Source organism: Zingiber officinale, chromosome 6B (genome assembly GCF_018446385.1).
Source record: "Zingiber officinale cultivar Zhangliang chromosome 6B, Zo_v1.1, whole genome shotgun sequence".
Taxonomy (NCBI): Eukaryota; Viridiplantae; Streptophyta; class Magnoliopsida; order Zingiberales; family Zingiberaceae; genus Zingiber; species Zingiber officinale.
This window is the reverse complement of record NC_055996.1, coordinates 1724712-1796800: the sequence shown is the minus strand read 5'-3', so window position 1 is coordinate 1796800 and position 72089 is coordinate 1724712. Positions and strand designations below refer to the sequence as shown.

The 72089-nt window shown below is 39.3% G+C and overlaps 3 protein-coding genes and 1 long non-coding RNA gene across 5 annotated transcripts; 2 read left to right on the top strand and 2 right to left on the bottom strand.

Annotated features, from left to right (window-relative positions):
- Positions 1-13503: 13503 nt before the first annotated feature.
- On the top strand, positions 13504-19893 carry LOC121991679 (pyruvate dehydrogenase (acetyl-transferring) kinase, mitochondrial-like). The gene is made up of 6 exons (XM_042545676.1): positions 13504-13896; positions 14803-15061; positions 15271-15451; positions 16450-16597; positions 17387-17597; positions 19526-19893. Exons 1-6 carry the CDS (start codon positions 13648-13650, stop codon positions 19582-19584), a joined length of 1107 nt encoding a protein of 368 aa, XP_042401610.1. The 5' UTR covers positions 13504-13647; the 3' UTR covers positions 19585-19893.
- Positions 19894-42212: 22319 nt separating this feature from the next.
- Positions 42213-51077, top strand: LOC121991677 (meiosis regulator and mRNA stability factor 1-like). Of its 2 annotated transcripts, XM_042545674.1 has the most exons (4): positions 42213-42607; positions 49282-49703; positions 49785-50611; positions 50692-51077. In XM_042545674.1, exons 1-4 carry the CDS (start codon positions 42334-42336, stop codon positions 50882-50884), a joined length of 1716 nt encoding a protein of 571 aa, XP_042401608.1. In that variant the 5' UTR covers positions 42213-42333; the 3' UTR covers positions 50885-51077. The 2 variants fall into 2 exon arrangements, with proteins under 2 accessions (XP_042401608.1, XP_042401607.1); XM_042545673.1 differs by having other exon boundaries at positions 49282-50611.
- Positions 51078-51107: 30 nt separating this feature from the next.
- LOC121991678 (CBL-interacting protein kinase 1-like) lies at positions 51108-54559 on the bottom strand. The gene is made up of 13 exons (XM_042545675.1): positions 54200-54559; positions 54034-54096; positions 53270-53341; positions 53062-53169; positions 52884-52964; positions 52729-52782; positions 52523-52648; positions 52232-52444; positions 52029-52133; positions 51815-51931; positions 51663-51731; positions 51507-51581; positions 51108-51420 (listed from the first exon to the last, which is right to left on the bottom strand). The coding sequence occupies exons 1-13, from the start codon at positions 54353-54355 to the stop codon at positions 51292-51294; spliced, it is 1368 nt and encodes a 455-aa protein (XP_042401609.1). The 5' UTR covers positions 54356-54559; the 3' UTR covers positions 51108-51291.
- Positions 54560-66973: 12414 nt separating this feature from the next.
- Positions 66974-67929, bottom strand: LOC121989864. The gene is made up of 3 exons (XR_006114346.1): positions 67495-67929; positions 67324-67423; positions 66974-67030 (listed from the first exon to the last, which is right to left on the bottom strand). It is a non-coding gene; the product is annotated as an uncharacterized LOC121989864 (long non-coding RNA).
- Positions 67930-72089: the final 4160 nt, after the last annotated feature.

Genomic DNA, 72089 nt, shown 5'->3' with positions numbered 1-72089 from the left:
TCTTTATCGTAGTCCAATAACCCTCTCTAGGATCTAATTGATATCTACTTGTCATGCTTAATGTATACGAGACATCTGGTCGTGTGCATATCATAGCATACATTATGGACCCTATAATCGAAGCATAATGTATCTTGTCTATTCTACTTCTTTCCTCTTATGTTCCTGGACATATATCCTTGGAAAGATGTATACCATATGACACTAGTAAATATTCTCTCTTGGAGTTCTGCATACTAAATCTATTTAGTATTTTATCAATGTATGTATCTTGACTTAACCCTAGTAACCTGTTTTGTCTATCTTGGTATATTATAATACCTAAAGCATATGTTGCATCCCCAAGATCTTTCATTGAGAAACACTTTCCTAACCAAGTCTTGCTAGATTCTAAGCTAGGGATGTTATTGTCTATAAGAAGTATATCATCAAATACAACACTAGGAACGTAATCTTTCTCCCACTAACCTTTTTGTAAATGCAAGGTTCTTTTGGATTCTTGACAAAAGAAAAATCATTAATGACTTCGTCAAATTGCAAATTCCAACTTCGAGATACTTGCTTTAGTCCATAAATGAACTTTTTGAGCTTACGTAATTTATTGGCATTTTCGAATTCTATAAAATTGAAAGGTTGTACCATATATGTTGGTGCAACATTCCTCAGGTCAAGGTTGACCTGGTTGACCAAGCTTGAGTCTTGGTTTGGATTTCGATGTTTGACAATGCAAGGTTGATTGAAGAAGAGTCAAGTAAGTCAAGGATGACCGAATACTTGACTGGGAAGTCCTAACTGGGATGTTAGGCAGAAGGAAAATCCTGGTGAGTGAAGTCAGGTGAAAGACCTAGTGAGTGAAGCTAGGCAATTGGGAAGTCCTAGTGAGTGAAGCTAGGCAGGAGAAAAATCCTGGTGAGTGAAGCCAGGTGAAAGACCTAGTGAGTGAAGCTAGGCAATTGGGAAAGTCCTGGTGAGTGAAGCCAGGCAAGAGAAATCCAGATGGGTCAAGGTTGACCAGACATCTGGTGAGAGTCCAAGTAGGTCAAAGGGATTGACCGGATACTTGGCACGAGGAAGAAAAGTCCAAGTAGGTCTTAGGGAGCGACCGGATACTTGGCAAGAAGAGAAAAGTCCAAGTGGGTCAAAGGGATTGACCAGACACTTGGTGAGAGAGTCCTAGCTGGTCAAGGGTGACCGGATGCTAGGTCTTATGTACCAACAAGTCATGGTTGACTAGATGTTGGTTTAGGGGGCTTTGGGCTTGGTTTTGGGCAAAAACCAAGATCTGGATTGATCAGCCGATTGATCCAGCAGGTTTGGATTGATCCGTGGATCGATCCAGCAGATCTGGATCGATCAGTGGATCGATCCAGAAGATCTGGATCGATCCACCGATCGATCCGGTGAGTCCCCGCGAACAGAACCCCTCTGGATCGATCGGTGGATCGATCCAGAGGTCCCAATCGATCAGTGGATCGATTGGGACGCTGCTGCTTCGCGCGATAAGCGCTGGATCGATCCGTGGATCGATCCAGAAGTTTTTCCAGAGCACAGAGGCGCTCTGGATCGATCCGTGGATCGATCCAAAGCCTCCCCGATCGATTGGGAGCATTCCAATCGATCGGGATTTGACCGTTAGCGTCGATTTAAGCCGCAGGCGTTCATTTCCTTCGGTAGAACTTCACCGATTCATTCCAGATTCATCACAGCTCCTCCCCAGCACTCTCTAAGCTCCTCACCGCCAGTTCTTGAAGGTTCTTGGAGGTTCATCCAAGTCAAGAGGCGAGTTGCAACGAGAAGAAGAAGAAGCTAGGGTTTTTACTGCATCTCTTGTAAGCTTTTGTTTATTCTTTACTACCTTTTCTTCTACTTGTATTGAGAGTCTTGTAGGGCTTCTCCGCCTTCGGTAGTTACCGAAAAGGAGTGTTTATTAGTGGAGGTGTGTGTGTGTGCGTGGATCCTTGGACTAGTCACCTCTTGTGAGGTGGATACCAAGTAAAATCCTATTGTTAGCATTGTTGTAGTTTGTTTCTTTGTATTCCGCTGCGCATCACTTTGAAGAAACAAGCAACGAAGCACGACGAGCACACGCGAGCTATTCACCCGCTACTTTTGGTCCTAACAAGTGGTATCAGAGCAAGGTTGCTCTTCACCGGAATCACCGCCGGAAGGGGCAAACATAACAAGCAAAGCTAGAGGGTGAAGAAGTTGGAGCAAATTCATCAAAGTCAAAGAATTCAAGAAGCTCAACTTCAAGATGCAATTCCAAGATGGACTTGGATTTGATACAAGGGTGGCTTCACCATACACATCCACAAGCTTCGATTCTTGGAGATCAAGAATTGAAAATTTCTTGATGATGGAGATAGAGCAATGGTTTGCTCTAATGGAAGGTTTTAAGGCTCCAAGGAATTCAAAGGGCAAAGTTCTCAAAAGGAGCAAATGGAGCCAAGAACAAATCCAAAGATGTAAGGCCAATGACAAAGTGACCAAGCTTTTGGTCAATCTATTGCCGAGCAACATCTTGGAGAAAATTGGAGAAGTTGAATATGCCAAAGAGCTATGGAACAAATTGGAAAAGGCTCATGAGATCCCCTCCACTGTACCTAACCAAGAAGAATCCAAAGAGGGTGACTCATTGGAGCAAGATCAAGAGGAGGACTCTGAAGTTGAGAGATGCTCAACTTCCGAAGAAGAGGAAATCCAAGAAGCTTCATTCTCAAGGGAGTGTAATCAAAAAAGAAAGGAAGGAGCATATTCCTTGTTTCATGTACAAGAGGATGAAGAAGAAGGTGAAGCCTCCACCTCTAGGATTGAGGGGGAGCAACTCTTGGTGACACCAGATCAAGAAGAAGGAGAATCCTCCACATCCGGGTCAAGAGAAGAAGAGGATGAAGAAGCTTCCACCTCCACAAGTCAAGATAAATCAATTGGAGGGAAATCGATTTCGGATCAAGAGGAAGCCTCTACATTCATATCAAATGGAGGAGCAAGTGCCACCCCTACATAAGAAGGTATAAACAGTTCAATTAATAATAAGAATCATATTATATGTTTTGAATGTAGGGAACATAGGCACTACAAAAGCAAGTGCCCTAAATTGGCCAAGAAGAAGGGCCAAGTGGCACCTAAGGGCAAGGAGAAGCCAAAGGAGACCATCCCTGGAACAAAGAAGAGCAATGAGCACATTGTATGCTTCTCTTGCAATCAAAAGGGGCATTACCGGAGTCAATGCCCTAAGGGGAAGAAGATGGTCAAGGCTCAAGGAGGAAGCTCAAGTCAAGGGGGAGCCTCTAAGGTAAAAAGGAATGTAACTTTTATTGAGTCTATCCCTTTTCATTATGGTAAAAAGCATGCTAGTTCTAACTTATATCATTTTAATGCTATTTACCATAAGAATAGAGAGCATGGTAAAATTAAGGAAAATAATGTAGCTTACCATGCTAAAACTACCACACCTAGGATTAGGAAGGTAAATAAAAATCTAGGCAATCACACTAAGGACCTTAGCTACAAGCCTAGAAATAAAAATGCTCATAAATTTAATGGAAAACCAAAAACTAAGGACTTAGTGATAGAAAATCAAGTCTTGAGGTCAAAGCTTGATAAAATGGAAAAGACCCTAAAAAGGATGGAAAATATCCTAAAAGGGCAAAATGAGCATAGCCTAGGTCTAGGAGCACAAAGGTCATCTAATGGCCATAGGGGTTTGGGATACAAACCAAAGGCTAAGAAGGATGTAATCTCTTACCATAGGGTTCCATATAGTTATGGAACCAACCCTAGGTCTAGTGGTCAAGCCAAAAATACAAGGGAAGTTATCCCTAAGAGTATTTTTACAACAAATGTGACTAAGACTTCTAAGAAGTCTAAGAAAGTCACAAAGAAGGTTACAAGGGAAGCAATTTCTAGAGTTGACCTAGAAAAAGTGACCAAGACTTCTAAGAAACCAAACAAGGTCACTAGGAAGGTATCTAGGGAAGTTATCCCTAGTGAATACCTAGAGCATCCAAGGAGCACCAATAGGTTTTGGGTTCCTAGGAGCATTTTCTCTATCCCATAGATGGGTTAGAGAGTGTCAACTGTGAGAAGAAGGGTAGTTAACCCAACTTTGAAGAAATTGACACTCAAGGAGCATTTTCAAGGTTTTTGTTAACCTTTGAAAATGAAATGGATTTATTGTTAATCTTGGAAAGAGTAAAATGTGCTATAAAGGAAGAAATTTGAGATGACTTTAAATGGCACAAGAAATCAAGTGTTAAGAAATACCAAATTGGGACTTTGGTATTGTCTTAGGAATTTAAGGCAAATCTAAGCCTTAATTTAAAGTGATTACTCTTATGGGAAAATGAAATATGCCAATATTTGAGGAATGTTTTAAATTTTTAATTGGCATAATTAATTCAAGAGATTAAAGAAATGTCAAGTTGGGTTTTGGCATTTTCTTAAGGAAATTGGGCAATCTAGGGTTTATGCTTTAGGATTAGCTAAGGGTTAAGGATACTTAGATAGATAATCTAGGTATATTTTAATTATGTAAAATCTTGCCATGTTTGGTTGCCCATTATATGCCATGACATCATGTTTTATTTGTGCATTCATGACTTATTATGAAAAACTCAAAAATACCATGTCATGACATACATACATCATGTAGTTATAGGAAATTTTCTTCTTTTTGATGTATGCCATAACATTATCATGCATTATGTTATTTCCTTAAAATTAAGGACAAATGGCAGTTATCATCAAGTGGCATACCAAATGACATCCTAGGTGGATGGTCAATATCCACAAGATGCCTAGATAAATATGCATGAACCCTAGGTTAGAGCAAAACCAAAATTAACATCTCACAAAGACCTATAAGATGACTTGTATGTGTTTTATGCACAATAGATACAAGTGAGATGTTAGGAAGACGAACAAAACTCAACATGCTGAGTTAGTGCATTTCCTTGAGTTTTAAGTTCATCAAAACACATAGTTATGTGTTTTCCCATCATTGGGAAAGCTAATGTACAAGTCATGTGCATTAAGCCCAAGGAACATGGTGGGATATTGGTTTTGAAAATGTTTGTAAAATGATTTTGGAAAACCTTGGTGAAGGCTATCTTTTGATAGTAATCACCATTGAATAGTTAGACACAAACTTGAAGAAAACACTAAAGTTTTTGCAAGTTCTCAAGTTTGTGTCAATCTTTGAAAATATGATGTATTTTCATAGAAAACTATTTTTCCATGATAAATTATACCCTAAATAATGTCTACACAAATTTTTACGATTTTTAGAATTTTGTAGAATTTTCTAGGGGTTTCTGAAATTGGCTGAAATTGAATTTCAGCAATTTCAGGCCTCCAATCGATCAGTGGATCGATTGGAGTGCCTCAATCGATCAGCCGATCGATTGAGAAGGCATTTCTCGCGAGCAGAAGCTCGCTGGATCGATCAGCCGATCGATCCAAGAAGATTGAATCGATCAGTGGATCGATTCAGCAGGGTTCAATCGATTGGAACCCAACTCCAATCAATTGAAGATGCTGATTTTGGCTGGAAAGCTTATTTTCAGCATTTTGAACCTATTTTAGTCTAGGTAATCATTCCAAACCCCTGAAAATATATTTGTATACATAAAAAAAGGGTGTTTTCGTGTGGAAAATAAGGATGGATTGGTTAAGGAAGGCTAAGTTGAAGTTTAGGCTGAGGTTTGTTTCAAATTTTGAATATTTGAACCTCAAAACTTCTAAAATTGGGTTTCCTAAAGTTTTGGGGATTCCAAGTCATTGTTGGTGCAATGACAGAAGTTACCACCATGTCTTTATGGGGAGGGACTCTTTAAAGACATAAAATTTATTTTTCATGAACCTTGGAAGGTGCTTAACCTTCCGTTAAGAACATGCTCAAGGTTGAGCGTTTGAACTTTAATGGGGAGTGGATATCCTCATTGTTCAAGTGGTTTCAAGTGGATAATGCTCAAGGATGGGCATTTGCCTACATTGGGGGAGAATGTAGGGTTAAGGTTAATGAAGGGTATGAGACCTTCATTATCGTGCTGATCACAACGAGTGAAGTTGTGAACGACGATGAGCAACTCTTCAGGGGGAGAGTTTTCAACAAGTGAATCTGTTGATGTGTGCCCAAAAATGGGGCATGGTTTGATGTGTGCCAATAGGGGGAAAATGAAAGGGAGTAAGTTAGGCTTTTATCACCTAGAGGGAGTTTGCCCTCTTAGGAGAAGAATGAAGGGCTTAACTTATGTATTCATTACCTAGTGGCATGAAGAAGGTTTAGGCTATGGGATTAGCCTAACTTACATGTGGTATTGTAAGTGATAGTGTTGGTATTGTCAAACATCAAAAAGGGGGAGATTGTTGGTGCAACATTCCTCAGGTCAAGGTTGACCTGGTTGACCAAGCTTGAGTCTTGGTTTGGATTTCGATGTTTGACAATGCAAGGTTGATTGAAGAAGAGTCAAGTAGGTCAAGGATGACCGGATACTTGACTGGGAAGTCCTAGTGAGTGAAGCTAGGCAGGAGAAAAATCCTGGTGAGTGAAGCCAGGTGAAAGACCTAGTGAGTGAAGCTAGGCAATTGGGAAGTCCTAGTGAGTGAAGCTAGGCAGGAGAAAAATCCTGGTGAGTGAAGCCAGGTGAAAGACCTAGTGAGTGAAGCTAGGCAATTGGGAAAGTCCTGGTGAGTGAAGCCAGGCAAGAGAAATCCAGATGGGTCAAGGTTGACCAGACATCTGGTGAGAGTCCAAGTAGGTCAAAGGGATTGACCGGATACTTGGCACGAGGAAGAAAAGTCCAAGTAGGTCTTAGGGAGTGACCGGATACTTGGCAAGAAGAGAAAAGTCCAAGTGGGTCAAAGGGATTGACCAGACACTTGGTGAGAGAGTCCTAGCTAGTCAAGGGTGACCGGATGCTAGGTCTTATGTACCAACAAGTCATGGTTGACTAGATGTTGGTTTAGGGGGCTTTGGGCTTGGTTTTGGGCAAAAACCAAGATCTGGATTGATCAGCCGATTGATCCAGCATGTTTGGATTGATCCGTGGATTGATCCAGCAGGTTTGGATTGATCCGTGGATCGATCCAGCAGATCTGGATCGATCAGTGGATCGATCCAGAAGATCTGGATCGATCCACCGATCGATCCGGTGAGTCCCCGCGAACAGAACCCCTCTAGATCGATCGGTGGATCGATCCAGAGGTCCCAATCGATCAGTGGATCGATTGGGACGCTGCTGCTTCGCGCGATAAGCGCTGGATCGATCCAGAAGTTTTTCCAGAGCACAGAGGCCCTCTGGATCGATCCGTGGATCGATCCAAAGCCTCCCCGATCGATTGGGAGCATTCCAATCGATCGGGATTTGACCGTTAGCGTCGATTTAAGCCGCAGGCGTTCATTTCCTTCGGTAGAACTTCACCGATTCATTCCAGATTCATCACAGCTCCTCCCCAGCACTCTCTAAGCTCCTCACCGCCAGTTCTTGAAGGTTCTTGGAGGTTCATCCAAGTCAAGAGGCGAGTTGCAACGAGAAGAAGAAGAAGCTAGGGTTTTTACTCCATCTCTTGTAAGCTTTTGTTTATTCTTTACTACCCTTTCTTCTACTTGTATTGAGAGTCTTGTAGGGCTTCTCCGCCTTCGGTAGTTACCGAAAAGGAGTGTTTATTAGTGGAGGTGTGTGTGTGTGCGTGGATCCTTGGACTAGTCACCTCTTGTGAGGTGGATACCAAGTAAAATCCTATTGTTAGCATTGTTGTAGTTTGTTTCTTTGTATTCCGCTGCGCATCACTTTGAAGAAACAAGCAACGAAGCACGACGAGCACACACGAAGCTATTCACCCCCCTCTAGCTACTTTTCGGTCCTAACAATATATACTTTCTCCTGTAACCTTCCATTTAGGAAAACCGTTTTAACATCCATTTGCCAAATTTTGTAATCCTTGTAAACTGCTATAACTAGCAAAATTCTAATGGACTTAAGCATTGTAACGGATGAAAATGTTTATCATAGTCAATGCCTTGACGTTGATTGAAATCTTTTGCCATAAGCCTAGCTTTATAAGTACTTATGTTCTCATCCATGTCAATCTTTTTCTTGAAGATCTATTTGCACCCTATGGGTTTTACCCCAACTAGCATATCAACCAACTCCCAAACTTGGTTGGTGTATATGGAGTCCATTTCAGATTTCATGGCTTCTAATCATTTCTCAAAAACATTTGAAGCAACTGCTTCCTTGTAAGTCGACGATTCATCATCTTCGATGAGTAGCACTTTCTCATCTTGGGTTACTAGCCAACCATATCTATTTGACTCTCGGTGTATTCTTATATATTTACGTTGATCTTGCGTTTCTTGAGTAGTCTTAGATGAAGTAGACACTTGTACTTGTGGCATTGTCTCATTGTCCAACTGTTCATCTTCCAACTTATTTGTAGAGTCTATAATTTCTTCAAGACTTACTTTACTCCCACTATTTTCTTTAGAAATAAATTCCTTTTCCAAAAAAATAGCATATCGAGCAACAATAACTTTGTGCTGACTTGGGAGATAAAAATAATATCCGATTGTAGCTTTGGAATAACCTACAAATGTACATTTTATGGATCTTGCTGCAAGCTTATTAGAATTCTCATTTTCATGTAAGCATCACAACCCCATATCTTAAGGTAAGGCAGATTTGATTTCTTTCCAAACCATAATTCATAAAGAGTCTTATCTACTATCTTGGTTGGAATTCGATTAACTATGTATGCTGCTGTTTCTAAGGTATAACCCCAAAATGACATTAGAAGACTTGCATGACTCATCATTGATCTAACCATATCGATGAGTGTGCGATTTCTCCTTTCCGAAACACTGTATCACTTTTCACTCCAGCTTTCTAAGATGTGTAAGTTGAGAAATTATCCCACACTTTTTTAGGTAATCAATGAACTCTTTGCTTAGATACTCACCACCTCGATCACTCCGAAGGACCTTAATCCTTTTGCCACGTTGATTTTCTACCTTATTCTTGAACTCCTTAAACTTGTCTAGAGTTTTAGACTTCTTTCTCATTAATTAGATATATCCATATTTACTTAAATCGTCAGTAAAAGTCACCAAGTATGTATACGCTCCTCTAGCCTGAATTTGTAATGACCCACAAACATCACTATGTATAAGTTCTAGTGGTTCCTTTGCCCATTCACCTATCTTGGCGAAATGCTTCTTGATCATTTTTCTTTGTAAATACGCTTCACATGTATCTATGGGCTCTAATACAAAAGAGTCTAAATATCCATTACTAAGTAATCTAGCGATGCGTTTCTGAATTATATGACCAAGTCTACAGTGCTAGAGATATGTCAAGTTTGAGTCATATAATTTTTGTTTCTTACTTTCAATATAATAAATCGATTCATCTAAATTATGAACATAAAGATTATTATTCAATGATCTATTTGCACCTATTAGTTAAAATTATATTGCTAAAATATCATCATAATAATTTAACATTTGTTTACCTTCATTCTTATCTCCTTATTTACCTTCACTTTGCATTTATTTGTATGTTAAAATGTGTTTTATATAAGAATGCTATAAATATTAAATCAATCTAATAGATTTTAAAACATAAAAATAGGAAATAATAAAAAAAATTAAAAAACAATTAAGGACTCATTGTCAATATTCGTGAAGATCTTAAAATTTATAATCACGCAAGATGTTATAATTTTAAATGATAAATGTGTAAAATTTAATGTTTCTAATTTATTGTAGTTGCAAAACATTTGGTATATGAATTATGATGTATGAAATAATATCCTTTAAGATTCTCAATGTGTCTACTATCCCAAACATTAATGTGTCTATCATCCCCAACTATGATATATTTGTAAGAATTTTTCCTCTAAATAAGGGGCGCAATCAAATAATGTTGGGCTTCTAGGCTGGCCTCTGCGTGTGCTTCCTGATTTATCTTGGTGATTAGTGAAAAACTTTAATAGGACTGACTAAATTACCCTAGAAATAGTCAATGAGGCTAACTGGAAAAAAAAAATAAAAAGTAGTATCAAATTAAGTAAGCGACTTAAATTATTTAATTGATTAGATTTGGAGTAGCTCTTATGCTAAGGATTCTTTGTGGAAGCGGGGTCCTTTGCGCGAAAGAAGAGAAAGGAGAGGGAAGAGAAATAAATCCTTGCATAAAAGGAGGGAAAAGAGAGAAACTCGTGGAAGAAAAAATAAAGAATAATGCTAGTGCAAGGCCTCCTTTGCGAGCGGCCAATGACCACAAGCAATCGCTTTCCCTTCCTCTTTAGAACTCGTAACTCTATCCAAGCAGTCTCCCATGGTTGCTTTTCCTTTTTCCTCTTCATTCTCCTCCGGCGACGGCAAGGAAATGAATCCTTGCATAAAAGGACAAGGGAAAAAGGGAGAAATCCACGGAAGAAAAAAGAAAAAGAAAAAAACAGCGTTAGCACAGTATCTCCCTTCCCTTCGTGAGTTATCGTGCAAGGCTTGCCTTCGTGAATGGCCGACGACAACAAGTGGCCGCTTTTCCTCCCCCTTTTAGAACTCGCAACTCTACCCAAGCAGTCACCCATGGTTGGTTTTCCTTTTCCCATTCATCCTCCTCCTCTGACAATGACGATGTTTTTTCCGTTGTTAGAGAGACGGGAAATGTCGTTCCTCTTTTTCTTTTTCCTTTTCATCCTCCTCCTTGTCAATCGTTTCTGATACCTCGAAGATGGCGATGGCGACGAACGAGTGTTCTTCCATAGTTTCTCATTCACTGCAAAACTTGTCTGTTTCTTCTTCCTCTCATCATCTGTCCAATTGGACTTGGACGTATTACCAAGTATTTCCTCCAACCAAATTACTTTTTTTTTTTTACTTTCTTTGCACTATTATCACTGTTTAAACAAATGAATCGATCATGGATTTGTAAATCTATTCATCCATTATTTTAGATAAGTAAAAAAAAAAAATCAAATCTATCCTTTTACCTAAAATAAATAAAGGAAAATTTTCTGTATGAAAAACTTTTCTTAGGTTTTTGAATCCATCCTCCCTCTTTCAGTAAACAGAGCATTAAAGTTTCTTTTATTTCTCTTATGTGTTTAATTAAAAAAAATCATGAAATCTAATTATATATTAAAATCAATCAATTTTTATACCGCAAGAATGAAGATTGATACTACTATTAGTCATCTTTCCCTAAGTCAATAAGTCATACCTATGTAGTCTCACTTCAATATTTTACCTCAATAGATTTTCACTGCGTCAGGGATAATTTGTATTGTTATTACCATGGATGAATTTCGGAATTACACTTTGGAATTTGGACGTGCTTAATGTAATAGCCGATGCATGAATTTCTCGTTAATACATATCCCAAAATTGTCTTTCCCTACTTTATAAGAGGTTATTTTGACTTTTAGATCACAGCACAATACTTTTTTTATTGTGTTAAGATTCCCTTTCGTATTATTATAAAAATATAATAAATTATATAAAGGGCATAGGGCTGCACTGAGCTCTAGCCCAGTGCAGCCTCTAGCCCAACAACGGGATACCTGGTATCTTAAGCCGGTAGATTTTGTAACTTTTTTCTCAATTACAACCGCCGCAACAAGTTTAGCCCATGACAGTTGAAGATCCTGCCCGGCAACTAGATACTTGGTATCATAAGCTGATTAATCTTGCAATCTTTTTTCTCAGTTAAAGTCGTCGTAGCAAATTTGGCCTAGGACAACTGAAGATCCTGATTACACCATTAATTATATATATATATATATATATATATATATATATATTAGGGATGATCGTGAGTCCAGTTGGTTCGATTATTATGATAAAAAATTATCCGACCCTACTAGATCAGATAATACAATATCAAGATCTACATCCGACCCTATATCCGACGGTTATTATGTATCAGATATCCGACGAGTTATCAGTTATTTGGATATTCGACCCTATATCCAATGAAATATAAAATATAAATATAAAACAATAAAAAATAAAATATTTTAAAATAATAATAGACATTACTCATTACACGTTATAGTAGCTAATCGTCAATAGCTGCTACAACGTGTAACAATTTATCGGCAGTAGTTATTACAACGTGTAGCAGCTTATCCGCAGTAGCTACTATAACGTATATCAACTTATCGACGGTAGTTGCTATAAGTAGGGGTGATCGCGGATCGTGTTGGTTCGGTTATTGGGATAAAAAATTATCCGGTCCTACTAGATCGAATAATGTAATATCATGACCCTATATTTGGTCCTATATCCGGCGGATTTTATTTTTTTAGTTCAGTTCAGGTCGATATAAGCAGGTTAGTCAGTTTGACGGATTGACTGCTCACCCCTAATACATATATAATAAAAAAATCATTACAAATCATTATACTAGTCAACAAAACAACGAGAATGATGAAATGTAAAGAGAATAAAAGTCTTGTCATCTTTTTTGACGGTCTAGTTAGGAAAGATTGAAGGAATAGGGGTTGCTTTTAGTTGGCTGGAAAGCAAAGAACTAAGAGCATCTACAACAACGTCATTAACACGTCCATTAACACATGACACGTTAATGATAATATATATATATATATATAAATTTTTCAATAGGTAGGCATTGAACGTGTTTAGTTTTTTGAACACGTTAATATTATAATACATCAACAGCATAATCACGTAAATATTAATGTTCAAGTATTAACAGCGTTGCAGATGACCTAAGGAGGGTTATTACCGTGAGAAGATGAAGAATAATATTGAGAAGAAGAAAAAAAAAATAATTAAACTCTGATTTGGGAAAAAAAAAATCAGAGACAGTTAATCAGATTGAACTTAGTTCAACTCTAATGTGACCAAATCAATCTTGATTTAGTTCAGTTCGATTTTAAATCCGTATCTTCATTTCATATTGGATGATTTAATTTATTTATTTTATTATAATTAATAAAATTTATATAAATAATAATAATAATAATTAAAAAAATTAGTGTCTTTATTTATTACCTTATGTAAATCTGAAGATACTTCCATAATAAATTTCTTTTAAAGAGAGTCATCGCACATTAATATTTTGTTGAAAATTTTAGTTCTCCAAATAAAATAAAATAAAATAAAATAAAATATATTTTATAATGGCCACGACACATTAATATAGATGTTTTGTTTTTGACTAAATCGATCATAACCGAACCCAAACAAGAATCCAAGGTTTCAACGACAGAATCTAATATGGAATCGTTGACATAAACAATAAATCAAAATGACGTGCCATATTAAAAATATATATATTAAAACATCATTCACCTATTTTTTTTTTAATTCCTAAAATAATACTTTTATTTTAATAGTATTGAAAACTTTACACAAACATGCTCGTTTGTTTGTGTTTTACTCTATCAGACCTGTTTCGAGGACCATTTTGTAAAACTCGAAATGAAGTGTTACGTTTGCAGAAAAGGGCCGGCCCGATCTCGTGGCTCTCTTCGTTCTGCTCATCTCCTCCGCTCGTAATCCCTTCCACTGTCCTTCGATGCCTTCGCCTCCGTAGCTCGGAAACTCCGCCTTCGGACGTTCTTCTTCTTCTTCGTCCTCTTCCTCGCCTCTGATTTGAGTTTCTTGGCCAAGCTATGGCGGTGAAGAAGGCGGCCGAATCGTTCTCCAAGGCGCTGGCCGAGGAGGTGCAGCGATGGGGAAGCATGAAGCAGAACGGGGTTAGCCTCCGATACATGATGGAGTTCGGAGCCCAGCCCGACCAGAATAACCTCCTCATCTCCGCCCAGTTCCTCCACAAGGAGCTCCCGATTAGAATCGCCCGGAGGGCTATTGAGCTAGAGTCCCTGCCCTTCGGCTTGTCCGAGAAACCCGCCGTGTTGAAGGTAATTGAGATTTTTTCTTTCAGCTGGGTTTCTCGTTTCAAGATTCCTGTTCTCCCAACTTTCCTGGGAACGGTTCGGTCGGTGTTGGTATCGGCGGTGGATGCGCGTTCCTGTTCAAAATTCCGACTCTTTTATGCATTTGTCTGTGGAATCTGGCTTCTCTCTTTGGTTTTCTGGAATCTTCTACTTAATTTATTCTGAAACTTCGTCATGGAATCTCGTGTCGCGGGCTTATACCAATTGAAGGGAAAGATACAGCTGATTTTTGATGTTGCCGTTTGTTTTGATATTTTGATCGCAGGCCATCGTTGTGATGTTTGGGAGTAAATATGCAAAGATGGAATTTCAATTCCAGGGAGATAATTGTCATAAATAAGCTTGTTTGCAGCATTTTGTTTTTCGAGATCATAGTTTAATTAACACAGAATGGAATGCTCGAGATAGAAAGACGATAGGTTTAAGAATTCTGACGTGATATCTAGGTTTGAAGGTCTCTACAGTTTACAGCTGACTCTCTTATTTTTGACATTCATTTTCGCCTTCCGCTTAAATCTGTATTTTAAGAAGGTTTAGGCTTCTGCATTATTTGGACATGTGCCCAGCAGAACTCGTGGGACATGATCCTGCAATTACCATTTTGTTCTCATTGCTACACACAGTCCAGTGAAAGGTATTTTGGATACATTTTAATGCAAGCAATTCTTGCAAAGTTGCATTAGGTTGATGACCATAAAATAATGAATTTTTTTATTTCATTTTGGCTTTTCCTTCTTTATGGTCTGTTTATTTTAGTTAAATCACAAAATTAACTGAAAATTCATCACTATGAAATGTTGTATCCTTCAATATTAAACTTGAGTACATGCTAAAATTTTGAAGGCTGACTTCGAGATCCCTCCTTTTAAGGTCAGAGATTGGTATCTGGATTCTTTCCGCGATCTCCGGTCATTTCCCGAAATCAAAGACACAAGCGATGAATTAGCTTTTACCCAAATGATTAAGATGATCAAGGTGAGGCACAACAATGTGGTACCAGCTATGGCTTTAGGAGTACAACAGCTAAAAAGAGACCTGAAACTCAAGGTCATGCCAACAGAACTACAAGAGATTCATCAATTTCTTGACCGTTTTTACATGTCAAGAATTGGTATTCGCATGCTTATAGGTAAAACAAAAGGCATTTTCATAATGCATTAACTACTAAAACAAAAGGCATTTTCATAATGCATTAACTACACTGGCCTTTATTTCTAGTATGATGTGTGTGTATTAACTACATGGAAGCACAAATAAGCATGATCTCACTGTTTAGCCACCCTAAAGGAAAAGTTGAATTAATGATAAGGAAAGTCACTATATATTTCTTAAATTCAGGGCAGCATGTGGCGTTGCATGATCCTGACCCAGAACCAGGATGTGTCGGACAAATAAACACTAGACTTTCTCCCATGCAAGTTGCACAAGCTGCTAGTGAAGATGCTCGCTGTATCTGTTCCAGGGAATATGGGAGTGCTCCTGAGGTTAATATATATGGAGATCCAAATTTCACCTTCCCGTGAGTGTTACTTGTAAATTCATTTATGCTAATTATTTACCATTTTACTTGAGTCAACTTTTTAGAGCATTACTTGCAATTGGTTGTTTCCCCTTTAATCTCTTGATTTTAATCTGCAGTGATTTCAGATTAAGGTGTGTTAAGTGTACAATCGTTAGGAAAACTGTTCTTCTGGCTAATGGCACAGTTTCCTTATTTTATTTGTTTCCATTTCTGTCCCAACATTAGTCCACTTCTATCTTATCTTTTTAAGTACCAATGGTAATGTCACTGTATGCAGTGATCGATAAGCTTGGACTTGCTTTCCATATAGTATCTGTGTCAAAGCTAGAGTATTTATTGCACGACATCGCATAATATCAATTTTAATTGATGATATACCATGCCAATTATGTACTGTTTTGCAAGATGATGATGCTTTTTTTCTGTATAAAATTTGTTCTGCCCTCACTTGAACCAACAATAAATTCCATTGAGAAAAGAAAGTCAGGGTCGATGCACTTAATGAAAGCACTGGATGATTTTAATTCAAAGACTGCTAGGTGCCTCTTAGCTACTCTATTCCGCAGGATTACTCTGCATCTCTGGTGTAATTTTCCAGTTTGCTACAATATCCTTAGGGAGATCACAGGAAGATAATTGATTTAGTTAGTGGGGACGTAAACCACGCCTCTCAGCCATCGCTTCAGTCTGTTTTCTTTTTTCCTTATATTGCATTTGTTCTCTTATTCAATTTCTAGTGTTGAGCGGCGTAGTGCAAGACCAAGCCAATCCTGACAAATAAAGCTAAATACAACAAAAACAAAAGGAAGCTAGCCTATTAGCAATAATATCCAAGGAAAGCAATTAGTATAACCAATCCTCTCGTTTCAGAGTAATATGATTATAACTTTCTTTTTGTTTGAGGTTCACATCCTTACTGTATAAATAATTTTTTGATGATATTGTATATTTATGACTTATCTGATTATTTCTTTCAACTTGCTACTGTGGACCAGGTATGTTCCTTCTCATTTGCACCTTATGGTCTTTGAGTTGGTAAAAAACTCTCTGCGTGCGGTTCAAGAATGTTTTATGAATTCTGATAAGAATGCCCCTCCTGTTAGAATTATTGTCGCTGATGGGATTGAAGATGTTACAATAAAGGTACGATACCAATAAATACTTAATCTTCAATTACTGTTATTCTGCTTGGTAAGCAAGATTGCAATACTTCAAGAATAAGAAAGGATTAGTTAAAAATTCATGCTGTCTTGTCAAGTTGCAGAATTTGAATTTAACACAGAATACTAGGTGCTCTAGAAAATAGAAACTAGATGTAGTGAAGATGAAAAATATGAATTTAAATTATATTTTCTTTGGGAATTCTTGACAGTTACTGATGTCTTGCAGGCATTTTTGATTTCTTGAAAAGTGTTGATCCTGCAGAACCACCAGATGTAGATTTGCAAGACACAGAACAATTATACATTGAAGAACATAATTGAACTAACTCCTCACACTTTAAAGTGGTTAATCAGATTTATCAGAAAACTATTACAAATGATAGTTAGGAAAATTCTCAAATATTTCATGAATTTGGGGCTCATTGCTACTGGTTATTTTATAACAGACAATGATTATGTGAAATCCAAGAGTCTTCCACTTTGTCTATATCTGACTATATGCATACAAGAATACGTCAGAGCCTGTTGAAAATCTTTTACTGCCAACATGTATATCAGCATCTGTTGTTGATACAAGTATAACACCCAGATAAATGCAAAAAATTTCTAATTTTTGTAATTTATCTTCTTCTTAATATGGTTAAATTATATCTGATGGCATTTCTCTGTTTGTTAATACTCATGGTTTGAGGAATTTCTTGTTACATATCAATCATCTAGTTTTTCTAGCTTTGGAATACTGATCTTGATATGCTATCAATTATTTCAGATATCAGATGAAGGGGGTGGCATACCAAGAAGTGGTCTTCCAAAGATTTTCACATATCTCTATAGCACTGCTAAAAATCCACTCGAGGAAAATGATGAAGGAAGCTCAGATGGAGTAATCATGGCTGGTTATGGTTATGGGCTTCCAATTAGTCGTCTCTATGCTCGCTATTTTGGTGGTGATTTACAAATGATCTCTATGGAAGGATATGGTAAATCCAATTCTTTCTTTATGCAATACTTAATCTCAAGTTCAATTTGTCCTGCTTGAATTCCAATATGGCTCATTCACTGCCTATTATGTTGGACTTTTTAGAATTTAATTGAGCTCTTGAACTTCAAGCTATCTTGGACTTTTTAGTAAATCCTCTTGACAAGAATCTAATTGTTATCTCGATGGTCCAAGCTAGCAAGGCCTCATTGCCAAACGCATATGGATCTTGAACTTCAAGATCACCCAACATGACAATGAGGGTTGAGTAGTATAGAAACAAAATTGTAGTTGTCAGTCATTTCAATCAGTTAAGTTGAGAATTGAATCATCTGATTCACTTGGATAAGAGTACGAATTTTAGTTGAATCACCTTCAAGTAGAAGATCATGTTCCAACTTGGTGATCGAGTTGCATCTTACAAGTTCTACTGGTTTTGCTACCTCAATTATCAACTTGTATACTTTTTGGTAGTGTAGGACTTAAAGGACCTCTTGAAAATGACGATGTTGACTAGCTAACCATGTTGGCTTGCCAACATACGGTGACCCCTACAATATAACAGAACCACATGGAGTGCTGGATGAAGTATTTGCCAGCCTCAAGTAAAGATATTATGTATGACTTTTGACCTTTCCAAGCCGCCCATATTACCTTCTCCTTGGATGATCTTACCTTTTTGGCACGTTGAGTCAGTGACACAACACTCTGGCAAGGAACCCACCTCCACAAGCTTGTTTGGCAAAAATCCATTGATTTAACTTAAATTGGGTCTAGTAAATCTAACTTAAACAAATTGCCTTTTTATGGTAAACCTCACTGTTAATGTTTTCACTGAGATTTGTTGGAAAATTGAATTTGGTGATCAATAAATTAATAGGGATAAGATGGCTATTTCGCAAGTAGACTGTTGTAAATAAATTTCTCGAGTGAATGAGAAATTAATGTCCAATGAAGGGTTGATCCGATATGATCAGACGGAAGTTTGACTTGCACACGAGTTGGATTCATGGATGAACGCTAACTCAAGTATGTGGAACCATTGAGGGGTATGAAATTATAATTAATTTCGTTGATTAAAAAAGTAATCATTGTGATATTAATTAATTGATTAATTAATATTTACAATAGATTAAGTAAATAGTTAATCAAATTAATCAATTAAATTAATTAATCATAATGAAAAAGTTTAAGGGAAAAGACAGGGAAAAGACACATCTCTTAGAAGAAAACTTCCACTTCTTGAGAGTAATCTTTCATCCTTATAAAACAAACCTCATTCCTTCCACTCAACTCACTCAATTCTCAAATTGTGAATTCTCCTCTTGAGTTCTCTTCTCTCTCTCTCCTCTCTTAAGAGTTTCAAGACTTCGAAAGTTTGACAGAGCTCGAAATTTGGAGTGCTTTATTTTGAGACACAAGTCGTTGTATCTTGAGAGACGATTGCCAATAAACTGTAAGCACCTGGGCAGGGTAATATCGTCTTAAGGAAAGAAGACCTAGCTTTCACCTTGATCTTAATACTCTTATCCTTATGGATAAGTTTACCCAAAAGGGTTGTGTCGATATCCAAGGGGATAACTCGACGATCGACGAGATTAGGTCGATAACAATGATACCAAGAAAGGTATGTCTCTTACCCGAAGGGGTACTTCAATAATTGAAAGGGGATGTCGAGAGTATAAATGAGACAAGGTCATATCGTCATACCGAGCTCCATCGGTTAGAGTCATTGACTCATCGTCGAGATGACTAACCGAGCCTGACTATATATATATATATATCTTAACCCACCTCCACAAGCTTGTTTGGCAAAAATCCATTGATTTAACTTAAATTGGATCTAGTAAATCTAACTTAAACAAATTGCCTTTTTATGGTAAACCTCACTGTAATGTTTTCACTGAGATTTTTTCCTTCTCTGCTCAGGGACGGATGCTTATCTTCATCTCTCTCGGCTTGGAGACTCACAAGAACCCCTTCCATAGGGCCAATTCTTGCTCATTAAGAAGTTATCAATTGTGAGTTGCTGATTCAACCTATTGTGCTCACAAATTCCTGTTGCGCTGCTCTACAAATGATCTTCCGGCGATGATCACCCCTCGGAATCTTGATGGTGAAGGAATAACATTTTATATAAACTTGTGCTTCTTGCATCTCGCGAGTTATTTGTGTTAGCTTTCATGCTCAGTTTTTTTCTTTCTTCTTTTTGTCCAATTGTCTAGCTGCTTGGAATGTAATTGAACCTAAATTCCACGTTTCTAATTCAGGATATGCATCAGAAAAATTCTCTAGAATTGTACTAACTACTAAATCCTCATTCTTTAAGGTAGTAGATTAGATTTTTCAGAAAACCTTTACAAATAATAGTTAGGGAGGTTCTTAAATATTTCGATGATTATACGAAATACTAGAGCCTTCACTTAAATCCTCTATATGCATGGTTGTGAACGGGTGTGTTAGTGTAGATTGCTGTCCATGCACTTGTCAATTTAAGTTTATATGGAACTCTCTCTCGAAGTGGTCAATCGTGGTGATCAAAAGGTGAATACGTCTCCCGTACTCTTGTCAATTCATTTTAGGGTTAACAAAGATAAATCATGGATAATTACTAATCTTTGAAATAATGACTAGCACATAAGAAATGTATTTACCTTAACATTTCATCTTTCTATCTTTATATAAATCTTTCCCACTGGCAAAGCTAGAAAACTCTCAGTTGCTTGACGATCACAATTAAACTTCCTAAAATTAATCAGATTTATTAGGCAAATATTTTTGTTAGAAATTAATTAGATATTATTGTTAGTGCCACTATTAGCTTATCATTTGAGCTATGAACCGAGGGCAAATAAATTTATTTACACCTAGATAGATGTGTTTTCCAATTCATGTGATAAAAATCTATCCTAAAATATTCTAAATTAGTAATTAGATATCTCCAGCTACAATATATTTATAGGAAATTTTTTCTAAATGAGGTATACGTAACTTATGGAATACTAAGGTGTATTGTAACATTCAATCGTCCTAGTTCAATATTTTCTTCTAAATTAGTAATTAGAATTTTCAACGGGATAAGAATGCCCATCTTATCACGTGAAAAGTATTTGGTTCAAAAGTAATCCTTCATGATTGCTTCTTGATGTGGTGATAAAGGGGATCTGTTCGATATGGATCAAATACTGAGATAAAAGTTAAAATTAAAATGGTCAATATCAGGGCATCAAAAGATTCACCTATAAAAGGTTTATCTATAGTATCTAGTGGAGGTTAATTATAAGGGTCGGTTGGAGTAATCAGTGTCCGATCGGTAAGAGACTATAACGGCCGGTCGGGTCAATCAGTATCTGAGTGGGCCAACCGTTCAACTCGAGATAATGCAGTAAGACAGCCAGACGCTCAGCGCGGAGCAGCAGGACGTTGAGGAGATTGAAGAGCTTATCCGAGTAGGATGGACAAGCTACTACGCCTAGTCACCGCAAGGAAGAGCAGCTGAGGCCAACAGAGCGGAGGAGTCTTGGCTGAGCGGCTGCCCCGCTCGGCCAAGCAGCGGGACCATTGTTATTTCACTGAGGTCGATAGAGTGGAGGAGTCCTGGCCGAGTAGCTACTCCGCTCAGCCAAGCAGCGTGACCATTGTTATATCTCTCAATATCCTTCTAGAAGATAGTGGCGCTGACACGAGACATGACCAACAAGCGGATAGTACGGCAGAAGCTTCTACTATCTCGTCAGGGAAATGCATGTCCTGTTAAGGTATGGTGTCAGGGGTACTTTTTTAACATGTCCTTTTATAGGATGTATTGGAGAACGTGTCCATGTCTTGAGGAGAGTGCACATCGCCCACCATGACTTTATATAAAGGGGAATCCAAGCACCGACGGAGGTATGCGTTATTACTGTTTGTGCTTGCGTTATTGTTGCTCCGCTTTCTTCTACACTTTCGATGACTGACTTGAGCGTCGGAGGGCCAACGCCGGGGACTCCTTCCCTGGCTCGGCATTGACATTACTTGTTTTGCATAGCAGAACACGGTCCTCATCCAGTCAATGCATCAACCACATCCCCAACTTTTCACCCTTCCCGTTTTCGGACAGGATCATTTTGGCGTCGTCTGTGGGAATGTTGTTAGAGCAATTTAGGTGCCCTAGGTTTTGATGTTTGGACAAATGTTTAAGTTAGGTTTATTGTTGTATTTGATATGCATTGTGAGTGTGCAAGATACAGGTACAACAAGGAAAGTCCAAGGGTGAGTCTTGGCGGTGTAAGTCCAAGCATGTAGTCTTGGCAACGTAAGTCCAAGTGTGATCTTGGCAAAGGAGGAAAGTCCAAGGATGAGTCTTGGCGGTGTAAGTCCAAGCATGTAGTCTTGGCAACGTAAGTCCAAGTGTGACTTGGCAATGGATGAAGTCCCGGAGGCGCGACCTCTTGGCAAAGGAAGACTCGACAACAATGACAAGGCCGATGGAAGCTCCAGAAGGCAAGACGTGAAGGATGGAGAGACATCCGAGGGACGCAAGGCTGATGGAGGAGGCTAGAAGGTTAGGTCTAGGTTGGTCGGGCGAGAACGAGTGCTGAGTGAATGTACTCGAGGTAAAATCCTAAAATTAGGGTTTACTGTTGCGTTACTGTAGCAGTACGGTAGCGTTACTGTAGCAGCACTGTAGCAGTCGACTGATGACTGTAGCAGTCGACTGATGCACTGTAGCAGAGAGCCGTTGAGATAGCCGTTGGGCTGGCACCAGTCGACTGGTGCATGGACCAGTCGACTGGTAGCGGGCAAATCAGGTTGCTGATTTGTTCCAAGCTCTATAAGAAGGAGTTTGGTATGGTCGGCCAAGGTGGCGAAATTAGACTTGGTTAAAGCCTAATTAGTAGTCACTAAAGTGCTCAAGGATCTCTTGTGTCCAAGTGTTCTTGGTTGAAGTTGTGGTGAGGTTTCTCCACCCACAAGGAGCGGTTTGAGCTAGCCGGAGTTTCCAGGGACTAATCCACCGACGAATTGAGGGATCGTCCACCTTACGGACAGCCGTGGAGTAGGAGCATCATCTCCGAACCACGTTACATCGACGTGCATTGGTTTGCTTGTTCTTTTCTTTATCTTTAGCTTTCGTATTCGTAATTTGTATTGTATTATTCCGCTTGCGCACTAACGAATACGTAGGAAGCCATCGATTTGGGTGAGACGCTATTCACCCCCCCTCTAGCGGCCACCGATCCTCCAACAAGTGGTATCAGAGCGAGGTCGCTCTTCTACGGACTAACCACCAAGAGAGCAAGAAGCTAGAGGAAGAAGAAGATGGAGTCCGAAGGACCTCTCGGATGGGATATCCGAATTCCACCTCCGTATGACAAAGAAGACTTCAATTATTGGAGGAAGCGGTTGGAGACATGGTTCCAAATGGATTGGAATCAATGGGTTGTCTTGAGTGACCCATTTGAAGCTCCTACGGACAAGAAGGGTAAACGCCTCCGACCTCGGCATTGGACCGAAGAGCAACGAGAGCAATCGGAGGCGGACAAGGAGGTAATGAGAATTTTTCATAATTTACTACCTTCTAATATCATTGTGAGTGTAGGTGAATGCACAAGTGCATGTGATCTTTGGAAAAAGATCATTGCCTATCATGAAGACCCGTCACAATTCCAAGGAGTAGAGGAGTCCAAGGAGAAGGGCTCATTGGTCAAAGAAGAGAAGGACCAATCCGATGTTGACATAAGGTCAACATCCGAGGAGGAGAAGGAAGATGAGGAGGTATCATCCACATCTTCAAGGGAGGAAGAAGTGGAATCATCGACATCTTCAAGTGAAGAGGAAGAAGAGCAATCCAAGGAAGAGGAGATCTTGGAAGCTCAACCCTCCACCTCAACTACCAAGAAGAGCACAAAGGACCACATCAAATGCTTTGAGTGTGGTAAGATGGGGCACTACAAGAGTAGGTGTCCTTCACTCAAGAAGGTAAAGGAGGTAAACCCTAAACTCACTAAAGTTAATTTAGAAACTAATGTGAGTTGTAGGAAAAAGAAGGAGGAGGAGAAGAAGCACATTAGGTGCTTTACATGTGGTGAGTGGGGTCACTACCACACAAAGTGCCCAAGGAGAGGAGAGCTCAAGAAATTGGTGCACTTGAAGAAGTGGGAGAAGAAGAGAGCTTCAAGGGTAAGGGAGGTAAACCCTAACTTGAATGCTAATTCAAATTTAAATCGTTATAATGCTATTTATCATGAAAATAGAATGCATGATAAATCTAAGGATAAATATATCCCTCCTCATGCTAGATTTATCACACCTAAGGCTAGGAAGGTAAATAACAATTTAGGCAATAACTCTAAGGATTATAGATATATGCCTAGATATAGAAATGCTCATAGGGGTCAAGAAAAATCCAAGTCTATGGATTCAATGACGGAAAATCAAGTCTTAAGGTCAAGACTTGATAATTTAGAAAGAACCCTAACAAGAATGGAAAATATTCTTAGGGGTCAAAATGAGCATAACCTAGGAAAAGCTAGACAAGAGCCATCCAATGGCTATATAGGTTTGGGATACAAACCTAAAGCCAAGAAGGATGTGACTTCCTTTCATAGGGTTCCATATAGTTATGGGACCAACCCTAGGTTTAGTGGTCAAGCTAAAAGTACAAGGGAAGTTGTCCCTAAGAGTACTTTTGCAAAGACCAATGTGACTAAGACTTCTAAGAAGTCTAATAATGTCACAAAGAAGGTCACAAGGGAGGTCATCCCTAGAGTTGACTTAGTAAAGGTGACTAAGGCTCCAAAAAGGCCAAACAAAGTCACAAATAAGGTTACAAGGGGAGTTAGCCCTAGAAGTGACCTAGTGGAAGTGAAAAAGGCTTCTAAGAAGCCTAGAAAGGTCCTTAGGAAGGTATCTATGGAAGTCATCCCCAGTGAGTATCTAGAGCATCCAAGGAGCACCAATAGGTTTTGGGTTCCTAGGAGCATATTCTCTACACCCTAGATAGGTTAGAGAGTGTCAACTCCAATTGGAAAGGTAGTTAACCCAACCTTTGTAAAGTTGACACTTGAGAGCATTTTCAAGGTTATTGTTAACCTTTGAAAAAGAAAAAGGTTATTGGGTTACTCTTTGAGAGAGTAATATATGTGCCAAAATTTGAAGAGTTGAACTTAATCTAACTTGGCACACTTAAGAAAAGTATAAGAAAAATCAAGTTAGAATTTTGATACTTTCTTAAGGAATTAAGAGAAAACCCATGCTTTAATCAAATGTGCTTAAAGCCTTGAAGAGCAAAAATGTGTCAAAATTTGAGGAGTTAAATCTAATTTAAATTGACACATTTGGAAAAGGATAAGAAATGCCAAGTTGGGGGTTTTGGCATTTTCTTAGAAGGTTAAAGGTGAATCTAAGCCTTAATTTGATTTCATATACTCTTTGAAAGAATAAAATGTGTCATACTTTGAGGAATTTGTTTAATTTAAAAATGACACAAATTTAGAAAGGGAAAAAGAAATGTCAAAATTGGGTTTGGCACTTTCTTGATGAAATTGGGCAATCTAGGATTTAATTTTAAGGTATAGCTAAGAATTAAGGATACTTAGATAGATTATCTAGGTACATTTTATCTATGCTAACATGTCATGATTGTTTGCCCATCATATGCCATGACATCATATTTAGCATTCACATTTTATTATGAAAAATCTAAAAATATCATGTCATGTCATGCATATATCATGTAGTTATAACATGCTTTGCTTATTTTGATGTATGCCATTAATCATCATGTAATATGTCAATTTCCTTATAATTAAGGACAAAAGGTATTTATTATGTATGGAAGTGTCCCAACAAGAGGGATCATATCAAGTGACATCCTAGATGGATGATCATGATTTTTACAATGCCTAGATAGAGATGCATGATCCCTTAGTTTAGGACAAGACCAAATATATATCTCATAAAAAACTATAAGGTGACTTGTATATGTTTTAATACACGTTAGATACAAGTGAGATGTTAAGATGGTGAACAAAACTCAAGATGTTGATCTAGTGCATCTTGTTGAGTTTTAGATTCATCAAAACACATAGTTATGTGTCTTCCAATCATTGGTAAAGCTAATGTACAAGTCATGTGCATTGAGCCCAAAGAACGTGGTTGGATATTGGTTTTGAAAAAGATTTCAAAATACTTTTGAAAAACCTTGGTGAAGACTATCTTTTGATAGTAATCATCATTAGAAAGTTAGACACAAACTAGGAGAAAACATTGAAGTTTTCAAGAGTTTTCAAATTTGTATCAATCTTTGAAAATAAGAAGTATTTTCATAGAAAACTATTTTTCCCTGATAAAGTATCCTAAATAATGTCTACATGAGTTTTCATGATGAAAACAAATATGGATTGGTTAAGAAAAATCAAAGTGAAGTTTTGGTTGAGGTTTAGTTTCATTATTGAATTTTGAATCTCAAAACTTCGAGTTTTGATTTTCCTAATTATTTAGAAATCTCAAGTCATTGTTGGTGCAATGATAGAAGTTTGACCATATTTTTAAGGGGAGTTACTCTTTGAAAACATAAAAATCTTTTCAAAGACCAAAAGGAGGTCAAGTGTTAAGGAAGCACATGATATTGGTATGGGAGGTGTTACCAAGAACAAGGGAGAGTTATCCAAGGCCAATAAGAAGGAATATGCTAGGGTAGCATATAATTATAGCAAGGATAAGGTGTCCAAGATTAAGGATAAGAAAAATTTGTAGGACCGTTAGATTCGATAGAGGGGGGGTGAATATCGATTCGAAAAAGACGAGTATAAACGCAGCGGAAAAAGTAGACACAAATATTTTTACTTCGTTCGGAGCCTGTGACGACTCCTACTCGAAGGCCCGTGGTCCTTGACCACTTTCGTTGGGCAATCACTAGCAAGTCGAAATATGATTACAGAAAAAGTACAGGAGATGCTAGTAATAATAAAGCAATACCGACAAAGAGAAAATTAAGCAAAAACCGGAAGAGCACTTTTGTCGGAGCGTTGTTGACGTCGCACTTGAACGTCGAGCAGCAAGATCAGCAGAAGAGTTCTCAGTCAAAGTTAATTCTGAAGCTCCTGTCTGGGGCTTCTTTTATATGCTGTTCCGGGCGCCTGGATCCCTTCCGGGCGCCTGGAGTGTGACGTAACTGCTCAAATCAAGATGCTCCACGTAGCGACGAGTTGTCTGGATAAAATTCGCCTTCCGGGCGCCCGGACCACCTTGTTCCAGAAAGACTCCTTTTTCCTGCAAAACAAGGTTAGTCCGAGGCAAATATATATCCTGTAAAACAAATGGTTAGCACAGTTAAAGTTCAACAGATAGATAAAGAGAGTATGACTTAGATTCCGTCTTTCCGAGACCGGAATCTAGTCACGATCTCGACTTAGACATCCGAAATGGATCTAAGCCGGATCGACGCCTAATGTCCCCTTCCCGGGAACGCGTCCTCACAGTCACTCCCCTCCAGTGACTTACCTCACTTACCTGCCAGACGTCCGGTCAGCCCGTCGACCCGTCTAGACTTCTCGCCAAGCGTCCGGTCAGCCCGTCGACCCGCTTGGACTTCTCGCCAGCTATCCGGTCAGCCCGTCGACCTAGCTGGACTTCTTGCCAAGCGTCCGGTCAGCCCGTCGACCTAGCTGGACTTTTCCTGCACACTTGATCAAAGTGTCAGACAACAACACAACTAACTTAACCTATTTGTCATTCATCAAAACCTGGGTTAGACCGTTAGTGCTACCCGCACCAACAATCTCCCCCTTTTTGATGGAATGACAACCTGGTTAAGTTAGTGAAAGCATATGTACGAAACAACATGCATTTGTGTGGTTTTAAAGTTAGTTTGTGTTTTCAAATTGGTTTAGCTAACTTAACCACCTAACCCTCCTCCCCCTTTGACATTCATAAAAAAAACAAGGGAAACAATCATAGTGTAGAGTTACTGAAAACAATAACACTTAATCTTAAAAAATAACTAAGTTTGGTTCAGAATTCAAGGAAAAAAGTATAATTTTTAAATCCAAGAAAAGATCAAGTTGACTTGGGGGAGTATAAAGTTTTGAAAACTTGTATAAAGCAGTAGCTTTTAGCTTTTAGAAAAATTGCTAAGTTTTAATTTTCAAACATAAGTGTATAAGGTCTAAATTTCAAGATTAAATATTCAAAACAAGTTTCAACTTTGAAACGCTTTTCAAACATAAGTTTTCAAAACCAAAATTTCAAAACTAAGTTTGAAAAATCTATTTTTTCAAAACTAATTGAAATTTATTTTTCAACACTAAGTTTGTAAAAGATTCAATTTTCAAAATTAGGAAAATGATTTTGAGAAGCTTAGTTTGTAAACTTAAGTTTTGAGAGAAATCTAATTTCCACAATTTTCAATAACAAAGCAATTTTTAAAACTAATTTTTGTAAAAGTTAACTTTCAAATCAAAATGTCAAATTTAAGTAAAATCAAATTTTAAGAACTAGAGTTTTAAATTCAATTTTCAAAAACTAAGTTAAATATAATCAAGTTTCAATAAAAAGTAAAACAGCTTAGTTTTAAAAAAAAATAGGTTTAAGAAATTTTTTTAAGAAAACAATTTTCAAACACAAATTTTAAAATATTTTTAAATAAAGGGAAAATTTTAATTAATCCCCCCCCACTTGACATGAAATTTTGAAAGTATTTGCTAAAAATATTCAAAGTAATTTTTTTTTTTTAAATTGAGGTAGAATTTTCTAGAGAGATTTTAAAGAGAAGATTAAAAACTAACACTTAAGGAGATAAATAAACCTCCCCCTGAATTTGATACTCCTTTAATATATTAATCCTCCTTATTTATTACTCTCCCTTAATTTATTAATCTTCCTTATTTTATTATCCCCCATAATTGTTTATTTGAGTTTGAATAATTAATTTTAGATTCAGACTTTTAAGCTTTAGCTTAAGGTTAAATACGAAAAGAATTTATTAATTCAATAACAGTTAACCATTATCAATAATTTATTGATTAATTTTTACATGATTTAATAATTTAATATTTATTTAAAATGAGTTAACCTTTGTATTAATTAATTGAATTGGTTAATAAAAGTATTAGTTATAATTCGATTTTTTCATTTACTTCCTTTTAAGTTGGATTAACTTAGTTTAAAGTTAGTAGTAATTTGAAGTACAATTTAAAGTTATTAAACATAGTTAAAGTTCAATTTGAATTAATAGTTAATAAGGATAACTTATGATTTAATTTATAGTGAAATTAGGATTTTGATTAATGTTAAAATTAAGATTTATTGAGTTAAATTAAGAATTAATTAACTATTTGGTGTAAGTTAATTTTTTAAGTTCTTATTTCAATTATTCACTTATTAAGTATTTAACTTAGTTTATAATCTTAAGTTAATCAAATTTTAATTATTTGTTAACACCATATTTCATTGTAATTTTGAATTTAATTATTTAATGTTATTCAGTTTTAAGTTTATTCTTAAAATAGTTTTTGAAGGCAATTTAAGTTTGATTTTAATTGTAAATTATGTTTAAGTCTTAAACCTAAATTAACTTTAAAGTTTTAATGTTAAGTTTTAAACTTTAATTTTAAAGTTAAAATAATGTTTGAGGTTACAATAATGTTTAATGTTAAAAATATGCCTAAAGTCTAAATCATATTTTTTAATAGTTTTTTTATTATTATTATTATTAAAAAGTATTTTTTGAGAATTTTTAGAATGATTTTTTTTTTTTTGGTTTTAAAAGAAAGAATTTTTTTTTTTTAAAAAAAATAAGTTTTAAAAGTTTTTTTTTTAAAAGAAATTTTTAAAATAAGTTTTAAAAGTTTTTAAAAGAATTTTTAAAATAAGTTTTAAAAGTTTTTAAAATAATTTTTAAAATAAGTTTTAAAAGAATTTTTAAAATAATTTTTTAAAATAAGTTTTAAAAGTTTTTAAAATAATTTTTAAAATAAGTTTTAAAAGTTAAAAGAATTTTTAAAAGAATTTTTAAAATAAGTTTTAAAAGTTTTTTAAAATAAGTTTTAAAAGTTTTTAAAAGAATTTTTAAAATAAGTTTTAAAAGTTTTAAAAAGAATTTTTAAAATAATTTTTAAAATAAGTTTTAAAAGTTTTTAAAATAAGTTTTAAAAGTTTTTAAAAGAATTTTTAAAATAATTTTTAAAATAAGTTTTAAAAGTTTTTAAAAGAATTTTTTAAAAGAATTTTTTAAAATAAGTTTTTAAAAGAATTTTTAAAATAATTAATTAAGTTAAAATAATTATTAAAATAATTTTTAGGTCAAGATAATTTAAGTTTAATTTTTTAAAATAAATTTGTAAGTAAAAGAAAATTTAATTTAATTTTTAAAGTACAATTTTAAATTAAAGAAAATGTTATTTTAATTTAATTGATTTAATTTTAATTTAATTTAATTTAATTTAATTAATTTCTTTTAGGTCCTTAGTCATCTCACCTGATCTATATTTTCAATCAGGGAATCCTACAATTTTGTGAGATGAATTAGATTTAATTATAGAGTTTGATTTAACTTGTGTTAGATTCAGGTTTAGCTTTGGTCTCAACAAATAGGCAATCTTCGGATAAACTTCTAAGCTTGGCGAGTCACTTGAACGTCATTAGAAGTAACCAACCTTTCGAGGTTTTCCGAATAGTCCTATCCATGGAGCTTAGTACTAAACCTTTGTCTAACTAGTTAGGTTCTGTTTAAGGGTAGCTTCGGTCAGTTCCACTTGGCCAAATGCACCAGATCGAAGCCATATCTTTCTAGACATGCGATGCCCAAGCTTCCCTAACGTACTATCATCCAAAAAACTTTACCCGTATCGTGATTCAAGTTAAATTGGGTCCTTTTTTAACTAATCCTAATTACCCTGCCGGGTTAGTTTATTTGGGTTACCCTGTCGGGTAAGTTATTTTTGGAGGTGCCAGCTATTCTAGAGCCTCCCCCTAAATTGTTGATTTTTCTTTTTAAGATTTCTTGTATAATTAGAGTTGGTTTTAGTTAAGTTTTAATGTTTAATTTGTAATTTAAATTTAAGTTTTTAATTTGAATTAATTAAATTGGTCAAATTATCTTTCTTTAAAAGAGTATATTTAACATTTAAATTTTCTTTCAATTTCAATTTCAATTTTATTGGGTTAATTGAATTATCTTTCTTTAATAGCTTATTTTTAAAGTTTAGGTTTTTATTTATTTTTGAGTTAATTAAATTGTTTGAATTATATTTCTTTAAAGGTTTATCTTTTAACTTTTTATTAATTGTTAATTTAAAATTTTCTAGATTATTTTTGTTTAATATGTTATCTTTAACATTTAAGTTTGTTAACTTTTGTTTTGATTTTATCAAAGTGTTTGATTTTATCCTTATATTTTCTTTACCTTTTAAGTTGATATAATTAGTGGAATTTATTAAATAAGTCTTATCATTAAAATTTAATTTTTGTTAATTAAATTATCTTGGGTTTGGATAGAATTTTCCAGATTGATATTGTCTAGATTATTAAATAATTTATTAATTATGTCTAGATTAATATTGACCTTGTCATCCTTTTTGTTTGAATTTTCAAATTTGTTTAGGTTTAAATTTGAATTTTTAGATTTATTGATTATTTTTAGATTTTCTGTATTTTCTAAATTAATTATATTTGTTTTATCAGAAAATATCCTAGGGGTATTTTCGCAAGTATTGTCATGTATACTATTTTCACATATACTTTCAGACATATTCAAATTAACATGCACATATTTTAAACTACTACTAGCAAGGGTGTTTTGGTAATTATTACTAACCTTGAGCGCAACCCCTAATTCAGCAGGCTTCTCCGTTGGATCTGACTCGAGTCCGGATTCGACTTTAACTTGATCTTCTAGCTCCATTGGCGTCTCGTGAAGCTTGATCAACTGGGTCCATAGCTCATATGCATTCTTGTATTTTTCTAGTCTGCATATAATATTGTTAGGTAAAATATTATAAATAATTTTACTTACGTTTTTATTCAGCTCCGAGTTCTGAGAGGGTTTTTTCAATATTAGCATATAATCGATATCTACGCTTCCTAAGAAGCATTCCATTCTTCGCCTCCAGTAGTTGAAATCTTCATCGTACGGTGGTGGTTCATTGGGGTTCCATCCTTCTTGAAAAGACATTGTTCTTGCACACAATGAAACAAAGATAAAATCCCAAGACTTGGTCTTGGATTAGCAGTGCTGGAAAAAAAATAATATTTCACTACTAATTTTTTTTTTAAAAAAAATAATAATAAAATATTATTAAAATATTTTAAAAAAATATTATTTCAAAATTTTGAAATTGTAATATTTTAAATACGAAACAATGGTGAAAAGATGGCGATGTATTTTTCAAAAATAGTTTTGGAGGGAAAAAAACGAAAGGCGTAAGGTTTTATTTTAAAGACAAACGATATCTAATTTTTCTTTCAAAAAGTCCCCCCTTTGCCTGATTGGTGGTTGCACCAAATCAGAGCGGTACCTGCTCTGATACCACTTGTAGGACCGTTAGATTCGATAGAGGGGGGGTGAATATCGATTCGAAAAAGACGAGTATAAACGCAGCGGAAAAAGTAGACACAAATATTTTTACTTCGTTCGGAGCCTGTGACGACTCCTACTCGAAGGCCCGTGGTCCTTGACCACTTTCGTTGGGCAATCACTAGCAAGTCGAAATATGATTACAGAAAAAGTACAGGAGATGCTAGTAATAATAAAGCAATACCGACAAAGAGAAAATTAAGCAAAAACCGGAAGAGCACTTTTGTCGGGCGTTGTTGACGTCGCGAGCGTCGGCGGCAAGATCAGAAGAGTTCTCGATCAAAGTTAATTCGAAGCTCATGGGGCTTCTTTTATATCTTTATTCCGCTGCATTTGGATTCCTGGAGGTGACGTAATGCTCAAATCAAGATGCTCCACGTAGCGACGAGTTGTCTGGATAAAATTAGCGCCGGATCTCGGCGCCGGATCCGGCGCCGGATCCTCGGGCGCCGGACCCTGTTCGAGAAAGACTCCTTTTTCACGCAAAACAAGGTTAGTCCGAGGCAAATATATATCCTGTAAAACAAATGGTTAGCACAGTTAAAGTTCAACAGATAGATAAAGAGAGTATGACTTAGATTCCGTGTCCGGAATCTAGTCACGATCTCGACTTAGACATCCGAAATGGATCTAAGCCGGATCGACGCCTAATGTTCCCTTCCCGGGAACGCGTCCTCACAGTCACTCCTCTCCAGTGACTTACCTCACTTACCTGCCAGACGTCCGGTCAGCCCGTCGACCCGTCTGGACTTCTCGCCAAGCGTCCGGTCAGCCCGTCGACCCGCTTGGACTTCTCGCCAGCTATCCGGTCAGCCCGTCGACCTAGCTGGACTTCTTGCCAAGCGTCCGGTCAGCCCGTCGACCTAGCTGGACTTTTCCTGCACACTTGATCAAAGTGTCAGACAACAACACAACTAACTTAACCTATTTGTCATTCATCAAAACCTGGGTTAGACCGTTAGTGCTACCCGCACCAACAAAATTAACCAAAGACAAGGTGTCTAAGGTTAAGGAGAGTTTTGTAGGCTAAGTGTCACCTGAAGTGCACCGAAGTGGCCTAGTCATAGTAAATGAGTCACCTAGGGAGGTGGCTAAGATTAAGAGCTCAAGGGGGAGCTCAAAGAGTCTTTGGGGCATATGGTAAATGATCTTAAGTGAACCAAGATGTGCCAAAGAGATTAGAGATGGATTTGAGTCTCTATTATACTTGGTTGGCACAATTGGGTTGAGTTTCATGCATGAAAATATGACATTGGGGTTATATTGCATAAAAATTAGTTTTTGATGTATAGATGTCATATAAACCCATGCTAGGGAAGTATTGTGATTTAGTATGGGCAGATACATCAAGAGGAAGCCAAAACTAAAACTTTAGGTCAATGTTCAATTGAACTATTTAGCTAGTTTTGAATTTTGTGTCAATCTTGGGATCTGTGATAAATATATTTATATATATATATATTCCAAGTAGAAAATGGTACAATAGATCTCTCCACAAAATTTGGAGATTTTTGGAGGTCTAGGGAATTTCTGGTGCATTTCCGAAGTTGGCCTGAAAAGGCTGATTTTTACAGAAATAGGGTGCCAGTCGACTGGTGCAGATACCAGTCGACTGGTAACAGTATTTTTGAGCACAGAATGTTTCTGTAAGCTCATTTTGTCGATACCAGTCGACTGGTAACAGTAGATTTCGACCACAGAATGCTTCTGTAAGGTTCTGTCGAAGGGGACAGTCGACTGGTACCTAGTTCAGTCGACTGATACCAGCCTAAAAGTGTTTTTCAACGTTGTTCTTGACCGTGTCAACTCGTTTAAATGTATGAGATCCATGGGGGATAAATACATGAGTTTAGGGTCAATTTGGATGACATGTTTTCAACAATTGGGATATTGTTGGAGCTCTTTTTGATGTATGGCAAAGGGGGAGAAGTCTAGGTTTAAGTGGGAAACCTATACACCTTTGCGAGAAATCCTAGCTCGAGGGAGAGCTTAGGTGAAGGGGGAGCGATTGTTTAGGTAAAGGGGGAGAAGTTTACCTTTGCGGGAAATCCTAGCTCAAGGGGGAGCTTAGGTGAAGGGGGAGCCTAGGGATTTAGGTTCCATTATTTATGTATGAGTTGATTTGCATATTTATTTGCATATGTATTGCATTTATGTTTCCCTAACTTAAACAGGTTGTCAAACATCAAAAAGGGGGAGATTGTTGGAGCAATTTAGGTGCCCTAGGTTTTGATGTTTGGACAAAGGTTTAAGTTAGGTTTATTATTGTATTTGATATGCATTGTGAGTGTGCAGGATACAGGTACAACAAGGAAAGTCCAAGGGTGAGTCTTGGCGGTGTAAGTCCAAGCATGTAGTCTTGGCAACGTAAGTCCAAGTGTGATCTTGGCAAAGGAGGAAAGTCCAAGGATGAGTCTTGGCGGTGTAAGTCCAAGCATGTAGTCTTGGCAACGTAAGTCCAAGTGTGACTTGGCAATGGATGAAGTCCCGGAGGCGCGACCTCTTGGCAAAGGAAGACCCGACAACAATGATAAGGCCGATGGAAGCTCCAGAAGGCAAGACGTGAAGAATGGAGAGACATCCGAGGGACACAAGGATGATGGAGGAGGCTAGAAGGCTAGGTCTAAGTTGGTCGGGCGAGAACGAGTGCTGAGTGAATGTACTCGAGGTAAAATCCTAAAATTAGGGGTTACTGTAGCGTTACTGTAGCAGTACGGTAGCGTTACTGTAGCAGCACTGTAGCAGTCGACTGATGACTGTAGCAGTCGACTGATGCACTGTAGCAGAGAGCCGTTGAGATAGCCGTTGGGCTGGCACCAGTCGACTGGTGCATGGACCAGTCGACTGGTAGCGGGCAAATCAGGTTGCTGATTTGTTCCAAGCTCTATAAGAAGGAGTTTGGTATGGTCGGCCAAGGTGACGAAATTAGACTTGGTTAAAGCTAATTAGTAGTCACTAAAGTGCTCAAGGATCTCTTGTGTCCAAGTGTTCTTGGTTGAAGTTGTGGTGAGGTTTCTCCACCCACAAGGAGCGGTTTGAGCTAGCCGACGTTTCCGGGGACTAATCCACCGACGGATTGAGGGATCGTCCACCTTACGGACAGCCGTGGAGTAGGAGCATTATCTTCGAACCACGTTACATCGACGTGCATTGGTTTGCTTGTTCTTTTCTTTATCTTTAGCTTTCGTATTTGTAATTTGTATTGTATTATTCTGCTTGCGCACTAACGAATACGTAGGAAGCCATCGATTTGAGTGAGACGCTATTCACCCCCCCTCTAGCGGCCACCGATCCTCCAACAAATGTGACCTGCATTCGAAATGAGAAGATGGAGGACGCTGGACGACTCACCACGACGACGCTGACAAAGAAGGAGCTTGTTATGCTTATACAAGCCCAAGCGGCAAGGATACTGGAGCAACAACAACAACAAGTATTGTCCAAGCGCCAAGCGCATGAGCCCGCGACATCAGCGGCAAGGCATCAAGTAGGATATGGAGACCGAGCGGAACATGTATCTGTTCGGGGACAGAACAAGAAGTCGACCGACATATATGGGGAGACACCCGATGCACCGATCCCTTTCCATCGAGCATTGTTCCGGACTCTATCAGAGGAACGGGGCGAGTGGACAAGGACCGGGGTGTTAGAATTTGAGGAATATCCTAAGGCAATCGCCTTACAATTTTTTTCTTCTATTTATTTGGTAAGTATAGGTTCACTATTTGAGTGCATATTATATGTTTGATTGTCTTAAACTCATTTACTGTCCGTAATATAATTCATAGCATGAGAGAATTTGTGATTGGATCGCAACTAGTGATTATCTATATATGTGTAATTATGAATATATTGAAATTTCTCTAGTCGTTGAATTGATGCATTCGACTATCATCAATACTGTAAGACTAACACGGGTTATACTCTTTGGTTCGGCCAAGCAGCAAGTTGTTTTCTCATCGACTGGAGATATTGAGATGTCGAGAGTTAAACGTGGATGTTGGTTATGGTAACTAGTTCATTGGAGTGACTCGTTGTAAGACTTCATATGATTCTCTACATATATATAGATATGTCTGTGAAGTTCTTACTGCAGCACAAGTGCAAGTTTCCTTCGACTTGAGGTATACAAGTCATCTTGGTCATGAAGACTTATACTTTGACGTCTTAAGCAAGCATCTCATTGAGGTGTGGACCCAGGATGATTGAGTATAAGTTGAAGCGCCCGAAGGTCTTTGGATAATTCACAAAGGATTCACCGCTCCTTGCGAGAAGACATGTATCCTATGATCACTTGTTAAAATTATTACTCAAAGTCTTTGGCTAAAGTATTACATGTTAAGAGTACGAGACTCTTGTACACATGTATAAGTAATTTGAATCCACAAAACGAGGAAGTATTACTTGGGCTAGGTGTGGCGTAGTCAGTCTAGTGGGGACAAGACACATAAACCATGTTTTGAACCAAATGGGTATAAGATGAGTGAAAGGAACGAGGCACGACTCACTGTAGTTACTGAAGGGTTTAGAATTAATTCTAAGATCAACTATGATTTTTCGACTAATTGTGGATTATGATGTATTACTAGGTGCCACTCATGATCGTTCTATAATTAAGTAGTTAATTATGGATGACCAAGATAAACCGGGAACCTATCGGGTTACACACACTAACAAGTCTCTAAAAGACGTAAAACAAGTTAAAGAATATGATTCTTAGATCAAGAGATAAATGTTTAGTGAGACCATACATAAGACAAATATAAAAATATTTCGCAATGTAAGCGCGGATGAGCCATATCTCTTATGGAAGAGTTGGATCATATTTGGTTTAATCATGAATTAGTCATAAACCAACTTGGTTTAGTTGTGAACTAAACTAATGGATTAATGAGCTAATTTTTTGTTAAGGGATAATGGGTTGGATTTGAGTTTTCTAATCCAACTCATTAATGAGGGTTATATATTGATATGGTTGAGAGAAAATTATATACATGAGATCATTAATTGACTTGTAAGCTTTTTGGAAACTTTAACCCAATTTTTCTTCTCTTCCTCTCCCCTCTCTCTTTGTCGCCGCCAACAAAGGGAAGCTCTTCCCCTTGTTGTCGTGACCACCACAAGGAAGAAATCTCTTCTTTGTGTGCTTTTCTCCCTCTTCCTCTTGATTCCTCTTCTTCGCTCGTGACTAGTAATTTCTGAATGAGAGACTTGTACTCAATGATTTGTCTTGAGAAGCTCGGCATAGATACGAATAGAGGCGAGGTTTGATAACATCGCTACGGTTGATGTCTTTCTCGTTACAGGTCATTCGTAAGGTACACCAAGCCTAAATTTACTTTCCGTAAAAAAAAAAAAAATTATGCGATCATGTTTGGCATGTTGTATCCTTATATGCGTGTGATGTAATAATTTAGGAATTATTATTTTATTTTCCTCTATGCATATTTTTGAAGCTGAATGCAAGGCTAGAAAAGAATTATTGGGCAAAAGTGGTTAACATGACATGCTATCTTATTAATAGATCACCAAGGGCAGCACTAGAAGGTAAAGTATCAGAGGAAGAATGGACTGAGAATTTAGTAGATTACTTTTATCTTCAAGTTTTTGGATGTCCAACCTATATGCATATATCTAGTAAGGAAAGATCAAAGCTAGATGTGAAGTTAAAGTAATGCATTTTCCTAGGTATCCGAAAGGAGTTAAAGGCTTTAAGCTTTGGGATCCTAAGGCAAACAAGGTGGTGATCATCAGAGATGTGATGTTTGACGAGAGTGTCATTCTATAACTTGCTTAGGAAAAAGGAAAGGAAAACACAACAAAGTAACAAAGAGAAAGATATTGTGCATGTGGAGCTAGAGAGTCATGACTCCGATGATTCTAGCTTAGAGCACACGGAGCATCGCACTATAGTTGATGATAGAACGAGACAAGTCATAAAATCACCCACTAGATACAGATTCGAAGACTTGATATTTTATGCACTTATTACCAATAGTGGAGACTCTACATCTTTTCAGGAGGTAGTACACAGCTCTGAGAATGACGAGTGGATAGATGATATGGTAGAGAAGATGAAGTTGGTGCATGAGAACCAAACGTGAGATCTAGTGGAACTTCCTGAGGGAAAACGAGCTATAGAGTGCAAGTGTGTTGTTGCGAAAAAGATAAAAGATGTTGATAAATTGAAGAGGTTGTTGAACAAGGAATTTGACATGAAAGATTTAGTCGAGACCAAGAAGATTCTTGGGATGAAGATTCACAGGGATAGAGCTGCAAGGAGATTATGGTTGTCTCAACGTAGCTATATGGAGAAGGTGTTGGATTGTTGGGACCTTGACGTCCGCTAGAAGGAGGTGAATAGCGTCTCACCCAAATCGATCGCTTCTTCCTACACTTATTAGTTACGCGGCGGAAATACAAACAAACAAGTAGAAAGTTAATCTAAATACAAGACAAGAAATGCAAACCAAGCTACATGATCATTTAACGTGGTTCGGAGATTAGGGCTCCTACTCCACGGCAGTCCGTAAGGTGGACGATCCCGATCCGTCGGTAGATGACTCCCCGGCAAACTTCGGCTAGCTCAAATAGTTCCTTGTGGGTGGAGAAACCTCACCACAACTCTCACAAGAACACTTGAGACGATAGGGCATAGGTAGACTACTAATAGGGGTTAACCATCTCTATTTCGTCAACCTCAATCAAGCTCCCAAGTCTTGGTTATATAGGCCACAGGTTGGAAAATCCCGCCTACCAGTCGACTGTTAAAATCATCAGTCAACTGCCATCTGTGGAAATTAGGGATGACAATTTCACCCGAACCCGATGAAGGATCCAACATCCGACCTGAAAGGAGGAGGGTATGGAGGGACTATCAATACTCGATACCCGACCCGAATACCCGATTAAATAATATATATACATATATTAAAGAATTTTTTTTTTCCAAAATCAACTTACTATTTTTGTTGATATTAGGAGGAGACTATATAGATGTTTAATCTATTTTTTAATTATGTATATATTTTTTAATAGGTTTTTAATTTTAATATATATTTTTTGAATGATAATAGTTGGATAGAAAGAAGAAAAATTATAACTATAGAAGATATCCGATCATTTAATGGGTATGAGTATACTTATCGGAGATCCTATACCCGATGAGTATGGGGACGGAGGATATAGAATCCGACCCGAACCCGACCCATTGCCATCCCTAGTGGAAGTTCGACCGTTACAACCCAACGGCTCGATACCAGCCCTCTGTTCGCTCTCAGTCGACTGTACCAGTCAACTAATGAAACCACCAGTCGACTGCTACAGTACTCTACAATACTGCTACAGTAATGTTGCGTTGCTACTACAATAAACTCTAATCCTAAGATTTAACCCCGAGTACATTCACTCAGCACTCGTCCTCACCCGACCAACTTAGACCTAGCCTTCTAGCCTCCTCCATCAGCCTTGCGTCCCTCGGATGTCTCCCCATCCTTCACGTTTTACTTTCTGGAGCTTCTATTGGCCTTGTCATTGTTGTCGGGTCTTCCTTTGCCAAGAGGTCGTGCCTCCGGGACTTCATCCATTGTCAAGTCACACTTGGACTTACGTTGCCAAGACTACATGCTTGGACTTACATCGCCAAGACTAATCCTTGGACTTTCCTCCTTTGCCAAGATCACACTTGGACCTGTATCTTGTACACTCACAATGCATATCAAATACAACAATAAACCTAACTTAAACTTTTTTCCAAACATCAAAACTTAGGGTACCCAGATTGCTCCAACAAGGTTCAACATGAAGAATGCAAAGTCAGTGAGCACACCCTTGGCGGATCACTTCAAGTTATTCAGTACATAGTACCCAAAGACGAATAAGGAGATCCAAGAAATGTCAAAGTTTCCTTATGCCAGTGTAGCTAGTTGTCTGAAGTATGTCATGGTTTGCATGAGACTATATTTGATGTCATGGTTTGCATGAGACTATATTTGATGCAAGCAATTAGTATGGTGAGTAAATTTCTCTCAAATCTTGGTCGTCCACATTGAAATGTTGTGAAGTGGATTTTCAAATACTTAAGAAATCTAACTGATTATGATATTATGTTCAATAGACAACCGGAAGATCTTTCAGTAGATGTAAACTATGCAGGAGATTTAGATAATATGAGGTCTACTACATGAGATGTGTTTATTGTGGTAGGACTTATCTATTGGAAGTTCATGATACAATATATTGTTGCATTGTCTACTACGAAGTCAAAGTACACGGCAACAACTGAAGCAGCGAAGGAAGCTTTATGACTTACAGGGTTGGCCAGAAAACTGGGTGTTTAGAAATGTGGAGTCAAGTTTGTTATGCGATAGTCAGAGTATTATCTATTTGGCGAAGAATTAGATGTATCATGCAAGAACCAAGCACATTTATGTGACGTTTCACAAGATCAGATAGTTGATTGTTTCTCGGAAAATTCAACATAAGAATGTTCACACTGTAGATATGTTGACAAAGTCAGTGACTACAGAGAAGTTCAAGCATTGCTTGAACTTGATTTATATCTCTATATGCTAGAGGAAGGAAGCTTAAACCTAGATATCCAGGTGGAGTTTTACTCGGATACTTGTGTTCTTTGAAGGGGTGAATATTTGTAATGACCCGACCCTCTTGGCCCATTTGGCGACCCTCGGGTCGTCGACCGTCGGCCCTTATGTCTCGGCCCATTTGGCGACCTCTCATGTCGTCGACCGACGACCCTTGGCCGTGCCGTTACTCACTAGGACTTTCCACCACTGCAGTGGATTTTTGTCTCCCCCAGGATTCGAACTCTAAACCTCCAGGCTTAAGTATTAGAGTTTATGAATCCCGGTAACCAAGTGAGATCAGATATTAAATCCCCAATCACAACGATCAGATTTGGAAAAAATATAATGATAAATTAGAGAAAAATCCCCAATCACAATTGTAACTTTACATTCAATCCCCATATTTAAAAAACTTTATTTCTACTCCCTATATGTAAAGTTTTATTTGTTTAAACTTTCTCATGCAAATATCGTTACCTAATTACCTCTTAGATTTTTTAGGTACAAAAGCCAAAAAATAAGTATAATTTCTCTTAAATTCAGCACTTTAAACTTGAATCGAGTATATTTTCTATCAAAATTACCTCTCATATTTTTTAGGTATAAAAAGTCTAAAAATAGATATAATTCCTGTTAAATTCAACACTTTAAATTAGAATTAAGTATATTTTCTATCAAATTGAGCGATGACTTTCTAATTGCCCCTCAGATTTTTTAGATACAAAAAATCTAAATATGAGTATAATTCTTCTTAAATTCAGTACTTTAAACTAGAATTGAGTATATTTTTTTTATCAAAATTGCCCCTTATATTTTTCAGGTACAAAAATCTAAAAATAGATATCATTCTTGTTAAATTCAACACTCTAAACTATAATCAAGTATATTTTCTATCAAATTGAGTATGATTTTTTTTGCTTAATATAATTCCTCTTAAATTCTGAATTATTTAAAAAAGATAAAAAAAAAGTCGTGTTAAATTTGATAGAAAATATAATATATTCTAATTTAATACGTTGAATTTAATATATATATATATATATATATATATATATATATATATATATATATATATATATATATATTAAAGTTTTTTATATTAAAATATCAGAATTAATTAAATAAATAAATATCTAATATATTTAATTAGAGAATGAAAATAAGAATTCTTATCAATGAAGTCTACCGGTAAAATTTTATTTAAGAGGAGGTACAGCATGCAAATTTTCAAAAAATATAATTCATAATTCATTATTCTCTATGGACACTACGGCGTTTCATCTTCCAATTCGCCACACAGCAGACAGCCAATGATACGTTACAGATACGCGCGCTCCCTTTTGAAACCACAAAAGTCGATTTTAATTGGTTTGTAACATTGTTTCGTACCCAGTACAAAACATCTAATCCGAAACCTGTGCCGTTCCCAAGTCCTTCCAAGTCCCCATAACGCGTCCCCGGCCAATTTGTCAGATTAATAAAACCAACAATAAAGACACCTCACTGCTTAGCGACGAAGGAAAGAGCGACCGAGAGCGAGATGGCCGCTGGAAGCTATTGATCCTCGCCGGAACCTAGAGAAGAGGGGTTAGGCTATGGGAGGGAGCAGCGGATCTGTGCCGACTGGTCCGGTGGTGGAGGATGAGTATGCCACTGTGAGGACGTCGGTGTGGTGGGATATCGAGAACTGCCAGGTTCCAAAGGCATGCGATCCGCACCTGATCGCCCAAAACATAAGCTCAGCGTTGGCGGAGATGGGGTACCGCGGCCCCGTCTCAATCTCTGCCTTCGGAGACACAAGCAAGATAGCCCAGCCCGCGGTGCAAGCGCTGAACAGCACCGGCATCGCCCTTAACCACGTCCCTGCCGGTAAAATTTCTTGATCTTTTAGTTTTTAGGGTACACCCTACTGTCAGTCCCCCTTTACCTATGCAAGAACCTACTTTGTTCCCGTTAGTTTTCATTCACTCTGCTTTATGATAAATCTTAAGTCGAATTGTTCCATAATCTTGTCGGATTTCGTTGTTGAGTTATCGTCCTTTTTGTTAATTACATGTCATACATGTTCTACCTTGTCAGATTATTCTGGTAGAAGTTGAATCTCTCCTAAAGTTTATTTGGCTAACGAGATGCCATATTTTTAAGTGTTTCTATTTGGACTTAGGTTGGTTGAAATGTTCTTTTCGATGAATAGTAGCTCTTCTTGGTCATTTGTTATACCTAATTTATAAACTTTAGCCTACCTAATCAATTACCAACTCCCACTCTGCTTTTGTTGCTAATAATCACACTACCACTAATCTATCGATCATCATTGTTCAAGTGACTTTTTATGTATTTTGCAATATATCTTATCAGCAGAGTTATGGAGGAAATATAGGATTACTTTATAACCTGTGCCTATCTTAATCCAGAGTATATAAGCATAGACGGCTTTTTGAATTTTCTCAATTGTTTTATTTCAAGATTTGTGTTTCTTTCTATAGTTAAATTACTTACAGGGATGATTCAATATAGTTGCAGGTAATCAATTAGAAGCTTAATGACTATGTAACAATAGATGGTTGTTATACAGAAAACATATGCTGGACAAAGAGGAGGTGTATGAGATATTGTGGCTTATTAGAGGAACTTGGAGAAGATTGTTAATAGCCATCTCTTAGCAGGTGACATGTTGGTGGCAAATGGTAGTTGATATACTATGTTGTATTCATGATAGTTCTAAGAGGATGACCAGGATTTCCCCCAACACAATGAATGTGGCATCCAATGTTCTAATTTTATAAGGTCTAAGATAATAAATTGTATCATGGGCTTTTGGGCAGTGGCTTATACATGAACAAGAGATGGAACAAAAAATATTAAGAACCAATTTGATTTTATGTTTGGAAGATCAACTATCAATGCCATTCATTAAATAAGAGAAATTAATGGATATATTCAGAGAAAATAAAGGTTTTTAATGTGATTCTCACTGATGGTCTATTAAAAAAAGACTAAAATTAGTAGTCCCTTACCCATTAGATTTGCTCCAGTAGAGGTGCAAATGCAAGAAAATAGATCGACTTAGAAAGTTGACTAGTAGAGTATCTAGTTAGACATATCAAATCAATTAGAAGTGTCAATGTGACTTTTAAGAGAAAAGGAAGTGAAAAAAAAATTATTTAAGAGATTTGAATCTTACCTCTAGTGATATAATCTTATATAGAGTTGAATGGGCCCTCACGAGCATAGCTGAGGTGGTAAGTGGATGGAGGTTTGTCACTTGAAGTCGGGTTGAATCTCGGGATTGGCAGGATGCAAATCTTGTGTAACTCACCCCGTGTAATTCACCCCCGCATCCACTTGCCTCATTAACCACTATCATTTACCTCTTTTGTGTTGGTAGTTGGACGGACTGGCGGGGGCGCTAGTGAGAGCGTCTCGCCTTTTGTCACTTATATAGAGTTGGATGGAAGGATTAATATCATGTATTTGATCCTATCAATTCAAACTAATGCAAAGTTTTGTTGTTGTGGTTGTATTGACATGTATAATTCCATGCAAGAATGAAATAATTAATGTTATCTTAAGATTCTTATTATGTATTCTTTGTGATAGCTTGATAAGAAATTATAATCTATTCAAATTAATTGTGTATTGGGTTAGAACCATGATGTATTGTCCAAATTTCCTTTTAGCCCTAAAGTTTAGTAGCTAGTTCAAAATAGTCTCAGATTTTACTATTGTCAAATGCCTCACCAAGTCGCCTCCATAATTTCAAATCCTTCAATGTTGCCTCCTAGTCTCAAACCCTATGGTGATCAGAGGAATACATGGTAGTCATAGGTATAGGTCCCAGTTTGGCCGGCTAGAGAATCAAAGTTAGAAAAAATCTCTTGGTATTGAACTTAGGCAAGGACACAAGATTAGTTAGGCACAAACAATTAATATTAAAAGAATAACAACTTTTAAAAAATAAGTAAGAAACCAAAGTTTACTTGGTTACAAGTTGGTTGTTAATCCTGTTGGTTGGTCCTAGGAAGATTGTATCGGTTCCACTGTACAAAAATTTTGTACAAGTGTCGAACCTTTCCTAAACAACCTATTGTGTTCTTTAGAAATTAAATTAGGAATCACAAACGAAACTTAGCATTATTGATTCTAAATTTAATTTATATGCTCTTAATAGTTTAGACTTAGATCCCAAACGGAACTTAACACTATTGATCAAAGTCCAACCTATGTTACAAAGTTAATTAAATATTTATTTCTAAAATCGGCTCCCAGGTCAAACATGGCGAGGCACAAGGCCTTCTTGAGTATGGGATCATCCACCACTGTCTCGACAAAGCCTTTAATAGAAATTCAATATTTAATTTTCTAAAATAACATTAGGTTTAACCAAAAAGAACAATCGAATCACAAATTTGAAAAACAAAACAAAAAACACAAACTCGAATTACAAATTCGAAACTCTAGAATCATATGCCTCTTGTGTTTGGTATTTCCAAAAATAACTATACAAAGAAAACTAGTACGATGTGGAAAACAATTGCTAGTTATACCTTTCTTTGTAAGCAAATAACCTCTTGATCTTCTACCGTATTCCTCTTCTAATCTCGGACGCTGTGTGGGCCACGATCTTCCGAGACGAGAACCACCAAGCTCCTTCTTCTCCAAGCTAGATTCACCCACCATCAATACTCCAAGAGAAATAGAGGTCCGGCCACCACCACCAAGCTCCAAGGGATGCAAGAAACAAAGCCTCCTTTTTCTCCTTCTTCTCCTAGCTAGAACCGACCACCAACACCAACTCCAAAAGAAAGATTAAACCGGCCACTAAAGAAGAAGAGAAGAGGAGAGGGAGATCCTCTAGGGCCGGCCACACCAAGGAGGAAAAGAGAGGAAGAAAAAGAATAGAGTCGTTCCTATGAAGATACCTCTACCCCCTCTTTTATAATCCTTGCTCTTGGCAAATAAGGAAATTTAAATAAAAACTTCCTTAATTCTTTTGTCATGAAAAGGAAAATTTTAATTAATTAAAATTAAAATCCTTTTCTTAATTATAATGGCCGACCACTTTAATCTCCAAAACAAAGAGAGTTTTAATTAACACAAAAATTAAAACTTCTTAATTTATTTTCGGAAATTTATAAAAAATTTCTCCAATAATTTTTTCCTTCATGGTGGTTTGTAAAAAGGAAATTTTATAAATTAAAATCTTTCTTTTAAATATGTGGATGATTTCCAAAAAGGAAAGTTATCTCTAAAAATTAAAATCTCCTTTCAATCTACAAATAAGGAAAGATATCAAATATTTTCTTAATCTTTTGTAGAAACTTATAAAAGAAATATTTAATTTTTAAACTCTTTTAAATCATAAACATGGTTAAAAAAGGAAAGTTTTCTTAAAATTAAAATCCATCTTTTAATCTACAAATAAGGAAAGATTTCAAATCTTTTCTTAATTTTTTGTAGAAAGCTATAAAAGGAAATACTTCTATTTCAAACTCTCTTTTAAAACCATGATATCCACATAAGAAATAATTTTAATAAAAATCCATTTTTATTTTCTCGTGGTCGGCCACCTAAGCTTGACCCAAGCTTTGGCCGACCACCTAAAATTGTCTCCACCATTAGCTTTGGCCGGCCCTAGCTTGGGCTCCAAGCTAGCTTGACCGACCACCTTAAGGTGGGTAGAAAGGGGGTATAGGTTGGTATAATTCTCTATATACAAGAGGTTACGATAGGGACCGAGAGGAGAAATTGAGTTTGACCTCCCGATGAAATTAAGCTTCCCATGTTCGCCCCGAACACACAACTTAATTTGATCAATAATAATTCATACCACCAAAGAATTATTATTGAACTATTGCACCAATCTCCAATTACATTTTGGGCTCCTTATTATGAGTGTGTTAATCTCCCTGTGTTTAAGATGTTGGATGTCCACTAATTAATTGAGTTACTGACAACTTATTTTAATTAATATCTCAGTCCAAGAGTAGTACCACTCAACCTTATCGTCATGTTGGACTAAGTCCACTGCAGGGTTTGACATGACAATCCATATGAGCTCCTCTTGGGGACATTATCAACCTAGATTACTAGGACACAGTTTCCTTCTATAATCAACAACACACACTATAAGTAATATTATTTCTCAACTTATCGGACCTTTTGATTTATCAAGCTAAATCTCACCCTTTGATAAGTTAAAGAAATGAATACTAAAAATATGTGCTTGTTATTATATTAGGATTAAGAGCACACACTTTCATAATAACTAAGGACTTGTTATTTTATTAAGTCAGTATAAAAAGAATTTTCCTTAAATGGTCTTACTCAATACACTTAGAGTGCACTAATACAATTTATTAGTAAAGATAAACTAATACCTAATTATACTACGACTATTTCAATGGTTTGTTCCTTTTCATCTTAGTCGTGAGTTACTCTTTATAATTTATAAAGAACCGATAACACGATCTCCTGTGTGTGACACCACACACCGTGTTATCTGCAATATAAATTAATTGAACGACTACACTCAGTATATATAAATGTAGATACTTGACCAATGTGATTCTTATTTCTAAATAAATGTTTATACAAAAGCTAGACTTTTAGTATATACTCTAACAAATCCAAGACAGTTGAAAGCACTAAAAAGATCTCCTTCGTTGAAGGTAGAGAAACACTCTTTAATAGCTCAGAAATTAACTAGGAATTGGATACAGTAGTTGTTAAATAATTTCTAGCTCCAAGGGGCTTTTTATAGCCTTTTGGGATCAGTTACTGTTGCTTGGAGGTGCCTCCAAAGCACTTCAGGCGCCTCCAAGTGAAGAAAACTTTATCCACTCTTCAACGGTCAGCCAACGGCTAACCAACGACTTTCTATGTTTGAGCGCACCTCCGAGAGACGCGAGGGCGCCTCGAAGTTGCTTCAGGGCACCTCCGTTCTTAATTCGAGTCGCCTCCAGCTTCATTTGAGGTGCCTCCATTAGCTGCCTTCGACCTGTTTACCTCCAAATAGTTAACTTTTCTTTGCTCTTCTTTGGGTGATGCTCCGGTTGTTCGGAATTGAGCTCACCCAAATCCAATTCTGACCTTCTCCTTGAGTTAGCTTCCTCCTTGGATTCTCATCTCTCGAATACGCCGCGCGCATCCTTCTTATCCATCGGTGTACTCTTCCGCACTTTCCATGCCATCTTTCTTGTCCATTACGTCTTCCGCTCGACTTCTTGTGTACCTAAATTTCTGCACACTTAGGCACAAGACATCAAATATAATAGGACATAACTTAACTTAATTGACCACATTAAAACTAATTTGGGGTACTTACAATAGGTAGCTTAAGGCTTGAACAAAAGAAAGCGAAATTGCCCTCCAAAACACAAGCATAGTCCTTTGTTGCTTATTAGAGCTGTCTGCTATGGTGGAGCAACAATCCACCTCTTTTGCTATCTGCTTGCAACATATGTCTTTGTATCCTATAGAAATCAGAGCAGGGAAGCTTCTGTTGAATTGGAATGATGGATACATCACCTTTTGAGTGCATTGGTGTCTGCAGCTCCTCCATTTTGTTGGGGATTTTGGAAAAATACAAAAGATGCAGCTAAGAAAGTGAACATCAAAGAGTTTATGTTGTGGTTAATTGACTTTGAAATTGACAAGTTATTAGTGGTAGTTGTCTCCAATGCAATCTTGTTAGTTGTGAAGATGAACTGTCACAAGAAATTGAAACCGCTAAAGATGGAAAACTTCAACCCAAGGACGGACATGTACAGATTTGGGATCTTTTCACTGAAGATCCTCATCAGAATGAAGCTCAGAAATGGAACGATGGAGGTGTTTGACATGGATGTCATAAAGCGCTAAATGTGGGAGGGAGGGGTTGGTGCAAACACTAAAGCTGTCAATGTGATGTTGCTTGTCGGTGGTGTTGCTATGGCAGAGCATGAGCAAGTTGGCAAAGCTTCTGGTGGAGAACATGCCATAGAACTGGTTTGCTTTATACAACAAAGGGCAAGAGTGGGATTGAGATACCCATCTGATGGCAGCATCCAGAGTTCGCTATGGAGTAAATTGACATTTGCATTTAATGGTTGGTGGAAGTTCTATCTTTAATCTAACTTCTCATATTTTATGAGACATTAAAATCTTCCCGATATTGGTTCTTTGACTTGTTCCTATCAAATACATAGGGCAAAGAAAGGGATACAAAGAGAAATAGGTTCCATTGCAGAACTAACTTGATGGCCAATGCCATGTTGAATTTGGTCTCTACATTACTTCTTCGGACAATAGTAAATCTTTAGGCTAGGATAATGTTTCAAAAAGGCTAAACTATTATCAAATTTGGCAAAATGAAATTTGGCCAATTTGATATGAAGCTAGGTTTTAAATGTTACAATCCTATTTTGATTAGTGTGTGCTTGTGCTAGCCTTCATTGTTTCCCTTTCTTAGGCGGAGATCTGATTTGTTGAGTAGTACTGAGTAGTTTCAGAAGGTTTGTTTACAGTCATTTTATACGTTTATCCTGGTCTTCGTCACACAGGCGTCAAAGATGCAAGCGATAAGAAGATTTTGGTTGACATGTTACTTTGGGCAGTTGATAATCCACCTCCTGCGAACTACTTGTTAATATCTGGTGATCGTGACTTCTCAAATGCACTCCACCAACTTAGTTTTCGGAGATACAACATTCTTCTTGCCCAACCACCAAATGTATCACAAGCCCTTGTTGCAGCAGCAAAGAATGTCTGGAACTGGAAGGACCTTGTGGTTGGTGGTCCGCCATTGGCTGTGTTGCCAGTCATTGAAGATACAGCTAATGGCTATTCTGCTAATGCCAAAGTTGATAATCGCACAAAAGGGAAACAAAGGAAACAATCAAATCCTATCCAGTCAACTAGTGGTAAAGCCTCGACGCCATGCACAGTCAATCAGCCGCTGGCAAGCCAAGCCCTTCCTGCTCATGTTAGTAGCCAACAATTTAGCAATAATATAAAAAATCCTGAGCAATTATCTCCCTCAACTATACCTAGTAGTGAATTCCAGGACAGGTTGCAAGCGAAGAATACTAGTCTGTTTCCTCAGTCATCAATTCCAAAGCAACCTTCTCAGCCTTCTGAAGCAATGCCTTTTAAGGTAACTCCTCATGAGTTTTTTCAAGGAAATTGGCCCAACTCTTCTAGTGGTCATGTAGCAAATTATGCAGCATCTAAGCCTGATTTTGCCCTAGAACATGGAAATACCTTTCCTAGTAACCACAAATCACATCAGCCTCAGCTACTAAAACCAAGTGATTTATTGCCTCCACAGCCTAATAGTCAACCTGGGCATTCGTCTTCAACAAAGTCGCCAAACTATAACTATGCTACCTACTCAAACAAACAAAATATGAGTTCTTTCCCAGTGCAAAATGGCACTTGGACTTCTGAACATATGCACAGACCTCCAGCTCCACCTCTGCCTACACTTCCACCCATCAGAGATAAATGTATGTCTCAAGATGGACTACCAAACACAGGGTGTCCTGTGCCAACTTCCGAGGTCCAGAATATTTTAAATGCTTTGCATATCTTAAAAGCCAACAAAATGATCCCGACGGAAGCAAATATAGTCGATTGTATTCGATATGGTGAAATGAGTTTCCCAAATTTTGACATTAAGGCAGCCTTAGATTATGCTATCCAACATAAACATGTTGTGAAGCATATGTTGGGCGGGAATTTAACTTTATATGTAGGAAAAAATATTGCACTCTGGAAATGGGTGAATACTATGGATGTTCATGCAAAACATCCCCAGGCTACTTGGGATGCTGTTCTTAAATTTCTATCGTCAGTAGAAGGGCATCATTCGGTTATGACATCACCAAGCAGGTAATATATATATTTTTCCTTTATGGAGATGCTTGATTTTCCTTTTCCATTCATTTCATCAAAATGATAATCTTATGCAGGTATCGAGCAGCAACATGTATTAGAGAATCATGCCTGAATCATCTTGCTTTAGGTGAAGTTCTTCAGATATTGCAAGCAATAACTGATGTGAAAAAGTGGATTATGCCTCACCGATCGGGTTGGCAGCCATTATCTTTCAGTTTGCCAGATACTGAGAAGAAAGCAAATACAGGTGTGACTGGCAAATCTTGAGATGCTCTCCTAAACTATGACGCAAAAAATTATCTGAATGCAATTGGTATTCTCCTAAACTATGATGCAAAAAATTATCTGAATGCAATTCGAGTATGGCGCACCTGTGAATGGATGCACTAGTACATGTAATGCATACTGTGCTTTTGACTATCATGAATGCTAATTTCATAATCACTTGACGTTTGGTATTGATCCTGTATTATTGTTTTTAGATTTCATATCTAAGCAAGATGCATGAGCATTATGAATTCAATTACTACACAATAATTTTGCTTAGTCACTCTTGATAGCTATCGGCAATGCTTCTTGTGAGATTACTAGTGCCATTTTCCAGTAAAGAAAACTTGGTTGCCCCATACATCAAGTTACTACTGTTATGTACACCCTTTCACTCCACAATACACTCACGTACCAAAACTATCCTGCGTCACAACGGAGCAAGGCACCTCCCCTTCCTCCATTGTTCCCGTTTGTCTCTTCGGTAGCTGCTCGTCTTTAGCCATTCCCAAATTTCCTGATAACTTTGAGCACATCTGTGAATCAAGAACAGGGAAAGTTGAGCTTAGCAGTTGTAGATGTGGGAGTTTTGAAAATTTTGAATCACGAGTAAATCCAATACCTTTCTATACAATGAAGAATCACCTTGTGATTTCATCAATTCTACAAGAAAAAGAGATGGGTTGAGCTCGAACACCTGCATGCCACAGGAAATCATGATGTCTTCTTTGAATTAGATAATGGACTAGTTCACTATCTAACTCGTGCATCAAATTACCTCTATCCAAACGCAGAGTGATCCAGTGTTCTTTGGGTTCTTGGAGTCCAGCTTCTGAACAACCTTCAACTGACAATGGATAAGAACAATAAGTTGTCGTTCTAAAATGGAAGTTTGACAGTTTCGATGAGAATATCCAGAATAGGACTAACTTTGCCCAGTGCCTTCTGAATCTGAAGGTCCATTTGTCTGACAATGTCCGCTAGATGCTCAAACAGAACATTAGGTGAATAGTTTGATGTAAACCTGATTTTCCTTTCTGAGACATCCTGTAATAGCACACAAGGCAACAGAGTGTTCATCGTCCAAACAACTCCAGCTGATTGTTCCTCGATAAAATTCATTTATGATATTAACATCCTTTACCTCTTTCTCAAAAAGCCCAGAAAGATCAAGTGATGAAGACATTCCAATCAGCTGAAATGCATTAATATGGCTAGGTGAAGTTGCATTTTCATCTGCCACATTGTGCTGGAAACAAACAAATGTCAGAGAAACAAAGATTAGTTATATCTCAACATCCTTTCGGCAATCTTTGCTTCCGTTTCAGTTAGATCAACAAAGTTTACCTCTTTACTTGAAACAGAGTTATGAAGGATTATCTCCTCATCGTTGTAGTCATCATTGGGGAAAGCTGGTACGTAATCTTGCTTGAACCATTCATCTGCCTTGATTCCTGCTGCATTTATCCGAGTTATAGGATTTGGATCGAGTATTCTTATTAGTATGTTTTGAGCACCAGGAGAGAGCCACTTGGGAATCTTGGTGTCTCCTCTAGATATCTGAACAAACAAGGCACATTAGGACGAGCCAAAAGTAACTTGCCCCCCATTGTATCATTTTATCCTTCTAAAACTTACCTTGTGATATAGAACAGCAAGATTTCTATCATCAAAAGGAAGAACACCGGTTAGAAGTTCATACAAAATGACACCACACGACCATATATCTGTTCTCGCACCATCATAACCTCGGTTGGAGAGAACCTAGTTTGCATTGATCGTGACAACTCTTAAGACACGAAAAGATATAAAAAAAATGATCTCATTCTTGGAAGGAATTGTACCTCAGGAGCAATGTAATATGGGCTTCCGCATGTTGTGTGCAGCAAGCCGTCATTCTGATACACACACACACACACGAAAACATTAGCCAAACTGTATTTTGATATATAGATTGCTCTGGGTTTTGTTTCATTTGAAAAAAAATTGAATGACACACCCCTAGATGCTGAGGAAGAGCACTGAGGCCGAAATCAGATATCTTTATGTTTCTCTTTGCATCTACAAGTACATTTTCCGGCTGTAAATAAGGAAAGGTCAATAAATCTTGCAAGTGAAGAACCCTTGTAGCTTGCATACAATAATCATGAGCTATGGTAAAACTTGACAAACCATACCTTTAGATCTCTGTGGTAAACACCCATATCATGGCAATAGCTGATCGCATCAATCAACTGTTGAAAAAGCTTTCGTCCTTGCTTTTCGGAAAGCTTTCCCTTCGAATGCTTCATCAGAGAAAAAGACAACAACAAGAGCAGGTGCCATCTTTAGGAACCCTGCATTCTGATAAGCAAGAACGTAACATCACAAGTCGAAGATCCTTACAATTATGTCGAACAATTCGCCACCATTTACGTATTCCAGGACCATATAGATCTTGGTTTTGCTAGCGGACACCTGTCAAACGGCCAAAAATTATTAAATGTGAGTAAATGCTTAAATTTTAACCAAAAGACCTTCTTCCGTGCAACTATTGTCACTGAAGAACTGAGGTTTGAATATTAATGATTCTACGAGCCTAAACGAAAATAACGTGGGCAAAGAGAACATCTGGAAGTGAATGTCAAAAGCAGTCCAGATAAGCGACATGGCGTCGTGAATGAGTGGTGCACATGACTCCGTTTCCCAAGAGCTTGCTGCGCTTCTGAACGTGGGACGCGGGGAGCCGCCGGTAAAAGGAGTCGGTCGCTCGGATCCATCATCCATGTCTAGCAATGGATCGGAGACAACGCCTCCACGGCTCCACTCCAGGGCCCAGGCGGCCAATCCCATGGGCCATGGATCTCAAGCAACTGGCTTCGCTGGGGGACAGCCGTGCCAAAGGGCCCGGAGGTACGTGGCTAATCAACGCCGTGCATTAATCCAGCGGTTTCCCCCAAAACACGAAAACAGCCACCGAGATTCCTTTCTAAGGCATGTAATTATCAACGCAAAATAACCGCCCAATCCTTTTCGCAATCGTCGCGATCGAATCAAACCGAACTTATTAGTTCATTAAATCCCTAAAACGAAATCTAAAATGGAGTAAGAAAAGGAGCAGCGATCGATCGAGGAGGAGGAAGGAGGAAGGAGAAGGCGAAGCAACGGACCTCATACAGGCGGACGACGTTAGGGTGCTTGAGGAGCTTCAAGGTAGCGATCTCCCTCTTGATCTGTTCCCACGTCCAATGAATCAAATCAACGACGGCCGGCACGCAAAGATGGCCGATGAAATCCTCGATCAAAGCAAACGAGCGGGATCGAAATGGAACTCACCTGCTCGTGGAGGTCGAGCGATTGGATGCGCTTGCGGTCGAGGATCTTGATGGCGAAGGAGCGGCCGGTCTCGACGTGCCTCGCGTACTTGACCTTCCCGAAGTTGCCCTCGCCCAGCGTCCGTCCAAGCACGTACTTGGACAGAAACGATGGCATTCTACAACTATTGCTTCTCCACTCTCACTCCTTTCCCTCCTTCAGCATCTACCTCGACTCCTCTTCGATCGATCGCCCAAGAGAGCTCGAAGCGTCGCAGTTCGGAGAGCGCTGGAGGAGGGAGGCGATCGGGGGATCCAGAATATATAGAGAAGGAAGCAGGGAAAGGGAGGAATGGAGGTTGCGCCGATTAGCTTCCCTTTGTGCCGTTCTGTTTCTATTTTGAGAAAGTATACAAAAAGACAAATATCGTGAAAATTTCACTCTGCCACTTATCACTTATTCATATAACAGAAATACCATTTAAGTTTTTCAACTTTCAATCTTTACTTAATTCATAAAACTTAAATAAAAAATATTTTATTATTTTTATATAATTATTTTTTATGTATATATATAAATAAAATGTTTAATCATCTCATTTTTGTATAAACAAAAAGCAATTTATAGTGAATTTTATATAATTAAGAGGTGAGAAAATTATGTCTTTATCATGTAACTTGTACTTTTTTAATTTTAATCTTATTACGAGTAAATTTATATTTTTAGTCAGTAATTTATAATATTTTTAATTTTAATTTTTTTCTCTAAAATTAAAATTTTTCACTGAAAATTATCCACGGTCGGAACGCATAAAATGACCAACTGAGTATTTTTAGATGGAAAATTTTGAAAAAAGAATTTAAATTTAAAAATATTATAAATTATTGGACTAAAAAGGTAAATTACCACATAACATGATTAAAATTGAAAAATATAAGCTACCCGAAAATTTAATTTTCTCTCGAGAGATTATATGATTTGTTCAAAGAAGAATATAGTTAAGAAGCAAACTAATATTTTATTAACAGATGAATTTAAAAAAAAATCCAAAAGAATTAATGAAATATTGTTTTTGTTAGTATTTATCTTAATATGACTAGTTTATTAGGAAAGAATAATAGTTGAGGGAGATGACCGTGAATAGTGATGTTACTAATAATTTGGACAAAAATTAAATTATTGTTAAAAAAAAAACATCTTATTTAAAAATAAACCTAATCAAACTGCACTCGTCCTAAAATTTACTTAAAAAATTGTTCATGATCAATATTCTTATAGCAATTTAAAATATATATATATATATATATTACAAAAGTATTAGGCCAAATTCAACAAATATTGAAAATAAGTTTAAAATTTACTTAAAAAATTGTTCATGATCAATATTCTTATAGCAATTTAAAATATATATATATATATATATATTACAAAAGTATTAGGCCAAATTCAACAAATATTGAAAATAAGTTTAACTAAGTAACGTTAAAACTCTCAGCGACATTTTATTGAACACAAGTTATGACGGTGGTAAAAGATGATTACACTTGTCTTCAGTATCTTCGTCAATCCGTCTCAGGATCAACACAAAGAAGAAATTACGAGTAACTATTAGGCGCATAAGAGAATTATTTACCTCGACTATGTCGAAATTCGAATCCTAGACCTTATGTTGATAGCACCTTATGCTCTAGTCACTAGACCATTCCAAGAGAACAAAACACAAGTAATTATACTTACATAGAAACAGAATTATTATTTTTGTTTCCATGAATTTAGTTGAATGATAATATAAAAATAATTTTTAGCGCACTTAAATATCCTTAAAAAAATAGATAAATCCATTATGACCTTAGTGGTAACTTAAATACACTCAAAAAAAGGTAGATCCGTTACCTTAGCAGTCCTCCTAGTGCCGGTCCCATAGATATAGAGGGAGATTCATACAGATACATAGACCATAAACTTAAATACACTCAAATACTCATAGGAGGATGGGTATCTTATGATAAAGATGGTTCTCATGATTAAAAAAAAAAATGCACGATGCCTTTCATTATTCATTGAAGATTATTATTAAAAATTATACAATTGGTTAAATAATTATAATCCTGTAATTCAGAACCCAACAATAAATATTTTTAAAAATAAAATGTGAATATGTTTTATTTTCAACTTAGGATTCTAATTTATTAAAACTTTTAATGTTTGTCTCCTGAAAAATCAAATTAATTTACATTACTATCTTCGTTTTGACTTCTCAACATTGTCCCTTCATTTATTGTATCCACCATGGAACAAGAGAATCTCAACCAGACCTCTAGGCTAGCTAGATCGTAAGTCACAAGCTTATATTCGGACGGAATGTTAAGCTAGGGGCTCACCCAATTGGGCACTCCGATCGATATAATCTCAAAGTTTCATTTTGCCATCAACGATGAAGTATGAAGTCAAGTATCAATTATCTCGACCGAGTGTTTTAGTCGATCGGACATATGGTCTAATCAAACATACTAGATGTCTGGTTATGTACCGTTCAAATAAAGAAGTTGAGTTACCGATTGCACTCATAAACATTGATTGGATATTTTTCGGGAGTCAAGCCGGTTGGATTATACTAGTAATTCAATCAATTGGTGAAAATAATCTAGTGTAGACCCCGTAGCCCAACAAATTATTTTACTTTTTTACTTTTTTGTTTTATAGGTAAATCATACTTTCAAAACTTATAGTATGTTAAATCACAAAGATTTACGGGTTCATTTTAAGGAAGATGTCAAGATCACTTGATTACGTACATTTTTTTTAAAGTGCTTCATAATTCATGTATAGACACAACAATGACATTATAAAAAGAAATCTTCATCCATGCACAAAAATACATGATGCTAGATATTTTTATACGCTCATTGCTATAATTTTTCACTATTCCTCTCCAAAACTTAATCGCTAACTTAAGCAACTTAAGCGTTGGAGACTAACTCAAATGATCCTTTCTCTAGTCTAACACTAATGCTCTTAGTCACACGTAGAACAGTGAAAAATCTCCATTAAATTTCCAACTTAACCATCTTTCCGGCTTTACGGGGCACATTTGCGTCCAACGGAGGAGACAGCTAGTACAATAATATCATGGAAAAAATGCAATGAAATTGATGATAATGAAATAAACTAAATTTGACAGCTCCCATTTCTCGGCCCATGTCTTCTGCTGCATCATCATCAACATCATAATCATCGAGGGCACACTATTCATGCACGTGAATTAATTTATATATTTTTATCTATTTTTTTACAATATAATAATTAGATTATAAGGGGGGTAAATGAAAAAGGTCACGTAAAATAAAAAGGCATGCATATGGTTGCACATTTGCGTGGGAAGGCGTCAAGTGCAGTTATTGTTGAAGAAGACTTTGAAGGCAACCTTGGTTTCGTGCATGGTTTGCTCGTGTTCAGAGTGCTAAAGTAGTGAGAATAAGCGGCCATGGATGGTTATAGTTGTAGCAAGAATATTTTTATATAATAAAATAAAGGAAAAAAATTAAAAGAAGAGGAACTCTTGTGGTGCTAATTAATTAAATATATATGTTTTTGAGTTTATATAATTTTATTTCACTCAATTATTGGAAGCCAATTACACTGTTGAGGTTGAGGGTGTTTATTGACCTTGCATTGTATTATTGTCACCTAACCTTCCTAACTGATCTTCTTTATTATTGTTGTATGATTTTTTTATTAGGTCAGCTAGCGCGTGCAACTCATGCTGCCTTTAAAAACGTCTTACACGTGTCGGACGTCTATTTTATTTCATTTTTGCTTGAGTCAAAAGGATATATTGTAGGTCAATTTTATATGCTCAGCACCAAAAATAATAAATTGGTATTATTTTAAATTTAGATAGGTTCAGTGTGAGTTTTTTTTTTAATAAAATATAGATATTTTATAAATGTTTATGGGCTGTTTTTAATTTTTTTTATCAAAATTTACCAGTTTTGATTGAATTTATATATATATATATATTTTATAAATTGGTGTTGTTTTAAATTTAAGAATGTTTAGTGGGGTGTTCTTTGTTAAAATTTAATTAGATTGTGGATTCATAAATTTTTGGGAACTTAGTTGAATTTAAATTATACGAAATAAATTCAATTTATCTATTGAAATGACTTGAGTTGATAGTCTCAGACTTCACAGTGGCCGACCGGGTGAAATAGACTAAGGTCGAATTAAGAGGTATCCGACCGAAAGATGCATTGACAGAGAAGAAGAGGAACGTAGGTGGAGAGCTTCAATCTTTTTGAACGTGTAACCTTTTGCTTGTAGTCACAACCTCCTTATAGGAGCTCAGACAGATGGACATCATTAATGATCTCATTATTCGGTGTACGTGCGCACACGAGTTAACATAATTCAGTGCAATCTGGACTCTGGATTTGTACCCCCTGCACACTCATATATAAGAGAGAGTCTCTCCTTGTACATTTGTTCACATCATCAATGCATCTAAATCAATATAAATTAACCAACATATTTTGAAACTCCTAATATATGATTAAAATTCTATTCACAATGAAATTTCATGTCTCTTTCATCTCTTCTCCATTCGTATATATTATATACAGGTTTAGAGTCCACTGGTACGTGAAATGAAAAAATCAGAAAAAAATAAATAAAAGGAAGTTTTTTTTGGGGGGGGGGGGTGAAGATAGCAATAGATTTTTAAATTTTTGATATAGTTTTGAGATTATAAAAAATGTATATATATAAAACTTTAATAATTAAAGATGTCCTAAGGTGGTTAAAAAAGAATATCTTAAGAAAAGGAGTGATTATGATTAAGGGTGATATATCACAGTTAGATCCAAGCAATCACTTGCGGTTGATTGTGAGTTTACTGTCATGATTTTGCGTGTGGCTGGCTAATTGATCGAGACATGCACGATTTCATAACCAATCGTGGCTGCCAAGAGAGCCAGCCATGTAGTATAACAACCACGAGCTTGCCGTGAACTTTGACTCTCACCGGAGCCGAGAGTTTTGATTCACCATTTTATTTTATATATACGGATCCCATCCTAAAACTAAGTCAGATAGAAAATCGGTGAGTTAACTAAAATATGGACTAAGTTGTCCGGTCCTTAAAAGTAGAAGATGTGATGAATTGTCTTCTATATTAATTAAGTCATCGGACCTAGAAAAAGAGAAGACCGGATATATCAAAAAGTCTCTGATTAATGTCATCGGACTTCCAAAAAAGAGAAGATCAGAGGTGTCAAAAAGTCTCCGATTAAATAGTCCCTGTAAGATTATTAGAAAACAAACCGGGGGTTGCCCCGATCTGAAACTCTAATGTTCAAGTCAGTCTCCGGTGATAAGACTGAAGAAAATAAACAGTACTGTAATGAAAACATAAAGACTGAATGTAAAGCATACCGAACTCATAAGAGCGGGCCTAAAGTGCTGACACAGAGCTGAAGGTGTTGGCACAGAGCCATATGCAGCACAGAGTCGTCGGAGACAGTGCGGAGGCGGAGGGCGACATGAAGCCAGAGGCCATGGTGCGGAGACGAAGGGTGACATAGAGTCGGAGATGGCGTGGAGGGCAACAGAGTAGATAGTCGAACTGATGAGAAGGTAGGGATGTTGATGGCAGAAGGACTTCGAGCAGGCTACATCGATCGTCCACTCCGACGCTCAAGTCAGTTTCTGATAATGCCAAGAATAAAGTGTTGGTGCAATCGACCTAAGTTTGATCGGTATGATCATGGTTTTGATGTGTGTTAAAGAGTTTAAGTTAGACTTTCACATATATTTGATATGTGTTTGAGTCTTGTAGGACTTGGTGAAACACATGAGGAACTTGGTGCGGCCAAGTGTGGGAAGCTCATCCAAAGATTCGAATCTTTGAGTCGGTGAAGGATGGTGTGGAAGACATCCGAGGGACCGCCGGACGAAGAGCAATGGAGTGAAGCCGAGAGAAGCGGATTTCAAGACAACATAAAGGATGACACGGAGTGGAGCCGTGGGCTCGGGTGCATCTGAGGGACGAAGGCCGACGAAGAGAGCTTCAAAGGCGACTCCGGAAAGGATGAGTGTGAGTGAATGTAAGGTACCAGTCGACTGGTCCAAATTCACGAAGAGCACAGAATGCTTCTGTGCTTGTCGGCTGCGAAGACCAATCGACTGGTACATAGCCGTTAGCAGGATCGTGGATTCTATTGAGTGTCGTTGGCTGTGTCCTACGGTCACACCAGTCGACTAATGCATGGATCAGTCAACTGGTGTCGGGGTTGAGTTGATATGATAATCAACTCTCTCCTCTTATTTATAGGTAGCTTTGGGGCATGAAGAAGGTTACTCATGGTTGTTGAATAACTCTTAGGGTGCGTTTGGTTCAAATTATCATATATAACCTTGGTTATGTGATTACCAAGTGATCCTGTCCGAATCGCCGAACCAAAGGACGCTAGGCACGTGGCGCTTTCCTAGTCGATGGCGCAGGCCTCCGAAGCTCCGGCGATCCTGCACAGAAGTCGGGCCGGGAAGGGGTTCCCGGCGGCAACCCTCCGACGCTCAAGTCAGGCAAGGCTCAATAGAGAGAAAGGGGCTCCAAAACTCGTAGCGTGCGTACCTCCGACGAAGTGAGAGGTTCTTTATATAGAGCGGTGAAAGAACTAATGCACGTCCACCGAGGTGCATATGTGTCTGCAGCTCATACCCCGGTATGCACCTGTCAGAGAGCTTACCTGACGCCATACTGCAACAGTCCCATTGCGCCTTCGATGGGACAACAGGACACCCCGTTGTCAGACTAGGAGTATGGCCTAGCCGTATGACTTGACGGCTGTCAGAAGATGTTCCCCCTTCTTTACTGCTCATAATCCGGGGCGTCCGACCGGCTGGACAGGGAGTCCGTCCGGCCGGCCCCTCCTCCTTTTATGCGATGGCCGGACGGCACTCACCTCGCGTCCGACCTGCCGTTGACATTGGTGTGCTGGGGAAATTTCCAGTAGGCGCTAAGTAGAGACTGTTAGCAGTGTCATTTTCTCCTGGTTCTTCCGTTCGGCTCTTAACTACTGTTTCGACAGAGCGTCGGAACCCTGACCCGGTCGGGGCGCCTTTTACTACCGAATGTCCCTTGGCCGGCCGATCGGTCTTATCCATTTCTTCCAAGTCCGGTCGGCTCACCCTTCTCCGGCGGGCTACTTGGCCATTTGACCTCCACGTGGCGTTGACCCCTCGTTAGGGGGTCCCGGGCTCTTACCACCGGATCACTTGCCTTCCCCTCGAGTCTAGTCGAAGGAGGCGAAGTCCGACTGACTGGACTGCCGATCTGACTGAGCAATGATCGCTGCATTGGGCCGCTCGGCCAGGCATAAGGATGCTCGTCCGTTCGGCGGAATCTTGTCCGTGCCTTGTGTTTTCTTGGGATCCATGTCCGATGCTCTCCCCTACTATCCATCACGTGCGCTGCGCACGGTAAGGGGAGCTCATTAAATGCGGCCAATATCCCGATGACACGTGGCGATCGTGCGTTCATCAGCGTATGGCGGTGGCGTCACTTCCGATGGGACAACCGTCGTTTGAAATGAACGGCTGGATGACGACCTTGATATCGGTGACCTGCATCGGACGGTGGAAATTGATGGCGGCCGCCCATATAAAGCTCCCGACCCCTGCTCTTCGCCGCACTTCGACCTCCTCGTTTCCAGACATCCCGCTGCTCCTCCTTTCGCCGGCGACCCTGCGTTTCGGCTTTCCGGCGACCCTACATCGTCTTCAGACCGTCTTCCTTGCTCGTAAGACCTTTTTTCTCGCTCCCAACGTTTTCTTCTTTCTGTTAATCGTCTCCTTCAGTCGGTTTCCATCCATTCCTCGCTTGAACCTTCCCCTTTTGTCCCGCATTCTTGTCTTTCGATCATGACCAGTACTTCGCAGTCGACCGGCGGTGCTCCGGGTCTTTGGTATTCGGCCATGGAAAGTCGGTTCGACGAGGAGGACGCCTTGCGCCTTACTCGAACCTATGACCTGCCGACCGACCACCAAATAGTGTTAGCCACACCGGCCGATCGGCCTCATGAACCGCCTTCCGGCACAGTTCTTTTCTTCCGAGACCAATTTCTGGCCGGACTGCGTTTTCCACCCCACCAATTTTTCTTACAAGTTTGCAATTATTTTCGCATTCCGCTCGGCCAGGTAGTTCCCAACTCTATTAGGCTCCTGAGCGGAGTGATAGTTTTGTTCAAACTGAACGGCATCCCCTTAGACCCAAAAATTTTCCACTACTTTTTTTATCCCAAGCAAGCCGAGTGGGGCACCTTTGCTTTCCAGTCTAGGATAGGCTTCGTCCTTTTTGATAATATGCCGAGCTCCAACAAACATTGGAAGGAGCATTTTTTCTATATACGTTTTCCCGAGCGGCCAACTTTTCGTACCAAGTGGCAGACGGCAATGCCGGCGCAACCGGAGCTCGGCAAATTTAGAGGTGACGCGGCCTACCTTCAGGCAGCCGAACGGCTAGTTGGTCAGCGCTATCATATTGACAAGCTGCTCCTTCCGGGAGTAATGTACATATTCGGCTTGTCTTCTACCCGATCGCCTGCGGACATGAGTAAGTTCCTTATCCTCCGCTTATTTTGTTCTAATGATTTATTTCTTGTACACTGAAGTCATGTGGCGTGCTAAGGCGAGAAGCTCAAATTGAAAGCCGCTCGGATAGGCGGTGAAGAACAAAGAGGTCGCCGAGCGGGGCTTGGCGGCTCCAGTGATCCGGCCGGCGAAGAAGGTGAGGGACCAACCGTCCCCGAAGCCTTAGACGCCCGCCTCTCACGATGAGGCCGTGGGCGACATAGAACCTTCTACCGAGTGGAGGGCCGTTCGGCCGATGATGTGCCGCTACGCACTCGGAAAACGACTTGAATCCGCATCTTCCTCAACTCCATTTGATGAACCACAGCCGGGGCGCGGATGCTCTGATGTTATCTGGGACGGTTTCCCTAGAGAGTATCCCGACCCCACATGGCTCTCCGAGTTGCCGCCGTCCAGTCCTACAAGAACTCTGCGTCGTATCGCGCGCTTGGGCGAGCTTCCCTCCTCGTCTGCCGGTGGGCCGTCTGGGCCGAGCGGCCCGAATTTAATTAAAACCGTTCTGCGCCTTCCTTCGGAGGCGCATGCTGCTGATCGACCAATGGTCCCCGAGCAGCAGATCACCCTGACGAGCCCTCTTGCCCAAGCTTGGGTGGACGCTCGGCGTCGAATAGCCAAGATGACTCCCGGCAGCTCGGCGATAGCAACCTACAGCAACCGGGTATGCTTTGTTTCTTTGTTTGCGTATTTGAATTATGTTTTTAACTTGTCCACATTCACAGGACTGGGTGGAGCAGATCGCCATTAGCGATCGATTGGCGGCGGAGGACGAGTTGAAAAATAAAAAGGCGTAGAAGTGCAAGGCGTTCGGCCGCTCGGAGAAGGCCAAAAACTCTTGGATGCAGAACGGAAAGGGCTTCGATCTGGCGAGCAAGGTCGTTCGGCTTGAGGCGATGATCAAGCAACGGGATAAGGAGATCAAGATGGCGACCACCCGGAAGCTCCGAGCCATCGATGATATGGACCGAATGAAGGTGGAGATCAGGGCTGGAGCAACGCATCAAGGATCTGGATGCTTTGCTGGCTACCGAGGAGAGCCGCTCGGCTGATCTCAAAGATTTGATGGAGACTTGAAGGATCTCCAAGCCGCCAGGCGTGGGCGCTCAAAGAATATCAAGAGGGGAGTCGGCCCGTTCTGAAGTGAGGAAGGCGTATCTCCGCTCGGAAGATTTCGGAGAGAAGTTTACCGACAAGATATCCCTCACTTTCGAAGAAGCAATCAAGGCGGAGGTGGATTATCCCGAAGACCAAGGGCCACCCTCTGGTAGCCATCCCCAGGGACCTCGCGACGGTGATGGGCGCCATCCGACACTCTTTTTATTTTGGCGTGATATCGTTTTTGAACTTTTGTATTCCACTGCTCGCCCAACTTATTTTGTAGTAACTTTTTGGTTCACCCAGTGCATAATAGATAATCTTTTGTTCCTTCTTCATTTTGGCAAGAAATTTTTCCTTCGTCACATTTTAAGTGTTCTTTATAACTCCTCCGCTCGGCTTACGCTATAACGTGGACTCAAGCCGCTTGCCTTCAATAACATCTTCGCCATGCAACTAGGTAGCCGCTCGGTGCAAGCGTCATTCGTTCACTTGCTCACATTTTAATTCTAATTAACCATCTCTAAATTTGCGCCTTACCTCAAAGGGTTTTCCATAGATTCTAATGCGAGCCGCTCGGACTTTTATAGGCGGCTCGTCTCTCGATATTTAACGTCGGGCTCGGCGGTCTTCCGCTCGGACGTTTATAGGCGCGGCTCGTCTCTCGATATTTAACGTCCGAGCTCGGCGGTCTTCGCTCGGACGTTTATAGGCCGGCTCGTCTCGATATTTAACGTCGGAGCTCGATGGTCTTCGCTCGGACGTTTATAGGCGGCTCGTCTCGATATTTAACGTCGGACCGGCTAACTTTTAACTGATTATATACGCCCTGCCGAGGGGCGAGGGGTCTTCGCTATCGAGTGTGTGGCTCGTACAATATACCTCCGGCCTAACGGCCCGGGGCCTTCGATATTGAGCCTTTAGTATGGGTACAATTCCCCCTGCCGAACGGCGCGGGGTATTCACCTTCGAGCATTTGGCTTATATATTTATACGCCCCCGCCGAACGGCACGAGGTCCTCACGCAGTAAGCCGTTCGGCGGATAATGCTCAATGCGTTTTCATCTTTTTGCTTCCTGCATTACAAGTACATAGGCGACTAGCATATACACAAAAATGAATTACATTTGTGCACCTTTCATCCAGCTCGATAAGGCTGGAGATGATTTGCACGCCACGGTCGATCCAGCTGCCGCCCGGCTTCATCCTCCAAATAATATGCACCCGAGCGGAGCTTTTCAATAAATTTGAAGGGGCCCGCCCACGGTGCCTCCAGTTTGCCGACGTCGCCGACCGGCTTGACTTTCTTCCAGACAAGATCGCCAACCTGGAATGATCTGGGGATTACGCGGCGATTGTAATTTTGCTTCATCCGTTGCCGGTACGCCATCAGCCGGACGGACGCCTTGGCTCTTTCCTCTTCTACCAGATCCAGCTCTGTGTTCCTCCGCTCGGCGTTGCCCTCATCATAGCTTTGGATCCTAGTGGATTCGACTCCGACTTCAACAGGAATGACTGCTTCGCCGCTATACACCAAGTGGAAAGGCGTGACGCCCGTCCTGTCACGCCCCAGAGGAGTCTCTGTCCGAAGAAATTTCGACAGCATCTCCCCTGTACGGCGGACAATATGAAACTTTCTACATATCACATATACTTCAGCCACAGGCGGCTGGAATGATAACAAAAATAAAAACAAACACCACGCAGTTTATAAAGATATTCAGCCTCTGGCTGTCACAACCACGCAGTTAATAATAGTAATCAATCATAGTAGGACTCTGACTCGAAATCCACCCTACTCCACTACACTCGTAAAGCTCAAATCCAACGAACTCACCTCTTCTGCCGTCCAGGCAGGCATATAGTAGAATAAAAACCAAACCATCCAAAGACCATCAAACGGTAACAATCCGTACAATATCCATAAATAAAATCCAAAACAAAACTAAAACATAGTCTGATGGAAGAAAAACCAAAATAAAGCAAATAACAACCTAGTAGAGAACTAGCTCTACGTGCGGATGGGGGCAGTATTTGGGCGCTCGGACAGCCTCAACACGAAAATATCAACAATGGGCGGGGTGAGTCCAACACTCAGCAGTACAACCGATATGCATAATAAAACAAATAACGGACAACACTAATCACGTACAGTCTCCTGAATATGAGGAGGATAAATGCAACTGAAATGAAATCGGAAGATAAGCATCTTGGGGATCAAAGTATAAAGGTAGCAGTCGTCGGACCGAGTGAGTCATAATCACTGTATGCATGTCAATCAATGCATCCAAACAAATGCAGCATATAAGTGCAGAATCACAAGCAAATAAAATGCAATAAATGCATATATCAACCCGTACTACTCAAATCAATGCTCTGTGCAATGACGGAGTAAGCGGGATCTTGTCGGAGTACTCATCTGTGACCCCAAATCATAAATGGGGAGCTCAATGCTCTCATCTCCGTGAGATGACGGGGAGGATATCTCTGCCAGCTACCACGCTGAGTCACCAACGGAGCCAAACAAAGTCCACCATCTGCTGGCGCTGCTACCCTAAATGCCAACGGAGCCAAGCAGGCGGGCGGCTGCGGCTACCAGCTGAGTCACGACCAACGGAGCCAAGCAATGAACCGCCACACACCGGATATACAAATCCATGGGTGATGTGTGCAGTACATGTAGGCAATAATAGAGCAGACAATCGCGCAGCATGCAATCATGATGCATGATACTGAACATGGCAATCTCATGAATAACATGACATGATCCATATAAATAGATACAAAGTGTGTACCACAAGAAGACGTATCAAATAGAAGGCACACAAATCGAAGAGGGTATCAAATAAACCCTAGATCCAGAATATAACAGAGCATGTGGTTAGGTCACTACCTAAGGCATATGTGATCAGGTAGATAATATGTAGTGCAGAATAAATAAACAAACAACATGTACTAATCATGTAGTGACCAACCGAAATAAACAGGTAACACAATTACTGTTATATGTTAAACATATTATCATGCATATCAAAAGACATAAGTCAAAGTACCCGCCTCCAATAAAGTGGTCCAAATCCGACTCCGAGATACTCGTCTCGCGTCAAGATCCTGTGTTAAACAAACAAATATATATTTTTTTATTTAGCTAAATCCTACTGAATAGCTAAATAAACAAATCTCTAAAATTGAATTAGGGCAAAACCCTAATCAATAACTAATAATCCATGCATACAACCTTACTAATCTTGTATCAACATGTTTCAATTAATGACATTCTAATCACACTCAACATTCAACTACAACCTTTAAATTAAAAACATGTCTTACTACATGTTCCAAACTAAACTCATCTACAGCATACTCAAGTATCAAATTACACTAATCAATCACTCTATACGTACCTCAATTCACACACTGCTCTAGATCCGCAACCAACAAGTAGCTGTTGGAAAGAAGGCTGCCGGAACCAAGAACAAGCAAGCCTCACAGCACACAACCTCACTGCTGCAATCAAAACGGATCAATAGCAGATCAATCAATCCAATGACACACCAATGGAACAAGAACCTCACCTTGTTGGCTATGACCTAGGGCACGACACAGAGAAGGGAGGAAGTGAAATCTGTGGCCACCGACGGCTGTGTACCCTAACTAGGGCACGGCTTGGAGCAAAGAGGAGAGAATCGGGCTGGGGGCTTGATCGGCCGTAGTCCTGTGCTCGATCTCTCCGCGGCCAGGGCAACAGGGAGTCGACTGTGGCCCTAGTCACCGGCGGCAGAGGAGTAGAAGGAAAAACCGCTTGGGATCAGGGAAGGAAGTTAGGGCACGCACGGAAGACCGGCAGCACTTCCGTCCGGCGTCGACACTGTGCAGAGTAGAGGAGAGGCGGCTCTCGTCGCCGGCGGCAGAGGGGAGAGTGTGCGCACGCGAGAGAGATGAGGAGAAGATCGGGTTTGGGAGAGGAAACCGGCGCGAGGAAGAAGGAGAAAAGGAACGGGCGGAGAAGGTGTCGAGCACGGGAAAAAAAAAATAAGAGAAAAAGAAAAGATAAAGGAAAAAAAAAATAAAACTTTTCCTCATTAAAACAGGGTAGTCTAAACAGGCTTTTCCGGGCCCCGTTTTTATCCCCGTTAACTCGTCCGTACGAGCTCCGAAAAATTCCCGAAAAATTCCCAAAAATTCTGGAAAATTCTCTTATTAATATTCGCCTATTTTCCGGTATTTTACACGTCCCTTCCTTTGGAGCCGTTCGGATGGCCCATAAGACGCCCGGCACTTCATCTGGCCAACTTTCTCCCAAATGGTCGAGTTGAGCGCACAAAATACGAAGAATTTCCCGATTAGCCACTTCGGCTTGACCGTTGCTTTGGGGATAAGCCACGGACGTGAAGTGTTGCTCGATGCCGTAGCTTTTGCACCAATCCTCTAGCATCTTCCCTGTGAATTGCCGCCCATTGTCTGAGACCAATCGGCGAGGGATGCCGAACCGACAGATGATGTGTTGCCAGATAAATTTTTTTACCATCTGTTCGGTGATCTTGGCTAGTGGCTCGGCCTCCACCCACTTGGAGAAATAATCAACCGCCACTAGCAAAAATTTCCGCTGCCCGGTCGCCATCGAGAATGGACCAACAATATCCATTCCCCATTGATCGAACAGACAGGAAACTGTTGATGCCTTCATTTCTTCTGCCGGTCGGTGGTTGAATTTATGGTACTTTTGGCATGAAAGGCACGTCGACACTGTCCGAGCGGCATCTGCTTGTAAAGTCGGCCAAAAGTATCCGGCTAACAGGATCTTCTTAGCTAGTGCTCGTCCTCCCGGATGTCCTCCGCACGATCCTTGATGTACTTCTTGGACGATGTAAGCCGAGTCCTCTGAGCTTACGCATTTCAACAACGGGCGTGAGAAAACCTTTTTATAAAGCTGATCTCCGATGAGCGTGAACCGGCCAGCTCTCCTCCTCAGCAGTTGGGCTTCATCCCGATCGGATGGCGTGGCACCCGAGCGCAAAAACTCCGCGATGCTTGTTCTCCAATCGCTTGGGAATGTGAGGTCATCCATCCGGTCCACGTGTGCTACCAAAGATACTTGCTCGATTGGTTGCTGGATGACGACCAGCGAGATTGAGCTTGCGAGTTTGGCTAACTCATCTGCCGCTTGATTTTCCGCTCGGGGTATCTTCTGGACAATAACTTCTCTAAAAATCGAGTTTTTCAAGGCTTCAGCGAGAGCTTGAGCCAAGCATTGTTGATTTCAAGGTACCGGAGTTGCTGAGCGCTAACTGCGAATCCGAGTGGAGCTTCACCCGACCGGCTCCCACATGCCGGGCGACCTGCAAGCCGACTATGAGGGCTTCATACTCGCTTCATTGTTGGTAGCCTTATAATCCACCTGACGGATAAGTGCATCTTTTCTTCTTGGGGAGATCAACAATATTCCAATCCCGCTTAGCCAAGTGGACGACCCATCCACATATATTCTCCATGCCTTTGCACCTCAATCACAAAATCGGCTAAGGATTGCGCTTTGATCGCCGCGAGGCTGGTATTGGATGTCAATTCACTTAACTCCGTTGTCCATTTGATGAGCATACGATGCTTGGATTCGATAACACACGCCCGGGCTATTGGTCTTAACGATGATAGTATCGCCGGGAAGTATGGACGGAGGTGCGGCGGTGAGGATCGAGCGTAGCCAACTTATCGAGCCCGGTGTAGCGAGATTCAGCATCTTTAAAATATGACTAAGGAAATACACGGGCTCTTCTCCGCTCGTCCTCACTAAAAAGCCGATTGCATGCTCGGTTGAAGATAAGCACATATAAAGTGGCTCACGGTGATCGGCAGCTATCTTTGGAGAGAGTTCAGATAGGCCTTCAAGTCTTGAGCGCGATCGCATTCTTCATCGGTGAAACTTAGTGGCCTTGCGCAATATTTTGAAGAAAGGGAGGCTCGGGCGTTTTGGTGATGACCGGAAGCCGTTATCCGACCGGTCAAACGCTGCACTTTCCTCGTGCTTCTCGGTGGCGGCATGTCTTGCGAGCTTTCACCTTGCTGGGATTTGCATATCCCGCTCGGTCACGATGTAACCCAAGAACGTCCACCTTTCGCTCGAGCAGACACTTCGGGATTTAGTTTAACGCCATACCTCCTCGGTGTTGAAAGTCTCCTCCATGTCCTCCGGAGATCGGTAGCTCGGACGGATTTGATAAGAATGTCATCCACATATACCTCTAGATTCCGCCGGTATTCTCTGAACACTTTGTTCATCAAGCGATGATAAGTGGCTCCCGATTTTCAATCCGAACGGCATCACCTTATAGCAATAGGTGCGTCGGCCGTACAAAGCTGACTTTTCTTGATCTTCACGTGCGAGCGGTACTTGATAGCCTTGGTAAGCGTCAAGCATACATATTAATTCGCGGTGCGTAGAGTCCACCGGCTAATCTATCAAGGCGGGGATAAAAGTCTTTCGGGCAAGCTTTGTTGAGATCCCTGAAATCTATGCATACTCTCCATTTGTTGCGGCTTGGAGACTAATACTACGTTCCCGCCATCGGGAACTGCACCCGCGATATGGCCGGCTAGAGCTTCTCTACCTCCGCTTGGGATGATGGCATTACTCGTGCCCGAAATATCTTTTCTACCTTTCGGCGGACGTCCGGTCGGACATGTAACTTGTGGTTGCGCTATGCTCGGCGAAATTTCGGTCATGTGTCGACCCGACGAAGACATCATGATTTCTTCTGAGGCATTGTATCAGCTCCTCTTTGCTTCTCCTCCAGATCGGACGCAATAAAAGTCATGGCCTCCGATCGGGTTGGGTGAATCTTGCCTCCTCTTTTCTTCATAAATTAAAGAAGGTGGCTTCTCGGTGATGGCGTTTACCTCGATTCGCGTCCGAGCGGAATTGGCCTCTGCTCGGACCATCTCGATGTAGCATTGCCGAGCTGCTGATCTCCCGTACTTCTCCACTTTGTCCTCCACGGGGACTTGATCTTCTGATGGAAGGTTGAGACGACCGCTCGGAATTAGCGCCGGTCGTCCCAAAATGACGTTGTAGGACGGAGAGTCGACCACCACAAAGTTTGTTGTCCTTGTCCTCTGGCGGCTCTTCTCCCAGAGGTAGCAGGTCGGATCTGTCAGGCCGGTGGCTTTCGTTAGTAAACCCGTAGAGCGGAGTTGTCATGGGTATGACTCGGCTCGATCAATTTGCGGTGATCGAACGCCTTCTTGAATAAGATGTTGACCGAGCTCCCTGTCAACAAATACGCGGTGAATAGTGTAATTGGCTATTCCGCTTTGATGAGAGCATCGTCGTGGGGTACTTCAACTCCTTCCAAGTCCCCGGCGGCGATTTCGGTCCAGTTCGCCCCACTCTTGGCTGATGACCGCATGAATTTGGGCTGCGGACGCTTGCCTTTCTAGCTCGATTGGAGTCTCCTCCGGTCGGCCCGCCAACAATAACGTTGATCTCGCCTGGAAGTATTGCTTTATTTTCCTCCCGAGCGGACGGTCGGGACCGTTCTCTGGACGTCGGCGATTCTCACGCCTTGGAGAACGATGCGTCGGGGGCTGTTCTTGCGGCCCTATCGGTTCGTGTCCGTACGACATCATGAGTTCTCTGCCGCCTGTCGACTGAGGGAGACCGTCGTCCGGCCTTCCGGGGCACGGGATGAGCCACGAAGGGAAAACTTCGACAATCCCTTGTATTATGTGTATCCGTCCGATGGAAGGAGCAGAACATCGGGGTCCATTTCTTCTTTGGCTTTGGCCGAGCGGCAGCTACCTCTTGCACGTGGGATCGGACATGAGGGGCTCGGATTGCTTCGGCCCTTGGTCCTCTGGGCGGCTGATGAGCGGCATGTTGTTTCCGCTCAGACGGAGGGGGCCGCTCGGCTGGAGTTTCTTTTTTCCTGGCCGCTTGCGCTTCTTTCACGTTGATGTACTCGTTAGCCCGGTGTAGCATGTGATCATAATCCCAGGGCGGCTTTCGGATGAGCGATCGGAAGAAATCTCCATCCACTAGGCCTTGTGTGAAGGCATTCATCATAGTTTCTGAGGTGGCCGTTGGAATGTCCATCGCCACTTGGTTGAACCGCTGGATGTAACCTCGAAGCGATTCACGGGCTTCTTGCTTGATGGTGAACAGGCTCACGCTCGT

Excerpts from the sequence above, each read along its gene's own strand:
- LOC121991678 (XM_042545675.1), bottom strand. The coding sequence starts at position 54,355 with ATGCCATCGTTTCTGTCCAAGTACGTGCTTGGACGGACGCTGGGCGAG. Across the intron at positions 52,783-52,883 it reads CTCTTCCTCAGCATCTAGGG|AATGACGGCTTGCTGCACAC; the intron begins GTGTGTCATTCA and ends TGTGTGTATCAG. Across the intron at positions 52,134-52,231 it reads ACTCTGTTTCAAGTAAAGAG|CACAATGTGGCAGATGAAAA; the intron begins GTAAACTTTGTT and ends GTTTGTTTCCAG.
- LOC121991679 (XM_042545676.1), top strand. The coding sequence starts at position 13,648 with ATGGCGGTGAAGAAGGCGGCCGAATCGTTCTCCAAGGCGCTGGCCGAG. Across the intron at positions 15,062-15,270 it reads TGGTATTCGCATGCTTATAG|GGCAGCATGTGGCGTTGCAT; the intron begins GTAAAACAAAAG and ends TCTTAAATTCAG. Across the intron at positions 17,598-19,525 it reads GATCTCTATGGAAGGATATG|GGACGGATGCTTATCTTCAT; the intron begins GTAAATCCAATT and ends TTCTCTGCTCAG.
- LOC121991677 (XM_042545673.1), top strand. The coding sequence starts at position 42,334 with ATGGGAGGGAGCAGCGGATCTGTGCCGACTGGTCCGGTGGTGGAGGAT. Across the intron at positions 42,608-49,281 it reads CCTTAACCACGTCCCTGCCG|GCGTCAAAGATGCAAGCGAT; the intron begins GTAAAATTTCTT and ends TTCGTCACACAG. Across the intron at positions 50,612-50,691 it reads GTTATGACATCACCAAGCAG|GTATCGAGCAGCAACATGTA; the intron begins GTAATATATATA and ends AATCTTATGCAG.